General features: G+C 39.4%; 1 protein-coding gene across 4 annotated transcripts; it reads right to left on the bottom strand.

Moving 5' to 3' along the window:
- Window positions 1-8,043: 8,043 nt before the first annotated feature.
- Window positions 8,044-55,010, bottom strand: LOC115375530 (epidermal retinol dehydrogenase 2). Of its 4 annotated transcripts, none has more exons than XM_030074965.1 (7): window positions 54,891-55,010; window positions 51,874-52,214; window positions 43,372-43,503; window positions 41,233-41,332; window positions 36,013-36,157; window positions 26,486-26,611; window positions 8,044-9,752 (listed from the first exon to the last, which is right to left on the bottom strand). In XM_030074965.1, the coding sequence occupies exons 2-7, from the start codon at window positions 52,192-52,194 to the stop codon at window positions 9,656-9,658; spliced, it is 921 nt and encodes a 306-aa protein (XP_029930825.1). In that variant the 5' UTR covers window positions 52,195-52,214; window positions 54,891-55,010; the 3' UTR covers window positions 8,044-9,655. The 4 variants fall into 4 exon arrangements, with proteins under 4 accessions (XP_029930825.1, XP_029930823.1, XP_029930826.1 ...); XM_030074963.1 differs by lacking the exon at window positions 8,044-9,752 and adding an exon at window positions 16,019-17,828; XM_030074966.1 differs by lacking the exon at window positions 8,044-9,752 and adding an exon at window positions 16,019-16,695.
- Window positions 55,011-60,948: the final 5,938 nt, after the last annotated feature.

The following is a 60,948-nucleotide window of genomic DNA, read 5'->3' as shown; positions in this document are numbered from 1 at the left end:
ACACACACACACTGCACTTATTATGGGTTTGTTATCTGCAAAGGAATTGATGGTGTGCTCTTTGTCTGGAGAGGCTGGCATGCGGTAACATTGGATTTCCTACAAATTTAAATGATGTTTTGTTCAGCAAATAATAATATAGATTACAGATTTGTTCATATTCAGTGTAATACAATGTTTTACAAACATAAAACAGATATGGAATTCACCAGAATGATGGGTATATCTGCACTGAAAGCTTAACTACTTTTAATTACTTTTTTTTTTTTTTTTTTTTGACAAATTGATTTCATGACAAAAGAGATTCCATGGGTCTGGAGACTTGTCTCTTTAATGCTCATTGATCATTTTATTTATTGCCAAATAGATCAACCAGTGAACAGATCATTTAAAAATAGTTTGCAAAATAAGTAAGCAGCAGAACTAATAAATATTTTTTAAGTGAAATAATTTGCTGGATTCATAAATCCATTGAACAATACAGTTTTTAAACAGGAAAACAAACTGGAGATTCCTATTTCCAGTTGCATTTTACTTGACTATTTTTTTACCCATTTGCTTTTCTGAGACCTTATGTTGCTTTTCTGAGGCCTTATTTTGAGAAAATAATGCGAATCCACCATGGAGTGTCATGAGTACTCTCATTGGGCCAACAGTTTCATGTCCCACTCCTGGTCAAGCAGGGTGGGGAAAAAAGAGGGTGGGATGTGCAGCTTTAAGAAAAAACATTCAAAGGACATTTCTCTGGATCCTCATAGCTCAAGGGCTGTTGAACATCAAGTTCATGAATGTAAGGCAAATCCCCTGTTCACCTCTGTGACCATGGGGACCACATGGCCACTGGAGCAACAGTCAATACCAACAGACAATAAGTTAATGGCCACCTGGTGTAATGGAAATTTACTGCTGATTCCTACAGATATAATGGCTCATGTTTACTTGTTAATCTGCCTTAAGATTATTTTGATCAAATCCAGACAGTGTCTACATTCCTGTTCAAGGTTCCTGTTCTCTATGTCTAATATCTACACTTATCCGGTTGTGCTTGCACTTCCTTATCAGATGAACCTTTGTTAGACCTTTTGAACTCTATATTAAACTGAACTGAGCTGAACTCTTCGCTCTTTAGAATCCTGAACTTCTGCACCGAAAGAACTTGAACTTTTAACATGTCTGTATTACCTAATTTGGAAATGACACATGTCGCTCATGACCAGACAGGATGGAAACGTTTTTTTGACTCATTGTCTGATTTTTCTGCATAAATATCTCTGATTGTAAACACTCTGTGGGACTGCCCTGCAGACTGCCTTGCACTCTGTTTGGTTCTTCCCTTCAGCGCTGAATAATAAAATTCCCAAAGACAACTTAGGGCCCACTCACATTGGCAAGTTTGAGTCCGTATCGTGCTAAAGCCAAAATCCCCCCCTCCCCAGTCCCCGGCTGGCCTGCACTCACATTGCCTTTTTCCCAAACGCGCCCAAGCACGATTGCCCCCGGTGTGCACGTCATCACGTTGAAATACGACAACAGGCATGGCCCGACATCATTATAAATCAGTATAGTTCAAATATATTCATCATGTCTTCCTTTTAATTAAAAAACGTTTTTGGTCCTTTTAATCAGACATGGGATGTTTATTTACCTCGACAGTTTCGGAGGTAACTTCCTCCTTCTTCAGAAAGGTCCAACTGACAGCCGGAGCAGCACCTGTCAGATCCGGCAGACCGGGTGACCGGGTGGCCGCACACCGCGCGGTGCCGCGGCCAGTGCCGGCCGGTGCCGACGCCGTGCCGGCCAGCACCAGGTCTGCCGGATCTCCGCACACAGACTGCTGTACTTTCATTATAAACCGACTTTTGTTTATACGCGGTTGCAGCAGCACACAGACACAGACAACATGGTTGATTATTGATTGCGCAACGCGGCCATTCGCCGGTAATCGCGCTGCGCACATTAAACAATTTTGCAGAGGCAGGAGGAAAGTTGCATGATTTACGTCCGCGCACTGCGTGCGTGACCGTGCATGTGCTCGTGTATGCGCCCGTACCGCGCTGAAGCACACCCCCTCCAACCGTGCCAGAGCGGGGGAAGTGTGCTGTATTCAAGCACGATACGGAGCGATCACACTGGTCAAAGAATCCAGATTTTAGGGGCAATCGCGCTTGGGCGCGGATCAAACTTGCCAGTGTGAGTGGCCTCTTATTGATTCCAGATCCTTTATTTGACTAACTAAAGAGAAAAATCCACGACACTGGGCAGTGTGGTTTTGCTGGGGGTGCACACCCAGTTCATGCTGCCATGTTACCATCTGCCTTGACTGAACTTTATCATTATTATTATTTCTTCTGTTAATCTCATTTTTGTTTCATACTCACCAGTAGTTCACTGCTTGGGCCTGAGAGGCCGCAGGCCAAGTGTGACCTGGTTAAATACCATTGATTGCTCCTGATTGAGGTAACAGGGGTGTATTCAACGACGTTACGATCCAGAACGTTGTGTGACGTTGTCTCATTGAATGGTGTGTTTGGTCGTAACGTTTTGTAACAGAGAGCAACATGACTCACAAGTAGTTTTCCTCTGTTTTGTGGGCGTGTCACAGCTGTTATCCAATCAGCATCAGCCTGTATTTAAGTCTCCGTGATTTAAAACGCTAGTGTTCCATTATGGCTTCCAAGTTGCTATATTGGTGCAGCCTATGTTTAAAATGTTACCCATCATTTGAGGAGGTAAAAGCACATGTATGTGGCAGTGATGTCAGAGGTCTTTTGCAGTGCCCCTATTATTACTGATCCACTGAAAGTAATGTCCTGCTCAGACAGTTCTTTGGCTACAATCACGAGGAGAATGGCCCTCTGGGCTTCCATACTTGTAATGCTTGTGTAATGTAACAGGTTATTCAGAGCTTTATCGTTTCTGTTAGTTTGACGTTATGTACCGGTACGTCTATGTTGAATATGGCCCTGGTTCCACCTGCACCACGGAGGAGTGCAGGTGGAACATACCAAGTTGAAATCTCCATTTCTCAGGTATTAAAAGGTTGATATTGAGGTTCACTATTGCTAAAATGACAAGAGTAAAAACAGTTAAATATGATTGATTGTTAAAAGAGGGACCCTGGTTAAAAGTAAACATGATTGTTGAAAGGTGAATGAATGTATTGGTCCAGGCTGGGTGGGTGGAGAAGGCTGTGGGCTTTAAAAGGAGGTGAAACCCTCACTTCAGGTCTTTTCCATGCCCTGCTGCTGTTGGTTGCTGTGAGGAGCTGTGCTGCCTGCTTTAAAGGTGAATTTTAAACATGGTTCCTGTGTTTTCTTTGTTTAATTCATGTGTTTGTTTATATGTTGTATTTGGGTTAATTTGGGTTAATTTATTATATAGGGGAGACTGGGGTAAGTTGAGCCAAAGGGTAAGTTGAGCCACCCCCTGTTGCTAGGAAACGGTAAAAAACATTGATCATTTGACCAAATATTTAAGAGGAAGGCATCATTTCATGGAGTCTGTGAAGGTAAGAACCACATGGGTAAAGTGGTTAGACATTTATTTCCAAAAAAACATTTTTTACTCTTGAAAGTGAATTGGTCTATCATCAGTTTCATGAGAACTGTGTTAAGACTAAAACAGATCATTTTAAATTTGTTTTATACATCAGTTGTGGTATCTATGAGCTACAACATGAGGTCATAAACCTAGCATAAAAGTGCACCATTTTAGCTGTGGGGACTAAAAAAGTCAAAATGGTAGCTCTGGGGTAAGTTGAGCCATTTGGCCAGGGGTAAGTTGAGCCGCCCCAGGAACAGCTGGAGAAGAAGTGTAGAGGCAGAAATGTTGGAGAGTGGGCTCAACTGGGGGGAGCTTGAGCAAAAAGCCATGAACAGAGTGAAATGGAGGATATTTGTCAGTGGCCTGAGCACCCAAGAGGAGCAAAGGGCTTAAGTCAAGTAAGTCAAGCTGAGCCGGAGCCCCATACACTTAATAAGTGTATTTTGGCTGTAGCCTAAATGTCTTAAATATTAAATAAGTATGAAATATTGAATGAATGAATGAATAAATAGATAAATAAATAAATAAATAAATAAATAAAATAATAAATATTAATTATTTATTAAGTGTATGGGGTAAGTGTATTTTGGTTCAATGTTCAAATGTGTTACATTCATATGTTCATAACTGACCTTACTGTCAGCAAGGACACCAAGAAGCTAGTGTTCTAATGTTTTCTTTCCAAAAACACAGCTGTTAATGTTCTCTTCCCAAGCGCACTTTAAGGCATGCTAAAACAGCTGTTTATTGTACCTGTTGAATTGTGTTTAATAAATAAAAATACGCATGAATGTGAAGAAGTGACTGTTATTTAGGGAGGGAGAAGGTGAGGGAGGGGTTTGATGGAGGTGGGGAGGAAGGTGGGGGGGAGTAGGGATACTACTCAACTTACCCCGCTCCTATGCTCAACTTACCCCATACACGGGATAAGTTGTGCCACGAGACCACTTTTTTTTGGACGTGCTATATTATGGAAACAGTTATGTTTACACTCATTCTTTCTAAAAGTTCTGTCATTTCTTGAGAACCTGTAGAATTTAACATCACAAACTTTTTCTAACCAGTTTGACACAGTCTGGTGTTTCAACCCTGTTGCATGGGAGTTTGTGCAATAGTCATGAAATTTAATCTACAGATTTGTTTCTATGGACATAAATTGTCATTTTTTAATGCATATGGACACATTTTAAATTTGTGAACTGGAAGTGGCCAAAACCACTTCTGGAAGGGGCTAAATTACAGTAGCAATAGCCAACAAAAAACATGTAGGGAAAGATTCGGTTTAGGCATCTAACCCAGAGACTGGGCACAGTCTTGGCCTATGAAACTGAACACTGATCTTGCATCGGACTTGACCCAGCCACCACCCCACCTACCTCCTAACAGACTTTTACTGTGTCACATGGTACATGGTACAGGCATGAAATATAATTCCAATCGAAATACATTCCCGCCTCCTAGGAAAGCAGCATGTTGATATAAAGGGAGAAAAATCAAGAAAGTTCAGCATGTGACTACTAACTGTCCCTGAGGATGAAAAAGGAGCTTCACATCCCCATTTTGATGATGTCATTGATGCTGTGGACCACTTCCTGGGGGCCCAAGACAACTTAGTCCTGCAGTCATGGAGCGGACATGGAACTAAGTGTATTACAGTACAAGGGGACTGTGTTGATTTTCTAAAACTGACTCCTGTGTGTGAACTTCTCAATCACCTCTTGACGATTGTATTTACAGATTGTCAGATTATAGCATCACAGACTAGAGACTGTTGTAGTGTGAACACAGATTTCCTATTTAATTAGAAATAATTCAAACTTTTCTCCATGCTGATGTTCTCCATCAGTGTGGCCTGGAATTAGATTTGCCCTGACAAGAAGTTTAAGATAATTTGTGAGTGCTGATTCAAGCTGTAAATCATAAGGCACATACAGTCCTCTGTCTTCACAGAGTGGAGTGGTGCAGAAATGAGTTTACATTTTTCAGTGACATGCTGTAGGGTGGACCTTGGATATGTCTTTTCTCTGTTTCTAGTCATAATAGTCAATACTAAACCCAGCGTTTTTGTCCATTAAAAGTTTTATTGACCATGGTTAAGGCGACAGGGTTATTTTGATTATTACACTCCATTAAATACATCAGTCATAAGGATCTTAGAGTGATTTCTGCTCAATAAAACTACTAGCAAACACATCTATTAACAACACTCTATTAACGGATGACATTCAATTAAACATTAAAAGCATTTTTTTTTTTTAAATCAGAATACATTATTGGATTAGAGCATCAAGATACATACATAAAATTTTTGCCCCACAACTATTTTTTCATGATGACTGTTTCATGTACGCTCTGTTTTGCTCAGTGATTTGACAGTACCTGCCAACCACTGACTCATGTGTCATCATGACAGATCTCACACAAGATCCTCAACTGAAAGTTTTAGTCCAGTTCAATCTTACATGGTAATACCTGTGCTAAGTAATGTTTTGACTGCAGGGCCAATGAAACCTATTCAAAAGCAGAATATGTGGCTTCAGAAAGAAAACATGATGTTAACATATTCATTTAGCAGCAGCAGTTAACTAACCAAAAACAAGCAAACAAAAAAGCTTCAATTCTGTCTTTCATTGGAAAAGTTTTTTTTTTTTTTTTTTTGGTGTTTGCTGTTGGATAAACTTTTATCATCATGCAACTCACTTGTCACAATGACAAGGTAAGCTGCTAAGGCAGCATGGCAAAAAGTAGCTGTCATTTTAATAGTGGTATACAGTTGATAATCTTATAAAGAGCATTACAAAAACTTTAACTCACAAGTAATTGTGGGACTCTTTCTTTCTGATAAGGCAGATTTCTCCAGCAGACTGCATGATTATTTGTATTTAGTGTCAAAAGTCCTGTTTCCACGACAAGACTAAGCATGATCCTGGTTTAAACATCTTTACGCTTTTTCTTTTCAGTACCTTTTACCAAAACATAACGTATCAGCAGGACAGTACCTTCAAACAAACAAAATACGATTTCATGTTGCATATTTACAGTTGTTAGTGGTCCAAATGTGCCTTTATTCATTTGCTAAAAAAAAAAGTGAGCAATTTGTTGTAGTGTGTGCTGGGATACTTGACACGACTTGAAATTCAGTTATTATGTAAATGTGCTCGGTCAAACCAATGTGCCAAACAAAGAAAGACTGATTGCACATTGCCACCACTGGCTTTAAGTCACTTTCTCACCACCAGGAATGTCTTTTGAGAACAAACTGTTGTGGTATTGGCAGGCAGATACATCACTTTTTATGTGGCACAGATCTAATGATCCAGCAGCAAACTGTCATGGCTTAGAACTAGAGTGTGCATTGCTATTTAATAAAGAGTCAAGAATTTGCAGGCTTTCTAATTAGCATTAGCTAGCTAACCTGAGGTAACAAAGGATATAATGTTAAATCTGACAATGGAAAAGTCTGTGACTCCTCTATTTGGTGTTTAACTACAGAATGAAAAGCCTGTTCTACAACACAGAATGGAGCTAAACTTAACCTTACTCACTGGGAAACTGTTACGAGGCTACTTACTGATCTGTATTCAGTCTCTTATAGGAAGAGTGCCAGTTAAAGGTTTGTGAAATACATCCAGACGCCTTTCACAAGAACTTAAACACAATAAATCTGATGGCAATCTAGCATCTGGAGTCTAGCATCTAGCATCTGTAACGTGACTTGATACTTGACTTCTACTGTTTAATGCACATTTTCTGGTAATTTTCTTGTCATTTTTCGGTAATTTGCTTACACCCCCCTCCCCACCCCACCCTTTTATTTTTAAGAAATCAAGTAAATTTGCAGGAGTGTCAAATGCTTAAATGAAAATTCATCTATACGTGCCACTAATGTAATTGAGGGTAAATCTCAAGTTGAGCCACATTGCATTTAGGAGAAAACATGCACAACCCCCAAGGAAAACAGAAAAAAGCAACAACAACAATGAAGTGTGCTTTGTAGAGTTCACTATTCCTGAGGATGACCACTTGGGTTTTTAAGTGGTTTGTTTGTGTAATGGCTTGGACCAAACAAGTGTGTCACTAATCAGAACAGTGCCGTGAACACATTTGCCGATGACACTGCTATTCTCATTACAGTGAGCGTACTTCATTAAAAGTTAATATGGCTTAATGTCATTATTCAAATATTGTGAACGACTGCTGTGTCTGCATTAAAAACATTTACTATTGTCTGCCAGGAACATCAGCTAAGAGTTTAGAGCTAACTATAGCTAGGCTAGCTGAGGTTAGCAACTAATATTAGCTATTGTAATTGACTTGTGTTAGTGAGTCCTTTTTCTATATTCTTGCTGGTGTCTGTGTCACACATTCATCATGGAGGTGGGAAGTTCAAACCAGCAAGTTGGAACATCTGACAGTCAATGGAAAGCTCCATAAGCTTCAATCTCCAGCTACTGCATTTATGCTACTGTTGTCCCAGGCAGAGAAATAAGAATAGCCATCTAGCAGGTTGTTAAAATATATATTTGAAAGGAACCTGAGGTGAACATATACAAATAAAAAATAGCGCGACACATTTTTTTGCGCTTCTGAACACATTATGCATCTCAAGATTACACCAGAGAACATATTATAATACTGGTGGAGATGGAAAAACACCAGAGCTCTGAAAATCTGACAAACATGTTGTTGTTAAAGAGATCTGCCTTTTTTCCACTCGCTGAAATGTGTAGAACTTATGTTGTTTGTTGTCACAGTGTATTTCTTTGGTTTGTTGGTGATTTTGTATCACACAGAGTTAGTACTTATGATGGATGAACAATTCATAAAACAAAAACACAACTTACAATGTAAAGAAAAGACACTTCTGTAGAATGTGAAAGGACAGAAGGTGGTCTGAACCCAGAAACATAATCTTTCATTCTGACTCATACTGCGATTAACCAAGTGACCATGTGAATGGTATACTTTATGTAACTGCAGTGGCTTTTGGGGGGCTGCACTCCTGGACTTAGTGGTATTTCACAGCAGCTTAGTTGATTTACTCACACAAATTAGTTCAGTCAGAGTCAAATGCCAGTTACAGAAATCATAAAATTCAAATATTCATTTGGTCAACAAGCTAGCACAAGTGAAAATGAAAATCTGGATGCCCATAACTACATCCAATTTATATTAATATTATTTTAACATTTTTTTAATGGGGATCCCTATGAAACAACAGAATGGGCTCTTTCTATCCACTCTGATTCTGTGGTAACATGCATATTTCTCTATACAAGTACAATCAATCATTCATGAAACCATTTACACTTATTGAAGACTGAAGATGTTAACAATTTAAAAGAAGAATTATATAACATACAGAACAGGTCTGTAATGTTTAATTTGCAACAGAAGACCTAACTGATCTGTCTTCAAATGTAAGTCACTGAAATGATGGATGCATGAAGATCTCAATTTCAAATTCAACCAATATGCCCCAGTAGTTAACTTGGCACAAAACAGACTGGACCTTTAAGCACTTCAACATTTTAAATGAAATATATTGTAAACTTAATGGTTTTTGATGTTTTGATGTTTTCGTGTAACTGGTAGCTGGTGAACGAAGATAGTTCACCAGCTACCAGTTACACTGAGGGCAAAAACATATACTACTGTCACTTCAATAAAACAAAATAAAATAAACAACAGATATCTTGACAAATTTGGCATTTTAAGCTACAGCAAATGCTTGTGGAGCTTTTCAACTCCCTTTGAAAGTGTGAATGAAAATTACAACGAATGTAATTTATTACATTTCATGTGACAAGTAGCTGATAAAGAAAAAACAAAACTAAAACTGAAAATATGATTCTCTTTCAGGCAGCAATTTCCAGCAGTGTTGACAAATCTGGTACAAATTACTACCTCAATGTCGGCAAACTTTTTCAAGAATTTTGCTTTGTGTATATTTTTGGTGTTTTTTTGTACCTCAGACAAAACTAATGGGCAGAGTGGGTATCAATCTATAAAAACAAGTCTAAGGCCTCTTTGAGATCTAGCGGTAGATCTTTTCAACACTTCAAAGTCTGACGTCTTTTCAGATCATCCTTCACTTCTTCTCCTTCCTCATCTAATCCTTTTTTATGGCACGTCCTTTGAATTTGTCCATGAGGTTGAAGGCTCCCAGGTACTGGCCCAGCAAAATCCCCTGCTTCATGGGTAGAATGCTGTGGAGACACACAGAAGGAAGAGGGTTAGCAAGGCAAATCTGTTTGCATATATGCACATTTGAGTTCCTATGAGGCATATTTGTTCCCTGCCTTTAGGTATCTCAACTGGAACTGTTCTGTCATGTAATATGCAGTCGCCGTGCATATTAAAACAGAAAAACATGACTGAATCCTGTTTACTGAAAAATTATTTTGCCCTTTCCAGGGTATTTTTTCTCGTCAGACATGGTGTGATATGTTGTGTGATGTATCATAGCTGATGATCTTAGAATATATCACATATTGCAGAATTGTGTGTATTGTAATACCATGATTTATTTTAGTATCCATTATCACTGTGCGCCTTTATGTATTTTTACCTCTGTGTCCCATGTTTTTGTGTTTGTGTTGTTTTTCTCTCCATGGTTATGTATTTCTTTTTCCTTGCTGCTGCTTGTGACATTTTTAAATTTCCCCTTGGGATTAATAAAGTAATCTATCTATCTATCTATCTATGATACTATTATTCCTGTAGGTAAAATATTGTGATAGCCTTGTGTTGTGACTTACCCAGTGATTCCCACCCCTGATTAAAACTGAACAAAGTGTACATGCTGACAGGCTGCCCACTTGACTTCTGTGTAGAGGCCTAGTAAGATTTCCAGTTGACAGAAATTAGTAATTACTTCTACTTTTCCTTGTCAACCATAGAAACAAGACCTCCTCACAGACTTCTGAGATCAAAGGAGATGGACACCAAAACTGCTTTATCATTATTTGCTTTCACTCAGTACAAGCAAAAATGAAAAAAAAAAACATTTTACTACAGACAAACAGATTGGCATTAACACTGCCATGGTTAGGGGGTTGACTCCTGCTAAAAGCTCTCACTGAAAATGTGGGCACACCCTGCTGTGTGGTGCTTTAGATGAAATTGTCTACTGTATGTTACGACATTTAAAACTGTGTTTTCTTACAACAGAAGATAGCAACAGTTATTATAATAGACTTATGGACAGTATTTGATTGAAATGGCAGTTTACAACATCTCCAGTTATTTTAAAACCCCAAAGGAGACGGTGATAGATGTGATAGATTCTTTTTTCTTTCAGTTCATAATTCCAATGAATGCAACAATATCATTACCTTTATGATAGGCTGCCAAATTCACAACACTCAAAGCTGTGGATTTTTAGGTTTGATGCAGTACATTACAATATTTATTTTTTAGACCAAGACTAAATAGTTAACATCTGAAGACTTCAAAATTAATTTCATAGACATGAGAATGAATCTGGATAGGCATGTTTTTGGGAGTTTATAATTATTGGTGAATTCACACAATGTTTTATACCTGAGGTCCCTGGACTTCATTTTGAACTAAGAAAGACTGTAATTGTATTTCTCCAATTTTCCTTAAAATCTATAGTTGACAACAGCATTCATTTCATGGAGTAAAACTATGTCAAAAAGTATTGGTCAATGACACTTTTTCCACAATGAAAACTAATCAAAAACAAAACAGAAGGGAACCTTTGTTGACAAAATCTATGAAGAAATATCAAGACATTTTATGTCAGAAAATAAAAATGAAACAAAAAAGATGAATGAAAATGCAGTTCCTGATTTAAGTGTAGAAGGGGGTCTGTCATTAGTTTGGACAAAAACTAATATTGACTGATATTTGCTGGTCATTATCTAAACCTATTTGTGCGCCTATGCTTTTGGAGGGAAATATAGAACTAATGAAGGAGCACGCTTTACTTTTGATATCATAACAAAGGCTAGATACAAAATGATTGAAGCACCAAGGAATGTAGATCAATCTATGTATAAAGATTAGCAAATAGCATTTCTGCTTTATTTGACAGTCACAGTGGAGATAGACAGGAAAGGCAGGGAGAGAGAGGGGATGACATGCAGCAAAGGACCTGAGGTCAGATTTGAACACTGGTCGCTGCGATCAGGACTCAGCCCTGGTACATGGTACGTGCTGTTAACTGGTGAGCCACCAGGGCCCCCCACCAAAAATATTTTAATGAGGAATATAATATGTGAAAAAATTATTCAGTGGAATCAGACCATTACTTAGTGTTTGACTAAAACCACTGTCGTTTTTTTTGTTGACAAAAACTACATTAATACTAACAAAATTTAAACGACTGAAATGTGATTAAAACTAAAATATACTTTCATTAAGAGACTAAAACTAAATGAAAATTGGCTGTCAGAATTAACATTGCAAGAGCAATAGTTTCATTGACCAACAAACATTTGGGATGAAATTAAGCGTATGTACTAACAATTTTGAACACAAATGAATTACTTATTAGCGTAGACAATGGGACTGGATTAAACAGTTGGTACAATAAATGGACGCAGTCCTTTGTGACCTAAATCTAAGTGTATTTAATATTTGTAGTTCTAATGTAAGATCATCATGTCAACAATGAAAATGACTGAATGAAAACAACTCACATGCATATAACAATTTGTAAAATGCATTTATGCTTATGTATTTGGGCTCTGTTAAATTATTTGCTGTAACTAGAGTGATGCTATCCTCCATCTCCTCTCAAATTGTCCTATGGTTACCAGCTTGTGGATGACTAACAATCCTCTGATTAACAATGACTGACTTCAAAAGGAAAAGGGAGACTGGAATAATAGAACAACATATTATTAAAAGCTTGAACACAATGGCTTTTATGAAATATCTACAGAGGTGACAGTCAAGGCACTATCTCCATTTGTACAAGAGACAAAAAGCTTTCTGTTAGAGAATAATGGGTCTGTCCTCAGATGAATGGGCCAGAGAAAGAGAAGAAAAAGAGAGAAAAGAGAAAGAAGCATTAACATGACATCTTGATAATGCTCTCTTATCAGAGGTAATTAAAGGACAAAACAACCCTGCTTAAGCGGTATGGATTTTAGCTATCTAAAGCACAGTTACCAGATAAAAAGTTGGGTTTTTATTTCCATTGTCAATCTTGCTGCTAAGATATTCCATTTGTTCATCACTTGGGTCACGTGAGGTCATCTTTCAGCAATTCCATCAACATCTAAGATTCACATTGTCTCCCTTTCACTGGAACCAACCACAACCAATGTAGTACTGGATGTATTGCTACGTATTGAAATATAGGTATCGACTCAGATATAAACACACCACATTCATCACAAATCAGCTGCTACAGTGTTTCAAACTGCTACAGTATACAGCTGATAAACTGTGACAACAATACATAATGACAAGCAAGGGACAGGAAGGGAGGAAATGCAGGAAGGGGGAGTGGCAAGCCGTGGACATGAGAAAGCATAGTGATGACAGCAGTAGTAACAAAAGGAGGGCAGGAGATGAATGGAAAAAGAAGAGGAGAGAGAAGAAGAGAAAATATAGAGACAGAGAGGAGCAAAAGAGTAATGACTTATCGCCTGTCAAAAGCTATCATTCAGGAACTCACAGGTCTACAACAGATAACAGGGGTTTGTGATACATTCTCAAGCAATCAACTGCCTCTTGTCTACAGTGACTTTCAAGATGGATATACTGAGACAAGCCAGTTCTTGCTGTTTGTCCAGGGTTAAGCTTGGCCTTTAAAAGAATGACCATACTTCAGTACCAAAGAAGTCTATTTAGTGTTTTGAGCAATTGGTCCTTAAACGCATCAAAGACTGCATCCAGAGCTCGAGATTAACTCCCAAAATTAAAGTGGACTGTCAAAAATTTTATTGTCCTGATCTCCAACAATGAGTTATCCTATAGGAAGAAGGTTGAAATTCAAATATCATGGTGCTCTGCTATCATTAGTTAATTTTTGTGTTGTCACGGAAATTCAAGAAAGCCAAGTTTCCATGTCACACACTGTTCGATTTTTACAGAACAGTAACAGAAAGCATTCTGACCATTTTGGACTTTTTGTGGGTTTTTACTGAGATTTTCTCATGTTTTTCTCTCAAACTCATGGATTATTGCACAGGCACTTTAATAGCGGACAACTGATTGAACACTTTCACTTGTATGGACTTTGACTGGACTTTTATCACATGGATTATGCTTTTATTGTGTGTTGAGTTTGTCTATTTAACTGTCTTTTTTTTTACTTTTATGAGATATAACACTTGAGTGGCCTGCTTCCTCGTTACATGGTACAATTTGTTATACGTCATAATTAACTAATCATTTGTACACAACTTAACATATTTGTGATATGTTAACTTAGTATTAAGTTATCATTTACAAAGGTGTATTAATGTTTTGTTCAAACAAAACATTAAAACAAAATATGCAATCAAATGTGCATTTTCCTGAATAGCCAAACCAATGAGAACAGCCCACGGTCATGGGAATCACTCCATGTTTGAAGGAAATACTCCAATGAACTTTAGCAGTTGTGATTGCTAACTGGAAGATTGCAGGTCTTGCCTTGTTGATTGTCTAGACATTTTGTTCATGCAAGTCAATAGATTGTGCTGACTTTTTAAGAATAATCTCAGTAGTTATTCTGTAAAAGGACCATACCACTGATTTTGCATGTTCAGCTTATATCTACAAAATGCATATACCTCACTTTACTGCTTATCATTTCAGCAGTCAAATTTTTCTATCATTTCTGCTCCCTTTTATCCATCCATTGGTTTCCATTCATTCCACCATGATATGAAAATGAACTTTTAGAGACTTCAGAGAATTTTCTTCACAGCAGTATTCCATCACCATGATAAAGTCCTCCACATTAGTTTTCCTAAAAGCAGCAGCACTGTTATGTTTTGATGACTTGAAATTGGGCAAAGGTTGCTTCTGATGAATAATAGTCCCGAGGGAAATGTTTGCTTCACACAGCCAATTATTAGTTCCATGTACTGGATGGCAATGTTTTGTTTGTTGCAGACGCCGAACATTATAAGGTGGGTATTTCAACCAAAAATTCAAGGGATTTTGATTTTATGTTGCATGTTGATTTTATCTTTAGTATCCTGAATGATATACAAAATGGTTTATTGCAATGTAAGATCTGGGTATACTGTAGTAAGCAGACCAATCTTTCAGAATCACCACAATATTATGCACTTTGGCCTTCTATTTTTCCATGAAAAAAAAACAAAAAACAAAACAAAACAAAAAAAATGCTCCATAACTGCATGGATGCAATGTTAGTTGCTTACATCACCGGCTGAAAGCTGAGCTTCTACAAATGACAGTCAAAAAAGGGTTGTCTTTAGGCCCATCTTATTCCTGAGCCTCCTATCAATCAGAATAGTAAGACATGTCTAACGTGTCTGGTAATGTCTGAGATGTATTTGGCTATTACTGCTATTCCTAATTTATCTACCATAAATATATGTTAAGTGAAAGACAAAGTGTCAGAAGCACAGTATGACTGCATTCAGTTTTTGCACAGGTAGCCCCAGCTGAAATCACACCATCCTATGTGCCATGTGCTTGTTAGTGCTTTGAGCTAAATAAGCTGTAAAACAGCTCAATAGTACTAACATTATCATGCCCCATAAGTTGCATCCAGCCAGACACTTGTACTCACTACACCAGGTGTCTCCATAAAATTGATGGTGTTTGGTGGATCCAAGTGGCATAGGTGTATAAAAGACTGCTTCAGGCCACTATTTGGTTCTACTGAGGGTGAAAACACTCAGATAAAGCAGAACCACTGTATTTATTTCCGTTGTGTACCCGGTTGCTGAATCTGTATGCCATCAATGCTTTTGCAGCGGCAGCTGTACGTACCGTTTTTCATTCCCCATCCTTTAAAAAAGGACAATTCAAGTATTTTTCAACCAGTTCCCTATTTTTCCACTTTTGGGGGTCCAACTGACTGACAGGGACAGAAATCCCTCAAACTGGTCCATTACCGAGCTTGGTTGCATTAGCCCATTGCTGTGAAATGTGCTGCAATCACATGGGGCATTTGTGCACATGCAATTACATCCACTAAAAGTGCTTGTTTTTGCCACTGACAGGTTCAGATTGTTATAGCAAGTGTCTGACAACATTATGACAAGGATCTCTACAGATCTAGTGATCCAGTGACAGTGTTCAGTGACAAGTCTGGTGCTGTTATCAAACTAAGATGACATTAGTCTATTGTTAAAATATCATGGCATCAGTTCAGTGGCAGACCATATGATGCAAGCTTTATTTCCATTTATTCAAATACCCTGTTGAACATGGTAATGATATCCCTCAGTTATAGAAGCACTGTGCTCTGACTGTGGCTGAGATGTGACACTGACTGCTCATTATCAAAAACATACACCATCCAGGTTAATGAAAAAAAATGCACACAATCTTTATTTAACTCTTACCATTGTCCTCATATTCTGCTGACAAGCCGCCAAACAGCAAGGCACAATTAATGGGCAGTAGTTTTCCCCAAACACAACTTTGTGCTAAAATCTTAGTTTAGTTGAAGTTACAAGTGCAACTAAATCACATCCAAGAAAAAGAATTCATTTGTATTATTCCCATGGTCTTAAACAGTCAACTTAAGTCAAAAAATGGTCAACTCTGCCAAACATCAAAAATATTATCCAGGAAGTCATGAAGATAAAAAAGCTGGATCTGTTCCACTGACAGTGATGTGACAGTGACAGAAAAAATGTTATCACATTTCTGAGAAAAAATAATAAATAAGAGATAATTTCACACTGGTTATTGTCAGATTCTCCACAAATCCAGAATCATGTTCAGTCCCCATCAAGTGGCTGCAGTATTTGCCTCCTATGACAAAAGACTGCTGACGCTGTATATGTATGTATACATATGTATGTATAAAGAATGAAGGAACAACATGTCACAGCAACAGCATTCCAAACATTGCACTGGTGTTTTTTGTCCTTTGTGTGCATTAGTTGTCCTTGTTACTGCTCTCAAAACTTCAGGAGTCTGTCCAACAGCTGCATGAAGCCTGTGAAGCCCAGCTCTGGTCAAACAGCCACAAGTGTGCTACAAGTTTAAAATGTACAATATCAATTATGAGCATGTTAGCAGTCGATGAATTGCTCATTTTTCTGACACCTTGCTGGGGCTCTATCCTGTTAAATAACGCATAAATGGAGGGGAAGCAAACCCATTCAAAACAATGACAACTACACAAATTTTTTCTACACACCAACTTGGGCTTACACGCAACTCAGTGACATGTTGTCCCTTCCTTCTTTAGAGAGCTGCTTTCATTCTAAATTGTACACTGAACTGTCTAAGATCGAAGGGGGCACAAACTGTCAGCTCTGTTTTACAGTGCAATGTCCCTTAAGGTCAATGCACTACAATAATCTTAGTGATACTATGCTTTGGACCAGCTATCCCCTGTCTGAGAACAACCACCACAACAGTGCACTCAACAGGAGACATCATTCACTGCAAGGTTAATGTCCACCAGGAATCTCTTTACACTGCTAGCTTCATTTTCTTGATCTAAACAGAGAGGAGAGTATGCACTATTGCTTGATATTGGTTGATACCTTCAGTGCTTAAGAATATTTTGGCTCTCAGACCGCTAAGTACTAAGAGTTTAAATTAAATTAAATTAAATTACTGTAAATTACTTTCAAACAAGTTTTTAACAACTGATTAGCAAACCTGTATCTAATAGAGCTGGTAGCCTGGTGAACACTTAACCTATTGAGTCTTTCCTTGCAACATATTCTCTACAACAGAACTGATGGGCACAGAGCTCTTGCAGTTTTTTGTTTTTCTGGCTGTTGTACAGAAGCTATTCCAATGTATAGGAAAGAATTTCATCACAAAAAAGGTCACTTGTGAATACACACATCAATTCCAACCATGTGCACTTGGGAAACATGTTTGTTCCCATGAGTGAGCATATTTCAAATTTCAAGTGTTTTGATATGATTTATTTTTTCACATTTTGCTGCATTTACATATGAAAATATTTCTTTCAAAGCAAAGCAAAAACAGTGCTTTGAATTCATATGGATTTTTGCATGTGATGTTTTGGAAAGAATGTGCGTTAGTGCCGTTTGGGGAGCAGACTGAGGTTTTTATAATAGTGGTCTACTCTGTCGGAGAGTCCCAGGTAATCGCCAAGGAGAGATGTCATCTTCCAGTTTAAAGTACTGAAGAGGGTGTTGGGAGGGAGAGGAAGAGAGAAGCAAATTTGTACTACACACCCAAATATTCAACAAAACATACAAGTATAATTTTTCTTTGGTTCTTCCACAGTTCATTTGAAGGTGGGACATTTTTAACATGGAAAATGGGACATGGACCTTTACTAGTCCACAGACAACTCAAAGTGTGTTACAATATTTGCCTCACATTTACCCATTCACACATGCATTCACACACTGCTAGCAGAGGCCATCATGACATGTGCCGAGCTCATCAGGGAAAGGGGTTAGAGGTTGAGTGTCCTGTTCTAGGACATTTTGACACACTCTCTGATGTTCCTTGTTCGATCCACAGCTCTTCAAGTGTTATTGTGACACTATTTATGATACCTTTGTGTACAGTAAGTACAGTAAAAACTAAGACAGGTCTTACACATTTTGTAAATATTAAAAATATTGGCACATAATTTAAAATGCAGTGTAGAGACTATAAGTCTTCTCAGTGATAGTTTCCTTTGTGTAGGGAAATTATATTACTGCATCCAAATGAATGCAGTAATGATTTATTGATGTTAAATTTGATTTGGAAAGTAGATCTGGCAGGTAGCATCTGCAGGAAATTCCACCTAATAGCCTTGCATGAGGAAGAAACAACCTGTTCTAATAACTGTAATTACACAACAACTGCAATTACAAAATAACAACAACAAAAAACTAGACTACTGAATTGAAGGTGTTGGGATCTGATGGGTTGGGCAGGGTTTGGACAAAAATTTAGAAATTATCTTCAGATTCGGGTTATTTTAGGCAGGATTCAGTCGGCTATTTCAGGGAGTAAATGTAACCTAGCAATGGAGGACAAGCAAAATCTCTACCGGGGGTAGAGTTTGTTTACAACCATCACAAGTTGATACTAACAACAAATTAGTGACTGACCTACTCCTCTACTGGACAAACTACAGTCAGGTATAGGCTGATGGACTGCTGTCACAGCACAAACTGCATTTGACAACAAGAACAACCACAACCACAGTCTCCAATCCCTTTGATTGCTAGAAAAGCCAAATGTGCAAGCCACCAGCCACTGAGCTTCAAATGTTGGACTTGAACATTATTATCCCCCCATGACATAAGTATTATGCTTCAAAGGCTTACTGTCTCATGTGTCTGCATTTCAAAACTGTACAAGGCAATTTCATACATCAGTTGTCCCAGATGGCAAAGAGAAAACTGTATAAAGTGATAGTTCGAATTCCTATTGATGCTGGTCCGCACTAGCGTAATACAGCCACCAAGTTAGGCTGGCAAATTCCTTCCTTGTTGTGAGAACTGCAGCTTTCATCTCTGCAACTTCATCAGGAGCATTCTCCAAAGTATGAACAACAAAAGCTAGTTTCAAAATGGCAATCTGTTTTGGCCACAACACTGCTATTGTGTAAACATGCAGTGGTGATCTGATCTGTTGCCATATTCAACCTACAGGGTGATGGAGTGGCAGTGCTACAACGGAAAACAGATCAGTTTCCAGCTGGCTGAAGAGTGCTCAAAGTGAAACCAAAATAAAGTTTTGTGACTTTGAAACCAAAATAAAATATTTTAAGTGAGACCATTTAATTCCGCTCATTTTCAAGTCATCAAAACACAGTGCTCCTTCTTTTAGGAAAACTAATGTGGAAGATTTTATTATGGTGATGCTCGGCGCAGTCACCATTTAGCAAATGAATGGCTGCTAAATTTATTTGTTGAGACAGTACCATCAAAATTGTGTGAAACAAATTTCCCCATATATCATTACTCACATTTTATGAACAATAGTGTGATGAAGATGATACTTTTTTTTTTTGTTACAGGCATAGATGTGGGCGAATGTAATTATTAGGAATGATTGCCTGATGTTGCTACGGTCTAATCAGTCTACCCCAGATTGTGTCTCATAGGCTTATCTTTAGCCTATGAGTTACAAAGGTTAACAAAACCATTTATATTTCTTATTTTACATGATGGGTTCTAGATTGTTGCAAATGTGTGTGACAAAATGTAGAGGATCTAGATAACAAAAGCATTGACTCATCACTGGCCAGTTGCTGGGCAGTCATTACAAATTTTATTCAAACAATGTCCTAACAGGACAGTGTAAATGTGATATCATCATACCCTTCATTGGTGCTGCCTGCCCCCTCCACCCAAAGAAGAGGAAGACAAAACTACAATTACCACCTCATGGCTGTATGCCTCCACAAACTTGGAAAGTTGCAGTTCCACCAAAATCCAAAACACACCCACTCAAATGACCACTTGTGGGTTCCAACACCACTACTGAAAATCCATCAACATCACTGCCAACATCAACATTAACAATACTGTTAATATGATTGTCACATAAAGACTTGGTGAAATTTCTTTCTTCCCTCATTTGTTTCAATTTATTTATTTTCTCATTCACCCCCTATTTTTGTTTCCTTTTTCCTCTTCATTTTCTACAGACCCTCCTTTTGTTTGTTTCTACCATTACTACTGTTATAAATATTACCAATAAACCCACCCAAAATGGATAGCTTTAAGGGGCAAAGGGGAAAGGAGAACAAAAGGAAGAAAAAAAATACAAGGTGAGAAAAAAAATTAAAGTATAGAAAAGACCCCCAAAATCATTTGCTCCCTCCTTGAGGGTCTAGGGGCAGTTCAGGTTGGAAGGGTCTTGTCACCTTATGGACAGTCTCCTCCCAAGGGTCTGGAGTAGGACAGGCCTGTTTAACTGTGCTCAAGGAAAAACATATGTATTTATTGATTAATCCTCTGATCATCTGAACCCCAACTCATAACCAATATATTTAAAACAAAACAGGACAGGAAGAAGGAAGGAGAGGAAAAAAGGAAGCAAATGAAAAGGAGGGAGCAAGGGCATGGAAGGGACAGTAGGGGGAGGGAGGAGGAAGGGGAGCAGGGAAGGGGTAGGGAAGGGAAGAAGGGTGGAGGCAGGGGGACGGAAGGAGGAGGGGGGAATGAAGAGGGAAAAAAAAAATCTCCCACCTCCCCCCAGTGTCACATACCCTGTCCAACTGGTGGATGGGGCAGACTTCGCCCCATTCCTCCATTTGTTAGAAAAATAACCAAAAATAAATACATTTCATAAGGTACATTGCTTTGAAGTAATTAAAAAAGTTACATTAATATTACATAACAGGTTAACTATTAATTTGTAACCCATAGTAACCTTCCATCACTGAAATATATAATACAGAGCTATGAAGAAGAGGAATAAAGGAAGTATGAAGTGAAAGAAGAAACTGTCAAACTGTTAGATTGAATTTAGACTGGAAAACAAAATAATACCAAAATGGCTGTCAGTGTTAACCACATTAATATTAGGTGCATATAGCATTTTTAATACATTTTACATTATCATCATCATCATCATTATTATTTGTAGCTGTAGTAGTAGTAGTAATAATAATAATAATAATGATGATAATAGTAGCAGTAGTAGCAGTAGTAGAATCATTGTATTCATCATCAACAGCTTCTTTTCCTGGCCTCTGTTCAGCACATCCATAGTGGGGTCATCAAACGCCAGAGCATTCTGCAGCCTGCTGGCTATGTAGCTAATGTTCAGATTGTGTAATTCAGACTGCAGCAATAGAGAGAAAGCTCCCCACTGTGACAATGAATGGTTCTTTTCATTTTAAAACCCTTCGAGTCAAAAAACAAAGGTGGTTAACAAAAATGCAGAAATATTTATAAAGAAACTATGTTGTGAAATATGCAGAAATAAGAGCTTTTCCCCTTTCATAATAAAACCATCAGGATTTAGAAATGAAAATGTTCAAACTGGCACCCTTTGAACATTAAAACAGGTTTTATAGCAGGCCATATGAATATTTTAATCAATAACTACACAAACTACATTTTTAACTCTACACTAACCCAGGCTAAAATGTCTTGCCCCAGAACATCTCAAATGGGAGTGCAAAGCATCCAGAGAACAGAGAACCATCACAATCTGCCCTCTAAACTATCAGCCGCTGAACTTATGTGTGTGTCTCTACATGTTTATTTTTGTATTTCATTCTCTTTTTTATGGCTGCAAAGCTATAAACCAGTTCCAGTCACCAACCAGATGGTCAAAGTTCAAAACTGACATGACACTAAGGACTTTGCTGTGGGACTACTGCCTTCACAACTGCTGGATATCACATTAACAAAACATCGACAATACTAACTGCATAGCACCATTTGGTAGCCATAACCCAGCAGTTTAATTGATCCCAGAATCTATTTCTTGTTACACTAACAAAAAGGATTTTATAGTACCAGCTGGGCTTGTAAAACTCTAGAAGTCTTGCTGTTTGTAAGAGGCTTTTAAGAATATATGAAACAGCCAAAACAAACATCATTAAACTGACAGACTGAATATTCTACCATTTTCAGTCCCTGCAGGATATAATATGAGTGAAACCTGAAACCTGCAATGGTGGGGTGAGTAGGAGGATGGGCCAGTGAAGGGCCTTTTGGCATGGCATGTTCGCAAACCATCCCACTTCCCATATTTGAATATCCAATCTGTGAGGGAAGGTATAAGCCGAAGGCTACATGGGATTTATTGCTGATGATGCAAGAAAGGATTTCTCTCCCAGCTGTCCCACACAGGCTGACCTTTGACCACTAATCTGGACACAAACCCTTGGGTCATATGAGCTCCAGCCAATAACAGCCTTTGGAATCTGACCTCTGATCTATGTTAAGACTTGGCGGGGGAGGGGGGTGGAGGTGGGGGGACTGGCCACATGTAATCGAGCTATTTAACATACACAGGCTATGATCTAATTCAGATAAACTTGTTTCTATGAACCTTTAACATCCTGTGAATGAGTCTCTCTTTTGTCATGAGTGAAACAGATAACAGAATACTGTCCTCCCTCACTGACTGAGGGATTGTAATACACAGGAAAAAACAAGGATCCTACATTCACTGCTGTTTAATTGAGGTCCTTGAGACCCAGGGTATGCTATGTTCTCTGTCCTACAATGGAGTTTGATGTATTCATCCATTATTCATTATCCTTCAAAGCATTTAAAATACCATTATGAAAATCAAGGAGAGGCAAGAAAAGCTGGTCAGTCATATGGCAGAAAATAGCTTTGACAACCTTGCACTGTAGCTTTGTACAGGAAAGGGATTCTTGAAACTACCTATATCTAGCCCAGCAGAGGAATTCAAATGTGCCGAGGTAGGGCTGGACATGACATTCACAGAATCTGATGATGACACAGTCAGGAATGCAGCACCTACCATTAGCAGGGTGGGAGTGGAAACCAATAGAGGAACTCCAACTGACAAAGTCTGCACAAAGACATGCTAATGGAGCTTTCCATTGAACTCAGGAATGGGATAAATCTGACTTCCTACATGGACGTGTGAAGGAATGCCAGTTAAGTCGAACTCCAAGTCAGAATTACAGAAAAAAATCTGATAATTCAAAACTGGCCAAAATACCCATATATGACATCACACCAGCAATGGACACAATTAAGCAATTCACACACGAGAGGGAGTGCTGTTATAATGAATATCATCACAGCATTGCTTTTATATAATAGTTCTACAAACAACGGTTTTCTTCAAATAACTCATTTAATCAATGTTTCAGCTCTGCCAGCACAAGGGGTTCCATCTGATATCAAGCAGATGAATTGAACACTGTCAATAACTGATCTGTTCCTCCTGCCCATTGCTACTGTGAATATGCAACAGAAATTTGATTTGATAAAACCCTCAATAAAACGGTGAAAGCTTAAGTCTGTTGGTTAAAAACAGCATTGCCTTCATGTGCTTAGCCAATCAGATGCAGGAAGGTTGTTGCCATTAGCTTCATAAGCTAACTAGCTGAATAAGCTAACAAAAACAAGATTAGCTTAAGCCAACAACTGTAGCTAACAAGTAGCTAACAAGCTTAGGTTTTCCACTGTTTTGAGACAACCATAAAACATGGGACGAAATGGCTTTATTTTTTAATTTCTTTTTTTTAGCTGTGACTAAATAGGGTGCACAGTCACAGTAATGTCACCGTAATGTTACATTTACTCCGTTACCTTTATTTGAGTAACTTTTTAGATAAATTGTACTTCTAAGAGTAGTTTCAAATCACCATACTTTTCAATTTTACTTGAGTAGATTTGTGAAGAAGAAACGCTACTTTTTTTCCTACGCATCAATTTTGTTCTATCTTGTCAGAGAGAGGCTTCTGCCAAAGGCTCTACCACATGACTGTTTCACCAATCAAACGTTGCTGTAGCTATGCAGTGAGTCACATGACCAAACACAATTTCAGTGGCACCTTAGCAACCAGTTAGCAGGGCATGGGTAACGTTCATGGATAATTTTACACGGTAGTAGACAATAAAAATGGAAGTGGCAACAGTCAGCAATGCCGACAGAAGAGCAGGAACACTCCTGGCCTCATATCCAAAGTATGTTTATGTTCATGCAGGGCTCCTGTTCACTGCTCAACAATCACAGCTTCACTGCAAGAACCTTGAGAGCCAACTACTGTTGAAGCTTAACAGTCACTTCACTGAGTGATTCTTTGGTGAAAATGTTTGTTTCTGCATGTTCTGTCACAAACACACACAGACTCAAACAGGCGCGCACACACACACACACACACACACAGACTCAAACAGGCGCGCGCACACACACACACACACACACACACACACACACAGTTTAAGGGCTGTCTAATCCTAATTGTTATTTCTGCCTGCTGAGCCTGTTGTTCACACATTCATGTTACTTAGGTTTTAGTTTCAGCTTTGTTGAGAAAAAGAAGAGGAAAAATTAGAGGTTTGGAAATTTGTTTTTCTTGTGCCTTAATTTAAGTTATTTTGTAAAGATTTTATTTATTTTGAACTACTTGAATTTAAGGACTTGAAATAAATCAGACGGTACTCAACAGATACTCAGTACTTGAGAAGTTTTTTCACCAAGTACTTTTTTACTCTTACTTAAGTAATTATTTGAATGACTACTTTTTATTTCTACTTGAGTTATATTATTCTGAATTAACAATACTTTTACTTGAGTACAATTTTTGGCTACTCTACCCACCTCTGCGCTCATGCTATTTTGTTGCCCTGAAAACTGCTTGTGAAGCAACTTCCTGACCCTCATCTTAACCATAGCCACAACAAAAGCCAAAACCACAGCCTGGGAGGATGATTTCAGTGTGGTTTCCACACTTCTCTTCTCCCACACATCACCCTCTGATCACTATTCACCATTTAATTCCATTTATTTTTAGAAATGTGTCCATCTTTGCGTCGACATGGTGCAAAGCATGTTAACGTTACAACATAGATCCCAGGTTGTAATGGGAATAACAGTTATTACTGAACACTAGTAAGGCAGAGTGATACTTAACAGTAAAACACCGAAGTGCTGTTATACTATGTATCAGTACTGATGGAATGCCTCCTGTCCAATGAGGCTGCACCACTGGGAACTTAGTGTTCTATATAATCAGTGATAAACAAACCTTTTCTCTGACTGGATTTCCAGTAGAAAACACTTCTGACTTCAAACTAGCTTTGTCTTTATTTTACAATGGTGTAGATTTATAGCTGTGTATTCTTTTAATTTGATGAATTGACCTAGCACTCCCCGCAGCCTCTAAAACTCGATTTTATTACTTGTTTAGCTTTAGGAGCTCTCAAATCTTGGTGGATAATGACGATAGTTCAAGGTTCCAAGAGGTAGCTGGTGTTGCTATCAGTCTTATGGTCATGTATATTTATAATGGCAGAGCCTGATGTTTTCTATGATACTCATTTGCATGGAAATGTATCACTCTAACAAACTCTGAACTTGGCCTTTATATAGAGTCACACCTTCAACTGTGGCGCTGAGGTAGTAACATCATATTTTATGTATGGATTAATGTTGCAACTGAAGTGTAAAAACATCCCTGATCAGATGTCTACAAAGAAAACCAGCAGGTCTCTTGAGTCCTGTGGACAAGTGCTGAAAAACACTGGTCATGTTAAATACTACTGGCTGAGATATTTTGTATTGACGTCAGAATGTACCAATAATGCTATATGGCTTAGACAAATGGTGAAAAGCAAAAGTGAAAGCAGTAACATGTTTGCATGCCTGAAGGGGGACACTTAAAAGAACTGACATGGGGGTCGGAGGGCTGACACAGACCTTGTTAACACTTGATAATAATGTCCAATAACAAATTAGCTAAAGGCATTAAGACATATCTAAATGATAAATCCTACACTTGTAAGTGTTTATAAGGTAGTTACAAATATATTAAGAAATTTATGTTTAGTTAAAAATAAGTTCACATATACAAATGATTTTGCTTTACTTATAAATGTTAAGTGCTTGTAAAAAATTTAAAAATTACTGAAGTATTTGTGCATATGTTAGTTACATGTAAGAAACAATCTGTAACTCTTTACCTAGAACTGATTTATTTGTAAATCATCACATATTTGTAACCAACCAAGAACACTTTACAAGCCATGTCTGTGCTGTTGCGACATTAGGATGCTTAGATCACTCACCGGTCAATATTTCAGCTAGTGGATGGGGAGGTGAATTTTAGTGCAGTGTAATGATTGTTAAATTATGGGAGAGTGAAAGAAAGATTGGTACTCACGTCCTGAGTGCAGTGATTAAATACATGCTCCTGGGCATCAGTAGGAAGACCTGGTCTGTAAGAATGGCCTGGATGATCTTCCTCACCACGTAGTCTGGTTCCAGGATGGGCAGCAGTGTTGGCCACCTGATAGAAAGAGAAAGAACAGATTACATTCTTTCCGTCAATGCTATAGCAGATATGAAAAGGCATTCAAACGGAGGACAAAGTTGTTGTTTTTTTGTACACTGATCTGTTAATCAACCTACCAGTTCTGTGATGAGCACATCAAATAGGATGACACATGAAAACACAAAAATCAGTCAAGTGTTCCCTGTTGATCGTTAGCCCAGTGCTCCATGCCAGTATACATTATGTTGAGTGATAGCAAGCCATTATAATTTGCATCATCTCAAAAATAAAATGATAACTTGAGCAGTTCTACAGCTAAAGGGAAAGTAACATTAAAAAGATTTTTAGTTTGAGATGACAGGAGACTGTAAGACTGTATTTAGGCACAAGAAATGAAAAGAACATAGGCAACTATATTACTTTTCTAACTTCTGAGCATGTCTGAAGGTTTCAGAAAGCCAAATTTAAGACCTTTTCATTCCCACATGGAAATGAATGTTAGGGCCGACAAAAAAACAAAAAAAACAAACAAAAAAAACAAAACATAACTGGCAAAAGCCTACTCATAATCACAGCTAATGAAAATCCTGAAGCTCAGTGGGCACAGAAAGAAACAGGACAAGGAACCTCTAGTCTAGCTGTGTCCTCTGTGTGTGTGTGTGTGTGCATGGTGAAAAATGGTGAAAAATGAAGCCACTAAATAACTGGTTTCAATATATTTTAATATTTTTTTAACCCTTATATTTGGACTATTTTAAGGATTTGCAGACTTGGACATGGAAATACCTTGGTGTGGTGGTGTGATCAATAGAGGTGACAGGTCATGTGCTTGGATGCTAGCCTGAAAGATGTTGCAGGGTGGCTTGAGGGTACAATTGAATAGATCAAAGGGCAGGACAGATGAACGGATGGACAAAAGTCTCCTCACACCTTTACAAACTGACCCCAGGATATAAAGAAACATATGACAGTGCACCTGTATGTGTGTGTGTGTGTGTGTTTCTGAGTGAAAGAAACAGAGAGCCTGTCACTCTGTTGTCTGCTGACCTGAGCATCAACACCCAGAGGCCTCAGGCCCTGTTCTATGTTTTTGTTGAATATGGTTAGTGGCTTCTCTCTCTACCTGTCAGCCCATGAGTCAGGCTTTCTATCTTTCTATCTGTATTAATCCAACTGCTCCATTTCACGCTCCATATAAGCTCAATTACTCCAATCTTTCTCTCTATCCCTCTCCTTTTTCATCTGTTACTCAAACTTTGATTCATTTTCTTCCCACCCTCTTCCCCTTGCGGGAAGACTAGACTTTCAGTATAAATAAGAATTTGTTCTTAATTGACTCACCAAGTTAAAGAAACTCCTCTGCCCTCCACTAAACTCTCTTTCCCCCTCATTCACCTCCATCGTTACTCTGGTATGACAAGTCAGTCAGTCTTAATAATCTTTAGTGAACTGGCCACCATAGAGAGGCTATAAAACCAATCAGCTAGCACTGTGTAATGGCTTTTCTGTATGGACTGTTACACAGAGAGAAATACATCCCATAAATCTATGACAAGAAAATATAGAAATCTATTAACAGAGGTCATGAGATATAATAATCTACTAACAAAGCTTAAGACTGATCAAGAGGTTACCAAAAACACTTTAGGGAATCATGGCTCAATGAGAGACGGTCACCTCCAGTGATCTGGTTACTGGTGTATTTTCAAACAGAAACGACAAAACTAACACAGCAAAAGAGTTTTGCTCATCCAAATCTCTTCACAAAAATCAGTGAAAATCAGTTGTAAAGATCACTACTGGACTAAAATGCAAACTAATTCTAGCAGCGTTTATTGGCCAAAACAACAACGAAGCTGAATACAGGGGCCTTCTAGGGTTGATACGGACACTGTATTTAAGTAGCACCAACCAAATTAAGTCAGAACTACCTAGTGCCAGAGTATGTCAGAACTGTCTGAATCTGTCAGAATTGGCCACACTTCATGCAGTGGGTATAGTCTTCATGTGCTAATGCTCAGAGGTTAAATTGTTTGATTTACTTTTTTTTTTTTTTTTTTTTTTTAAACATATTCCTTGTATGTTTTGTTTGCACATTTTTATACTTCATAGTAGGCAGAGTCACCAACAGCAGCAATTAAATCACCAATCACCAGGGAGTCGGGGCGCATGCTCATGCAGCGACCGGCAGCAGGTGCAGGCTCTGCGTGTCTGTTTGTTTTACTACGCTGTGTATTTTAGACTGTTTTATTGTTTTACTGTTTTATATAAATCAACATTGGCCGCTTCAAAGAGTGTCCCACAGTTTAGCTGTTAAAGAATGCAATAGCGCCGTTCTCACCATGGACTTCTTCTCGCTACAAATTGTTTGGCTGGCGTTTTACCTGGCCTGGAAGCCTGGCTGCTCTCTGACTACTCCCAGTCCCCCTGCTCGGATCCAGTACACCAGGGAGGTTCTACTCAGGTGGAGCAAAGTTGGCGCTCCTCCGGCGGACTTTAATTCTCCCACTTTTGATGGGATCCGTGCATATGGATCACGAGGACCGGCTTTTTTATCCACCGGCAGAAGACACCGGGGATTAAGGACAAGGAAGTGAGGGAGAAGAGGTGGGATACGTCTGAAAATGAGGGGTATGTCTCTGTCTCGTACACCTTTACCCTCCATCGTTCTCTCAAATGTCCAGTCCTTACAAAATAAAACTGAGGAATTGCAGGCGCAGGCTCGTAACAGGCACGAATTCAGAGACGCCTGTATTCTGGCACTGACTGAGACATGGCTGTCACACAGAGATTTAAACAAACATGTGACAATTGATGGATTTGGGAAACCGATCCGATTGGATAGGGACGCTGTGGCCACGGGCAAATCCACCGGGGGGGGGGATTATGCCTTTTTCTTAATGAGCGCTACTGTGATGCAAAATCTGTCATAATCAGGGAGCAGCTCTGTACAGCTGACCTGGAACTGCTCTTGATCTTGCTGCGCCCTCGTTACCTGCCCAGGGAATTTCCTCAAGTATTCGTCACGCTGGTTTACATTCATCCGAAGGCATATGAAGGAAACGCATGTGAACTTGTTCATCAAGTAATACAGAGGCTTCAGATGATTTCTCCGGAAGCTCCTAACTTGATTCTGGGTGATATGAACCACTATACTTTGTCCAAAACACTGAGAGACTTCCATCAGTATGTTACATGCCCCACCAGACAGGATAAAATAATAGATCTATGTTATGGTAATATTAAAGGGGCATACAAATCTTTTCCCCTCCCGCCCCTTGGTCTGTCGGACCATAACTGTGTGCACCTAATTCCTGCATACCGCTCTGCCTTGAGGAGGGGCAAGGTACAGCACATCCAAGTTAAAGACTGGTCAGAGGAGGCCTGCTTAACTCTCCAGGGATGTATTGAAAGCACTGACTGGGACATGTTCACAGAGGCTTGCTCTGATATTAATGAACTGACTGATGTGATTAGCAGCTGGGTTGTTTACTGTAAAGATCATGTTATTCCTGACAAGACTGTGAAAATATATCCTAATAACAAGCTTTGGGTGTCCAGGTCCCTTAAAATGCTTCTACAACAAAAGAATAGGGCATTTAGAGAAGGGAATACAGAGGTACTTTGCAGCTTGAAAAACAATATTAAACGGGAAGTTAGGGTTGGTAAAATGAGGTATAAGGCTAAGATGGAGGCTCAGCTTAAGATGAACAACCTGGGCTCTGCCTGGGATAGCATGAAGACCATTGTAGGTCTCAAAGATGAAAAACTGAAGCACATAGAGTTAAATGGCTACCTTTCAGACCTACAGTTGGCTCAGGAACTAAATAAATTTTATGTGCGGTTTGACACACAAGCATTTCATGATACACATGTAGAGCTCAGAAATAGAGCACGTTTACATGCAGACCTTATTCCTGTATTAACCGGAATATTCGCAATATTCCGGTTGCGCACATGTCATGTAAACACGCACCGAACCCGATTAAGGTCATATTCCGGTTGGAGAGAATTCCGAATAAGCCCCCTGGAATATTCCTGTTCCAACCGGAATATTGGGGCTTGTAAACACCTTAGTCGGAAAACTCCCCGAACCGGAATATTCAGTCATGACTGCGCATGCTCGACTCACAAGGCGTCTGTGGCGTCTTTGTTGCTATGGTTACCTGCAAGCGGGGAAAACGGCAGGGCGAACAGCAGCAAGAGCCAGGAGACTGCAGTCTGCCTTCAGCTAATGAAAGACTTAAATATCATGGAGGATATCGATGGGAGAAAACATAGAAATAGCGACAGAAGAAGAAGAAAAAGTAGAAGACGACGAGGTAGAAGACTTCTTCGTCTGTTTTTCCGGCAGACCAGACGCCTATACGCGTGCTGCTGCTCCCCGCGGCTGAGTGTCGCATTACGTCAGAGAGTGGAATACGCCGAAACACGGGGGCATGCCAAGTGACATGTAAACGGAATATTCCAGTTGCCGCGGCGCAGTTACCTTAGCCGGAATATTGAGCCGAACCGGAATATGGTGTGCATGTAAACGTACTCATTGACTCATGTCCGCACCCCCCTTATCCCCTCTTTCGACGAGAGGAGTGTGGTGAAATGTTTTAAAGCCTGTAAGCCAAGAAAGAGTCCAGACCCAGATAAAATCTGTAGCCATCTGCTTACTGGCTGTGCAGAACAATTAGGCCCTATTTTTTATCATATTTTTCAGTTGTCTCTTATGCAGCAGAAGGTTCCATCATTATGGAAACAGTCAACTGTTGTGCCTGTGGCCAAAGGTCCTCATCCCAAGGTTTTAAATGACTTCAGGCCTGTGGCCTTAACTTCCTTAGTTATGAAATCTTTTGAGACACTGATTAAAGGAGAGCTCCTAAACAGGACAGAGCATCTTTTAGATCCTTTGCAGTTCGCTTATAGGACCAAGAGGGGTGTTCAAGATGCCTCACTTACTTTACTAAATTATGTATTGAAACATCTGGAAAACAATAAGACTCATGCCAGGCTGCTTTTCGTTGATTTCTCCTCGGCCTTTAACACCATCCAGCCACACTTGTTGGTGGAGAAATTAATTGACAATTTTAATCTAGATCTAGGCCTTGTAGGATGGGTGTTTGATTTTCTCATTAATAGAACCCAGGGGGTAAATTCAACTCTGTCAGAAGAGCTGACCACATCCACCGGCTCGCCCCAGGGCTGCGTCCTCTCCCCTCTATTGTACATTTTGTATACAGATGACTGCCGCAGCCACTACACAAACAGACACATTATTAAATTTGCGGACAATTCTGTAATTATCAGCCTTCTTGAAGATGCAGAGGATAGCCACGGCCCTATTTTAAATGATTTTATTTGTTGGTGTAAAGATGGTTTCCTTCAGCTTAATGTTGGCAAAACGAAAGACATGTGTATTGATTTTAGACATAATGCCCCAGAAGCCCCCTTGAACAGTGTTATAAATGGTCAAGTGGTGGATGTGGTGAGCAGTTACAAGTATCTGGGCACTATGTTTGATAGCAAATTGAAATTTGATTTAAACACAGAAGCCCTATGCAAGAAAGGCCAGCAGCGTCTCTTTTGTTTAAGAAAACTTGCCGCATTTCAAGTTGACAAGACCTTGATGACTTTGTTCTATAGATCATTCATAGAATCCATTATTTCCTTCTCCATTGTTTGTTGGTATGGCAACCTTGGAGTTAAACACAAAAATGCCCTACAGGGAATTGTGAAGGTTGCTAGCAAGATTGTGGGGACTAAGTTTGTTGACTTGAACTGTTTATTTAAAAGGCAAGTAATAAGGAAAGCTAGGAGTATCTGTGCAGACGACAGTCATCCTCTTAGCTCTGAGTGTGTCTGGCTCCCATCCGGTGTGCGTTTATGTGCCCCTCAGGTGAAAAAGAACAGGTACAGACATTCGTTCATCCCCACCTCCATCAGGGAACGGAACCTGGTGGAACGATGATGCTAGTGGTGATTGTAATGATGATGATTATGATTTTGATGACGTTGTTGACGATAACAATGAGTTTGATAATGACGATGATGAAGATGTTGTTTTGTTGTTGTCGGAGATTTATGTGGTTGACACTTTTACCCGAGATGGCCTCTTGTTGCACCACTTTTTTTTTTTTTTTTCATATATTCAGTGAGACTGTGATCTGTTGAATGTATGTGTGTGAAACGTGTTGTCCTTTATGTCTTTTTTATACCTGTCTGCAACCAAATTGCCCAAGTTGGGACAAATAAATTATACTTGACTTGACAACATCAATGCAACTAAAGTAACTACTAAAATGTAGTAACTAACTAGAAATTTCCTTGTTTAGCAGTAAAGACTAAGTATAAAAATATAGCCATATTGTAACTGACATCATTAACATGACGCTATAACTACCTAGGACTATGTAACATTAGGTAAGCTAGCTAACATAAACATTAATCAGTTATTTATATGGATGGTAAATGAGTTTCACATAACTTCCAGCACAACTGAAATCACCAGATCAAACCTGGAATTTATACAACTTGACAAACGCAAGGGCAATTGCTATGGTTACCAGGAAACCACTATGCAAACATTTCATTAGGCTACAGCTGTCTGTGAGAGTTACATGGGGAGTTACATCTAGAGCAGGAAATACTGAGTAAAGAAGCAGGGCTGGATCTCTCTGCATCTCGCTACAAAGAGCTATGACAAAAATGATAAGATGCACTAATGAGGCGGGACCGCTGACTTCTGACAGCGGGTTTACTATTCAGTGAGTGGACCAACCGTAACAATTTGCGGGTGGAATAAAGTGCAGGGGACAGAGGGGACAGCTATCAGCAGTGAGGGGGACATTTCCCCCTCATCTCCTGTGTCTGCTACGCCTGCAGGAAGATGAGGCGCAGTGACATTTTCAACTTGTGAGTGGATTTTATCCCCTGAATGTGTTCCAGCTGTATGGATTGCATTTATACCTCCCTAAGATTCGAACAATAGCACAGCCAGGCCTCCAGATGTGGTCAGGGAGATCTGGGGTCCTATCTTGTGCCACCCGCTATCCGCTGCCACTACCCGCTACCCGCAAATTGCGGATTTAGGAGCTTCCGCTATCCCTAAACGGTATCTTGCGCCACCCGCTACCCGCTATCCTTATGCCGACTCCGTCATTTGCGCCTGGAGGTGTGTTCGTGGGCGTGTTTCATGCGCTATCCCTAAGGTTGCTATCTTGCGCACACACTTAAGGGATAGCGGATAGCGGGTGGTCAGGACCACCCGCTATCCGCTATCCCTAAAGTTTGGGCTGTTAGGAGAGCGCGCCCAGGCGGCTTCAATGCGCGCCCCGACGGAGCCTCACCACGCACACGGTCGGACTGATACCGGGACGCCGCCGGAATGGACTGAGTATATTACTCATATAGACTGTTTAGAGGAAAGACTATTTTAATTGGACACTTACGCCAGCACGTTTTATTGTTTTATCATAAGCCAGCAGCTGTGCTATATTTTTATTTTTAATATTTTATTTGCCCAATCTACCTTGTCAATAAATTAGTTTACACATAGTTCCACCTCTGCCTCTTGTGTGTCTGTGGTGTGGCCCGGGGATTTTACTCAATCAGTACAACCTTGTGACACGTCCACTTGGACACATGTGGCTCCACCTCCCGAATTAACTTGCCTATAATATAATATATCATATGTATATATATATATAAAGCCAACTTGCTTTAGCCTCAGTAGAAGCCCTGAGAAATCTACCTCCCTCTCTCCATCGCGGGTTTAGGATTTAGGATTTAGGATAGCGCATCCTGCCCTTAAAGGCAATGGCACCTGGCACACTGATTGGTTTAACTGGTGTAACGCCCAAAACACGCCTATTCATAATATAGCGGGTAGCGGAGGTGTTTTGCGGATAGCGGGAGGTGCACAAGATAGCAACTTTTATGGGGGAACGCCTCTTCCTAAATCCTAAATCCGCAAATAGCGGGTTTAGGGAGTCTGGCGCAAGATAGGGCCCCTGGTCCCATTCCGAAAAGGACACATTTAAACCTTGCATTAACATGCGTTTTTCCTTATCCAGAAAATGTGTCTGGACACAAATCACATTTTAATGCCAGGACAGTATAAATGGGTTCATAGACACTTTATGGTCTGCAGTAGGCGTTCAGAATAAATACACATCGTCTTGCTGATAGTCTTGTTTGTTTCTGTTGGTCCTATAGAGGCATCAGTATTAAATTGAGACTGTTTCATAACCAGTTTAAAACTTGTTTTGTTGCTTTAAAAAGTGTTTTATGAAAATATTGAAAAAAAAAAATTCAAATTCATCAATAGCACCAATGGATAACTTACCTTTGTGAACTTAAACCTGTGATAGGGGTGATAACTTTCCCTCTAAGGAACCCTTTGAGGAATGCTAACAAGCTATTTTAGCTAAACAAAGTGTCTTAAAAACAACTGAATAAAAATTCTGAGAGCTAAAATATCCCTTTATAAGGTAGTGCTGTTTTGAGAATATCAGTGAGCAAAATCTGAGGCAACATGTATTGCTAAATGTAGTTGCTATAAGACTTTCCACCGACCATGCTGAAATGTTAGTATATAACACTTAATAGAAAATGCTGCAATTTGCAATAGAAAATGCTGCAATTTGCAATGAAAAAAGCAAAAGAAACTGACTGTGCCTCTTTTAATAACCACCTGTGTTTTTGCTTCACCAGATTTGTAATTTATCAAGTACTTCCAAACAATTAAGAGCTGGAGCAACACAGTGGTTGATCCAATTAGCTGCTTGGCCATCTGGCTTAGAAGTAGCAAAGACAGCAAGTAAACAAACACTATATGTCTTCTTACATGATTAAAAAGGTACTTCCATTAAAACCAGAATGAGGACAATGTAAGATCAATCACAATACATGTTGGTACAATTTCAGATGTACTCTGACAATGTGGTAGACTCCTGAAATGAGAACAATGAAGAGAACAAGGACTCCCCTAGGCTTATTTTGAATCCCTACTTGTACATGCTGGATTCTTCTGTCAACTTTATTTTAATGATTATGGGTTCCTATAAGGAAGTTATGCCAGGAATGTTAATATAAGGCCCTGCAAAATAGCACACCCCAAAATGCACTATCTGAGTGTTTTAAATCTTCAACCTACAATCTTAGTAGGAAAAAAGAGGTAGATCAAATGTGAAGGTATGGGAGGGGGTAATTCAATTGCTTGGTTTACAGGGTTTATATTGTTTTGTTTTTTTTTCTTCTTGTAAATAAAACATTTCTTTAAATCTTACTACAGTAAATGGCACTTTTTTAATCACTGGCTCTACTATTACTTTGGTGTCCTGTAATGACATAATCCTCCATATAGTGTTACCTACAAGCCTGAAAAAAGATGAAGATGAGGAGTAAAATGTTGCTCAGGGACCTACTTAGTTTGACATCCATCAAACATGCCGGTATTGATGAAGTACGGGCAGACGATAGTGGTCTTGACTCCATCTTTTCCAGTCGCCAGCAGCTCCAGACCCACGGACTCAGCAAAACCTACTGCCCCAAATTTGCTGGCACAGTAATCTGCAGGTTAAACCCATGAGAAAAAGCAAGTCAATAGGATATTAAGTTAGAGGGAAAGAAGACCGACAGATGTTCATGCCTTGCTTGGATTCAGCCCTCATGAATCGCCACGAAAAAGTATAAAAGTTGCCATGCCTGACGACAGATCTTGCAAGATGCTACAAGCATTACAGTGAGATTAAACTGCTATTCCAAAAGAACAGTTAGATGTAAAATAAACACTGAATTATGAAATAAGCATACCATGTGGCTATGTTGAATTTGATAGCTTCAAATTCCTAACCCAAGGCTTGAGACACAAAAAAATATAAAGTCATTGGCTCTCACTAGCTATATTTTACCAGGGTAATCCTATTTGATTTTATTTATATAGCGTCAAATCATTTATCATCACTTATCGATCACGGAATTGCGGACGGAATCGCGGAATTAACCAAATAAAACGGAATCTATTTTTAACTCGGAATTTGACATAATAACAACTGCACCGGCACCGTACGAGTCCAAAAGGCAGAGAAATTTTCCAGGCTACAGCAGTGCACTGACATAGATTGTGTAACAAAGTGAAGAGGTGCCACTCCGCTCTAGTTTCACTTGATAACAGCAGCACACTGGCTTAGCTTGTCTATTCAGAGAAGCGGTATCACTTCGGCTTATTTTTCATATTCAATCTGTGTTATCACATGCATACTACTGCTCATTCATTGGTAGTTGAATTGTTAGGTCTGTTTGATAAGTAATTTACATTTTTTAAAAAAAAAATAATTTAACATATTGTTAAATTATTGGAGTCACGCTTACTGGTAAACATCTACTCCTTCAAGATAATAAATTATGTTCTACAACTCATAATACTACAAGTGTTTGAGCAACATATCTCCTCTGTGCTACAAAAGATCCGTCGTAACCCCCCAAAGTCCTCTAGGAACCAAAGTTCAGTGTTTATGTTTGCAGCTGCAGTAAATATTAAACCAAATGTTCTGTGACACTTTTTGCACAAGAGAACTGTTTACAATATTCACTTTATTTTTGTGAGAATTTTTGTACGTCTAAATCCGTACCTCTCTTGTTCTTTTGCACAATAAATGCTCAAAAAATTATATTATATCTTTGCTTTTTTTGTTGTTATTGTTTTTAAAACAATTTAGCCTTGCAAAGGGTCTAAAAACCCATTTAGAAACACTTCCATGATAAGTTTTACACTGCAACATTTATACCGCGACATATACCATTACCGTGAGGGATGCAATTTATACCGTGATATGAATTTTTGGTCATATCGCCCAGCACTATAACAGAGGTTATCCCATGGCGCTTTACAGAAACCCAACAGACACTGGCCAATCCTGTGAACCAAAATCCCTCTAGAGCAAGCACAGGTCAACAGTGGGGAGGAAAACCCCTTTTAACAGGACCAGAAACCTCAAGCAGAATCTGGCTCTGGGTGGGCAGCCATCTGCCTCGACTGAAGGGTTAAGAGAGGGAGTGAGACAGAGAGGGGGAGGGAGAGAGAGGAAAGAGCACATTCCAGAACACATGGTATGCCAAGATTCAATTAAATTTCAAAAGGACAAAAAAATCCGGAATCCAGGAGTGTATTTTGTACACACTGCTGCAAAAATCTGAAATTCAGTTCAAGATATTTGGATAAAGCACACACAGATACAGCATTGTGGCTTGACACACAGACTTATAATGTTAAACATTAAATCTTCAATGTTCTGTCACAGCCAGAAGTTAGAACAACCACCCAAAAGAGCATCCCCCATGAAATGTTTTGTTACTAGACTTGCTTTAATTATCAAGTGCCAGTGTTACTTGAGCCAACCACCCTATACTTTGGATGTCCAAAGGAAGGTACAGAGATATTAAACTACAACTAATCCAAGACATTTTGATAAAAATTCTTCAAAATCATGAGAATCAAACTTGAATTGAACTGAACACAGTGAACATAGACATTTAACCACCACTTTGCCCCACCAAGCCTGTGCTTCTGTCTCAGTCAAAATAAAGACAAAAACCTTCAGCATTATCTAATAGGGCCATAACTCAGTTTAGAGTAGCAGCATTTGGTTTTGACTACTCTGTTTCAGATTTACAAAATACAGTCCATTCTGTTGAAATACTTAATAATATAATTTCCTCTTTTCAGTAAGGCTGTTAGGTGGATGAACTTTATTTTGTGGCCTAGACACACCTTTTCAACAAACCAGCCTGATCTGGGTTAAAGGGTATCCTCAGGGCACTATATAGGTTGTCCAAACATGGGTCAAAGGTAGTTAGGATTGATTAAATATTAATCTCCTTTGGTCAGGACACCTTATACAGTACCTTGCACAAGTATTTACCCCCCTTGACTTTTTGAACTTTTTGCTGTGGTATGTGCTGTGTGTAAATTATTTATTCAGAACCATTAGTGAATTTTATGCAAAGCATGAAAGAAATAAAAATAAAAAGTTCATAACTTCAAAAGTTATGCTATTCTCTTTTTTTTCTATTTCTGGTTTGGTTAGGGTATGTGTAAGAAAGGGTTCAAAATTAACCCTATGGAATATTTCTTCAGCCTGGTCCCTGGCAGAATCTTAAAGTGCACCCTTCAAGGATTGAGAAAAAATTATTGGCAAGAAAAATCCACCCAAAATAATTAGTAAACAAAGAAATATAGATGTGATCCAATAATTTTCACCTAGTTTTTTGTAGTTTTTGTCCTGAAATGGAGTCAAAATGTGCCTAAATCTTAATAATAACCATTTTAATGGATTCCCTGGGTTCAAATTGTATGGAAAAATGTGTGCATTTGTCCCTGCAGCATGCATAGTTCAAAAGTTATGCTATTTTTCCATTTTCGGGTTTTGTACCAGGGTTTTGTAAGAAAGGGTTAAAAATGAACCCCATGGGACATTATTTCAGCCTGGTACCTGGCAGAATCTTAAAATACACCCTTCAAGGATTTAGAAAAAACAGATTCCGATAAAAAACCCACCCTATGCGCGTGGACCCCCCTTTCCATCTAGACTAATTCTTTTAATGTTAGCAGCTAACAGTAGCTATCCCCAATGTCATCTCTCGTTGAGTGTCTGTGACTGATCAAAGTTTTACTATGTTCTTGTGGGCGTCCATACTGGATGCATTTCAGCATGGAGCTCAGAAATCGCAACATCAGACAGTCAATGGAAAGCTTCCAATACAAAGTCCAATACAATCAATAATAATAATTTAATTAAGTATACTGTTTCAGATGTTTGAATGTGCTTTTTCTACTTGCAGTATGGTATGAAAATCCATATTTAGAACCCTGAAACTTAAGTAATTCAGTTAATCCTTGTGTAGGTAACTTTTTTCTTCATAATGTTGACAACCCACCATTATACACAGAGGGTCCAATCCAAACTAAACGCAGAAAAAAAAAAAAAAAAAGTATTTTGGGCTGCTCTTGGGCTGTTTTCTCACTTAAATTTTGATTTGGACAAATAAAACAATAGATCATCTCAAGGAAGCATTGCTACTAGGGCAGAAATGATTCCTACAGGAACACCAATAATTTGATTACTGAAAAAAATAGAAACTCAAATTCTCTGCCTTGTTTGCTATGTATGAAGCTATGTTTGATACAAAGAACTCCATACAGTGGGCTGTGGATTGCACCGTCAATACTGTGACACAAACACGTGATTTGAATGTGTCACAAACTATGTTAGCAAGATGAAGAAAGGGATAGAAAATGCAAGCGAGGAGCGAGAAGAGGCAGGCTCATCTAAAACACATCAGAAAGTGTGTATTCTTTGGGACCTATAGCAGCTACCCACTACCTTTCCCACTAACGGGCCCTGACTACAACTGAGCATCTCTTCTCTTTTTGTTAGTGGTCACTGGCTGTCCCCTCAGTTGACTGAGGAACAAGACCCATGAAAAATGATTGGGACATGTTCCTGCAGTACCGATCACTTCCCTGGTCAAGTGAGCTAAACCTGTTGTGCCATTCAACGACAGTAAACAGAGGCACTGTCGCAGATGACACACACACCGACCACCACTAGAGAACTACATGTTACCTGAGTCAGTGCACAAGTCAGGACAGAGCATGGATGAGAATTTTAACTGGCTCCAAGTTGCAACAAGTTCACAATTTCCCAAGATCCTCTTCTCACTGAGCTGCTGTCGGCCCCTCATCATTTAAGGTTGTAGCGAGTTACATTATGATGTGCTTGAGCTCTATTTAGCAAAAATGAGTACTGAGCAAAGGTATATTATTGTTATCATGATGTGTTCAAATGCTATCTTGCAAAATTAAGTTTTTGGCGAGAAACTTGAATTGCGGGAGAATTGTTTTTTCACAGCAATACAAAAAATAGATATTAGAGTGAGACTTATGATCTGTTTAACCTCCCTAACACTACCTCTAACCAGCTTATGAATGTAATACGGCATTTTATGTATTAAATGGGTTTTGTTTGTAAAGATGTTTTTGTATTGTTAAAATATGCCATAAAACAATTTCGATTTTTTTGAAATAGAGGTAATTACTTCATTTAAGAAAACAGTCTTACTTTTTTTTGTATATTTACTATTACTAAGTATTTCTTATTCGAATATCCCGTCTATTAATCAAGTAATCAGCAGAATACTGCAGCCATAGCTGCTACCTCAGTCCAATCGCATCTTGTGCACGCGCTCGTGTACCGCTGCCATGCATGTTCACTTCACTTCTCCAAAAAACTGAAAATTCTACGCAGTCCATTCTGAAAAGAGCCATTCAGTGTCTAACTATTTGCTCTATGATGGATTCTTAACATTTCTGAAAATTCTTCACATTGGATTTCCTCCTGTCTTTTTTAGGGTTGCATTACACTTTATACTGGGAATCTAACACTAAAGTTTAGCGGTAAACCGTTTCACTTGGTGTGCGCATAATATAATACCCTAATATGCAAATTTAAAAATATAAATCTGGAGGGAACATTTTCATCCAATGGAAATGTATCTAGATGCTAAATAAAGCAGAAAAAACAGCATTTGCTGCACTTGGCACCTGTGGAAAAAATATTTCACATCACTCACTGACAGACACTCACCTGCCAATCCATTGACTCCTACGAGACCAGCAGTACTGGCAATGCTGACCAGATGGCCATGGTTGTTGGCTAACATGGCTGGCAGGAACGCCTTGTAGGTCTAAGAAGAGGAAAAACAAACAAACAAACAAACAAAAAAAAACCACAATCAACAGGATAAAGGAATACTAGGGGCCCTATCTTGCGCCACCCGCTACCCGCTATCCGTTATGCCGACTCCGTCATTTGCGCCTGGAGGTGTGTCCGTGGGCGTGTTTCATGCGCTATCCCTAAAGTTGCTATCTTGCGCACACACTTCAGATAGTGGATAGCGGGTGGTCAGGACCACCCGCTATCCACTATCCCTAAAGTTTGGGCTGTTATGAGAGCGCGCCCAGGCGGCTTCAATGCGCACCCCGACGGAGCCTCGCCACACACAGGGTCGGACTGATACCGGGACGCCGCCGGAATGGACTGAGTATATTACTCATATAGACTGTTTAGAGGAAAGACTGTTTTAATTGGACACTTACGCCAGCACGTTTTATTGTTTTATCATAAGCCAGCAGCTGTGCTATATTTTTATTTTTAATATTTTATTTGCCCAATCTACCTTGTCAATAAATTAGTTTACACATAGTTCCACCTCTGCCTCTTGTGTGTGTGTGGTGTGACCCGGGGATTTTACTCAATCAGTACAACCTTGTGACACGTCCACTTGGACACATGTGGCTCCACCTCCCGAATTAACTAAAATATATAATATGTATATAAAGCCACCTTTCTTTAGCCTCAGTAGAAGCCCTGAGAAAATCTACCTCCCTCTCTTCATCGCGGGTTTAGGATTTAGGATTTAGGATAGCGCAGCCTGCCCTTAAAGGCAATGGCACCTGGCACACTGATTGGTTTAACTGGCGTAACGCCCAAAACACGCCTATTCATAATATAGCGGGTAGCGCAGGTGTTTTACGGATAACGGGAGGTGCACAAGATAGCAACTTTTACGGGGGAACGCCTCTTCCTAAATCCTAAATCCGCAAATAGCGGGTTTAGGGAGTCTGGCGCAAGATAGGGCCCCAATTCTCAAAGTAAAAGGTGAAAAGAGCAGACAATTTGGTTGTATTGATATATCGGTATTTTTAATCTAATGAGCTTTAGACTTAAGTCATATCAAGGCATGCTGACATTCCAGTACCAGTTTCATATAAACACATCCAGCCAAAGTGGCACTTGGTGCAAGAGGGATCCTTCTCCTTTTCTTTCTATATTTTGTTTGTTTTGTAATGGTGGCAGGGCTCATACAAGATGCACTTTATTGAAGAGAGAGCAGCAGAGATGAGTGATGGGAAGATGCAGCCACTCCGATACACACTGTCTTAAGAATTTTTGAATGTGTAAGCAAACTTTTGAGAGGTAAATGATGTATTCGCTTCCCAAAAGGAGCACAGCTCCGTGAGATAGTGAGGGAATTTAAGGAGCAAGGGTTTCCTCAGTGTGCCAGCACAGTTGATAGTTTGTATATTCCAATAACAATGTTTCATAAATGCAGCGGATGTTTAGTTCATGCACAAACTAACATACATATTGATAAATAAGGCCCAATGTACATGTGCATTACCATTTCAGGTGCAACCTCTGACCAGTGTCACTGGGCAGGTTTCTAGTCAGTGCACAGTTAGTGAACAGCATGGCATTCTGACAGCTTCATTATGGTAACAGAGAACACACTCTTCCCTGAGCAAATCTTTAATCTGAAAGGAATCTGGGCCTTTTTTGTAAAAGCATTTGTATCAAGCTTTGGATTGATTTCAAGCTGTTGTTGGCTGTGTTGTATGAACTATGGATGCAGTGTTTCCACCTTATCCATCCATCCTGTCAAGAAAGCTGCAGCCTCTCCTCCAGAAAATGTCTAATATCAGTGCAATTTAGCCCATTTTGCCTTTATACCAAAGTATACATTAAAGTATATACTTCAAATTAGTATTTATTTTGATGGTCTCCAAGGAGAAATTTGTCAAAAACACATTACAACCATGAATAAGAGCTGAACACGGATGAGTGTAGAACTAATCTATAAAACAAGAAATTTGGTTTAGTAGGAAAAAAGGTGTGTTCTGATTTGAGTTTATCACTGTCGCTTGTCTAGTGTGGCTGACTGACCCAGAAGTGAGCCATGGTGTTGACCTCCATGGTCTTCTCAACCAGAGAATCAGGAGCATCCATAAACTTCTTTCCTGTCACGATGCCAGCGTTGTTAATCAGGATGCTGACATCTCCAACCTCCCGCTTCACCTGCGTGGGACGAAGGACACACACCATTAAAAACAAACAAAACATAACAATAAAAATACAGTGTGTAACAAGAACAGCCATTGTAATGCTTAGGAACAGCAGCTGTCCAGTTTGTTGTGGGAAAAAAAAAGTGATAGACTTATTAAAACCAATAGAGAAAGAAAACCTAACCACAGTTGTTGAACTATCCTTTTATCATCATTTGAATTAATAGAAAAATAAATGAATTGATAAAGAAAAAAAGGAAATTTGTCCTTCTTGTCTGTCCTTGGTTGATGCAGCACTTTTTCCTAATGGCAGTGCACACCTTCGTATACTGCTGCCGCAGTTTCTTTATGCTCAGGTGCCACTGCTTTCCTGCCCTCACATCTTCTCTTTCATCCTCTCTGAATATACTTGGAAACTGTCAGGATTTTTATGGGTTTATCCAAGTTGACTTTTTATTATGTCATCAGACCATATTTCAATTAAAAACTTGGTCTCTCCTCCTCTCCTCTCCTGATGTGCTTCCGTGGCTCATTTTTCCTCTTTTCAGTTCTGATGACAGCCTGCCAGAACTTCTTGTAACTGGTCTGGTGGTCCGAAAGTCTGACCCATCAAAAAATGTTTTCACATTAGAAACAAACCGAACCATGGTTCAGTTTGATCCGGGCCATGACCTGATCATGCCTGTAATTTTGGTTCAGATGAATCTTAAAAGCCAAAATGTCCAGACCAAATGAGGTACAGTAGCTAGTGCTCCTAGTGCACCTAGGATATCTACAAGTTTCCGACGGCCTTTTGTGTTTATCTCAGAGGTGACATGAAACTTGTAATTGCAACTGTAAAAAGTCTGATTAAAATCTGAAATGATCTACACGCAGGCCTTAAATAAGACAATCTCCTGGACACCCTCAAAGGGATTCATAGCTGTTATCAGTGGTTTACATGTTTACATTTGATATGATGACAGGCTAGGAGCAAAGGTCATGTAATACCCTCTACACAAAGACAAAAGGTAAAATATTATCTGTGTTTATCAACAGCATGCTGCTGCTGAGTTGAAATCAAATAACTGATGTTCGCTATAGGCCCTCTCTCCTCGCTCTTAAAGGCGCCAAGCATCTCTCCACAACATGCAATGCACATAAGCCTTGTGACCTTGTCCTCCCCAAGCCAACTTCGCTGTGCTGTTTTGATTCAGTTCTGCAGAGAGCACCCACTCTCTGCTGGCACACTGGTTAGGCAGCAAACAAAGGTAATGGTTCTTTCATTCACAGGCTATATAGCCTGTATTCGTAAAAACATTAAGTTTTTTTTAAAAGAGAATATATAGAGATATCATTTTAAATTATTTTAATAAAACTCAAATTGCACTTAGAGGGATTTCAGCGGACATTATGACCAGAGAGATTTCAATATGTCAATAATTACCAGATAAAGGAAACAGAAGTGAGTCAAAAAAAAAATTAAAGTCAAAATTAAAGTCAAAAGTTTTCAAAAAGTTTGTATGTCTGCAGCTCAGTTTAACCAGAGCTTGTACTATTGGCAATGATTCTAAATGTTTTTGTATTACATGAGAATCCACATTATCCAAGCACTTTTTTGAAGTATCTCAGAGTGTCTGTTGATGTTACAGTTATGTCCCTCCTTTTTCCTTTTGCATTCCCAAAGATGTTAAATGTGGCCAAGGTCTGGTGATCCTTGCTCTTCCTCAAACTTCAAATAAAGCTGGCATGGCTTTGTATTTGTCAGTGGCATGTACATAACCCATGTCTATTGTGTGTTCTCACATGAAAACAAACCTAGTAGCAGAAGCTGAGAGATTTGTAAATATGAAACCAGGGAAAGACTAAATGCACAATATTAAGTCTCTCAATAAGTGTGGATGAGCCTCAGGGTTGCAACAATAAAGATTATTTGCATTACTGATTGGTTGCAAATCATGCCTTAGTCTATAAAATGTTAAAAAATAATGACAAATGCCCATCTTAAGTTACCAGACCCCCAAACAATGTCACACAATTGGTAAGCAAAGGTCAGAAATATTCATTTTATCATCATATGATAATACCAAATGCAAGCAAATATTAGCACATTTGTGGAGATCTAACCATTGTGTGTTGTATTTTACCTGCTAAACTATAAGGATTAACTAGTTACTAAGATAAAAACTAGGCATTTTCCTCCATTCTTCCTTTCTCATAGATACCTACAACCAAGTCATCTCATCTTTTGTTATTGGCATTTTTGTTATTGGGGGGGGACAACAAACAGCAAAATTTCTGAGAGTAATTGTTGGGGGGGACATGAAAAAATTGCTGTCTGGCACAACTGTACCACGTCTTCCTCTGTTACGCTCCTTTGAAACTTGCTGTACAGCGTTGAGCGTTCAGCATGTTGCTCACTGTTCTGTTTCCACTACAGTCTGTCAAAGTAGCTTTACAAGAACTAGAAACTCAAAATAAGCTCTAAAACTAGAGGAAATACCTTGAATAATCCAACTACATCAAACTATTCTTCAAAAAACATATTTTTTGTAGTGTCAACAAAAAACAAAGCAAGATATGGCATCAAATAGTGACATACAGTATATGTTTGAGCTGTACAGTCCCTTTTAGATTAAATAAGAAAATGAAATGAAACGATGCCACAAAATAATGCAATTTAAAATGCAAAAAAATAGATATATCTAGAGACAAATTCAAAATATCAGTAAAATATGAACTATTTCTGACATTAATATCCTGACACACTTTTTGAAAGAATAAAAAGCTCAGTATTTGCTCCTCCTGTGGTCTGTCCTCTCTCTCCCTCACTGCCCTGCACTCGCTTCAGCCTGTAAACAATCATTAGCTGTTAGCTTAAACAGAGAGCTGAAAGAGGCAGGTTTTGGACCAAGCAGGAAAAATATCGCTTTTCATATTACAGCCTTGTGCTTGGTGAACAAGTGGTATAATAAATGACTCACTGGCTTTCACTTGAGGAGGTTTTCTTGCTAGTTCTCATCAGGCTGCTGCCTCTCAGGCTGACAGACTGAAAGTTACAGAGCAGGATGCGGACCAACCCACTTTGAGGCGGGGGGGGGGGGGGGGGGGGGGGGGGGGGGGGGTCATAACATTTTAACACTTAAAAACACACTGTTTTACATTTATAATTAGCACCGCTTGCATTGTGCTTTCATTGAATATTATTATATTATTGAAAATTATGTATTAGTGTTAACAATGTTTTTTTGGGGGGGACAACTTTATGGATGGAGGGGTCTTGTCCCCCCTGACCCCCCCGGGATTTCCGCCTATGTGCCACAGTATCACAGCTTTGCTCGGATCAAACTCATTGATGTCTGTGGAGCAGAGCTGGACCATCAGGAGATATGACAGTCTGCCCAGGGCGCTGCGTGTCGTCCTTCTGAGCTGGCTAGGCTAACCCTGAGCTAACCTCACAACATGTCACACGACGTCGGGGGAGCTATTTAAGTGTGACATACAACAAACAGATCACTGCGCTAGCCGACGGGCTACGGGGAGCTACTGAAGTGCGACACACAAACATCACCGGCCAAGCGCTAACGTTTGCTACCGTATGAATTTAAAGCCACCTCTTGCATAATTTATTGCATGACTTGGTGCAAATATTTACCCGCCTCGTGGCAGGTAGACCTCCAAAATTAACTCGCCAAGGGAATATTTTAGACGCATTTGGCGAGTGGCGACCGCTATTTTACAGCACTGCTCAGAGCTGCGAAAACTTACATTTTGCCATCTCGGCAAGTGGCTTGCTCACACTGACGTTTTGAGACCCGCATGAGCGCAACATGCGGCAGGTGAACCAATCGCGTACACGCTACAGGGTACAAATGCAGTCAGGATCACTGATTGGCTATCAACGCCGACACAGGTCCTGGTGTCCTGCTCACACATATTTTTCGTTTTAATATTTCTTTAATTAAATGAACTGTAAAGAAAAAAATCAGCATCAATGGAAAAGTCATAATATACTGATGGGATGATGGAAAAAAATTACTACCAATTAAAATTGTGTTAGTTACCTTTTACTACCTTTTAAGGGCCTTAATTTGGGCTCCTTTTATTTACTACCTTTTACTACCTTTTACAACCCCGCGGATACCCTGCTCTATTGTCAATAACAAGAGAAGTTCTCAGGTAGTTTCAGTGTTTCTCATACAAAGAAAACTCAACACAGTAACAAATAGCCAATTTCATGCAGCAGGGACAGCTAATTAGGTAAAGGGGTAATATTACTGTTCCAGCAGCAAAAGCAATGATTCGGTAGGCAAACAGAAAACACGCTAAAAATAAATGGTATAAGTAAATGGAAAAAAAAGCGTGAAAAGCACCACTTGCCAGTGTTAAAGAGTATGTCTGTGGGAAAACTGCTGACAGTTACGCATGAATAAACAGGATTATCACTACCTTTTTATTAAAGACACTGTATGGATATGTGATGATTTAAAAACAACCTAATTCTATAGGATCTGTCAAACCTAAAGGGGTGCTCACACTGAAAGCGACAGCTGCCATTCATTTTCAATGTACGCTGGCGACGAGGGGCGATTCGGGCGACAGCGGCGACGGGCGACGGGCGACGGGCGACGAGTGAATTGGGCGACGAGCGACGTGAGCGACGAACGAATTGAGTGACGAACGAATTGAGCGAAGAGCGAATTGAGCGACGAGCGAATTGAGCGACGCGATGCCAGCGAAAAAAGTTGAGAAAATCTCAACTTTATGCAAATGAGGAGCGACGCGACCGAGGCGACGGCCAATAGCGAGCCGATCTGGATTCCCATGGCGGCAAAAGTTGACCGGAGTATGAGAGAGGAGGAGGACCGATCATGGAGGAGAAGCTGATAACCGTGGTCTCCGGTTTTCCAGAGCTCTACGATTCAAGTTTGCTTGAATCGTAGAGCAGGGACAACAGGGACAAAAACAAAAAAAATGACGCCTGGAGGAAGGTTTCCGAGATTGTGGGGATATCTGGTAACTAACTAACTAACTCCCGCTGACACATCTGCCCCGCCCCCTCCGTCGCTTCTATCGCTTCCATCGCGCCTGCAGAAAACTGCAAAGAAAACTGCAAAGAAAACTGCAGGCGACGCGAAGGGAGCGAACCGAGCGACCACAGGCGATTTTGTCGCTGTCAGTGTGAGCGCACCTTCAGGTGTCACTTAAACAGACACTGTGAATCTGTGCAGAGCAGCAGACCTAACTGACCTAAAAAGTAATTGCAGGAAAGCAAAGGATAGATGGAGGAAATTTAATCAACACCTTGCCATTTATAAAGAACACTTAGAAACTTCCAGCTTTTCAAACCTGATAAATAAAAATAATCCTCATGTACGTTTCTTCAGTTAATCTCATTCATCCTCATACCCTTCACTCAACAACAAAATATTAGTTAGAACACTGCAACAGAAAACCAAAGCTATCATGCAATCAACGAACAATCACAGACCATTTGAAAAATCTAACTTTACAAATAAGAAAAAGGGAAAAACGCTGCAATTAGCTACTGCCTCCTGAGCAGATTTATTTGAACACTGTCAACACAACATTTCAGCAAGTCAGTGATTCAGGTTTTTCTTTTCAACTGGTTCTTCTCGTATAGGCCTAGTTCTATTTCATGTTTGAAATCTTTCTGTTATCTAAAAAAAATGCATATTTTCAAAATCCTGTAATATATTCATTAACTATTTTTTTTTATCTATTGTACTGGGTCCAGGAGTCTCCAACCTTTTCTCCATCCCAGAGATACTTTGAAAAATTAAAGTGGCTAAGAGCTAGTCTTATGACTTAAATTTATTCACATATCTTATCAACCCACTGATAAATGAATTTTAAAGCCATATGAACTAAATGCAGCATTTTTGGAATGGATCAAATGTTATCTCAAGCCACATTCTGCATCAAAAAGGAATATGTATTTTCTGAACCCAAGTTTAAATTTCAATGTTTCAGATTTGCATGACATATCAAAAAACCTTAAAGTCACAAAAAAGAAGAATTAACCTACTTATCAAAAGTATGACACAAAGGTATGTGGAGTTAAACAAGGCAGATACTTTCAGGGCTGCTTGGTGGATAGTCTAATAGTTTTGTAGCTGGATATCTTGTGTATTTGACTGGATTGAAATGGGAAGAAGGTTCAAAAGTGTGTTCATATAGACTTGCTGATTTTTTTTTCCTTTTTTTGCACAGAATTTTCAAAACTTTCGATGAGCTAGTCAGAAACAGACCTACTCGATGGAAACCTCTGCTCTACATTGTCGGAGACCCAGACGTGCCTTTGTCTCTGTCTCTGTCTGAGCATGTGACACATATTTCATGTCTATAGTATATTTTCTTGGTAAAAAACGCTTGTTGACAAAACATACTACACTCTCATGCTTAAAGTTGTCTGCAGACACATCTAGTCTGGCACTTAAGGTTAAACCTGAAGTTCCCCTGCTAACTCTAATCTAACTTCAACGCATACCCTTCTGGAGTCATAAAGAACTCATTCAATCCCTTGTAATTACTACAAAAACAAATGGGAGATATAAGGTTTCTGTATGACAAAGGCCAATATATTGTACCTGCCCATATATAGTAAACAAAGCAGCCCAAGTATCACTTTAAAACAACAGTCACCTCACTCCATGCCTCGAGGGCACATAAGCATACACACATGCTCACACACTGCTGGATTCAACAACAACACAATAGTCACCTCCCTCCATGCCTCTAGGGCAGGGCTGTCAAACCATGTGCAAAGGAGGCTACAGATTTTCATTCCAACCAAAAACTCCACCAGGTGATTTCACTGATTCATCCCTCCTCTCTGCCTGAAGGTGAGCTAATCAGTGAAATCACGTGGTGGAGATTTTGGTTGGAACGAAAACTTGCAGCATCTTGACACTTTGTGGCACACGGTTCCACACCCCTGCTCTAGGGAATGCAAGCATACACATGTACTCACACACACTGCTGGATTCAATGTATTCACTTGAATGACTGCATATGCCTGTGGCCAGTAATGTAGTCTACGTGACAAGCAAGTATATACTGTATGCCCACTTAGAAAGCTCCAGGATTTCTATCAGACAATCAGGGGTCCATGAGTGCTGACTTCCATGGTTCTGCCTCCACAGTCACCACACCTTGACACAGTTAAAGATGTGCAAGAATACATGACCATATAGTTTTGTGACAGAACCTTCACTTCAGTTATTTTGTTCTGCAAATACCCAGAAGAGTACTAACTGCAATAACAAGTTTTGCTAGGGAAGCTTAGTGGAGCTGGTTATTGGGTGAGTTGGTTGCTCTGTGGAGTCAAAACATCTAACTTCACTACCACAAGCTGACTGCTTTTGCTATTCATCAAAAGCACATAATGAAAGCGCATTTAAAGTATTTAGAACGGACCCATCAAGTTGTTTAAAAATGCCCTTAAGAAACTGAAAAATATCAATGTTGCTCGCGTACCATTTGGTAAGGTTCTCTCCCATCAGTTACTGTCAGGCCATATATTTCATTAGAGTGTAATTCAATATAAATGAACTGCATGTTTAGTACACACACACACACACACACACACACACACAAATTACCCATTTAGAACTACTAGGTTGATGAGCCTATCATGCCCAGCAGGAGGGTCAGGGTTTTAGTTTCATGCTCAACGACACTTCAACATGCTACCAGAAGAGGTTGGGAATCGAACCAGAAACGCACCATGCTCCAAAACAGCATTGATTGCTTTGGTCTAAATTAATATGGTCCTCTATGCATCAAGTCCTTACTGCAGCAGCATGGGTACAAAGAGCTCTTCTGAGTGCTGACAAGCTATCCCAGCATCAAATTTCCACAAAGACAGCCAGGACAATCAGGGGTCCATGAGTGCTGAGTTCCATGGTTCTGCCTCCACAGTCACCAGACCTTGACCAGGCTGAACATTTTGGAACATTTGAGAAGAGAAGTGAAACATAGTTACACCACAAGATTCTCTGGGACACTGTGTAAGAGAGCTGGAATAATATGGATTCTAATCCTGCAAAAATCTGATGACATGATTGATGTATGGCACAGTGTGCAGGCTGTGATTAAGACAAGAGCTGTTAATACCAAATATCAAGTAAATGTTGAATTTCACTAATATTGACTTTTTTTTTTTATTTACGTTTTGTCTGAGGAAAGAGAATTTTTGACTTAAAATTTGTGGGAACTGCCCAGGGAATTGCTGAGGTGAAGTCATCAAGAACTTGTTAAAACTACTAATGAATAAGAGTATTAAACCTGTTATTTCTTAATAGTTCTCTATTTGTTCTTAGAGTAGTTATTTGGGTAGACAGTAAATTGCCAGCACACACAGATACACTGCAGTCCTTACCTGATCAGCCACACTGTAAACCTCGTTCTTATCGCTGCAGTCACAGAGGTAGTAATGTACTCTGATGGCTCCTCTCTCTTTAGCCAGTCTAGCCGTCTCTTTTATCCCCTCCTGGTTAATATCCCACAACACCAGCACGGTACCCAGACCTGCAAACTCCAGAGCCATGAGGCGTCCAATGCCACTTCCTGCCCCTGTGATCAGGACCACCTCACCAGCCACATTCTTTCTCTTAGCAGGGATGAAGAAGCGGAAAAAGGCCTCAATGTTGTACCAGAGGGAAAGAATGAGGACTTGAAGCGTTTCCAGGAAAAAATTCATGGTGGCTGATGGACTCGGATCTACAGAGGAAACGAAAAGAGAGGAAGAACTTATTAAAGAACGTTTTCAAGTCATTTCCGGTTTATTGAGATTGGTTACAATGATTTATACAATATAAATCAACCTATTGTCGGTTCATACAAGCTCTCTCATTTCACCGTATCAGGCAGGTGTTTTACTAGAAATAAACAGGAGACGTATTAGATAGCATAAACAGCATTACTCACCACGGCTGAACAGAAAAAACACACAAATAAAACAGCACCTCCTACAGAGGCTCAAACTTCATCAAAAAACTCAAGCAAGGACTAGAGACACTGTTTTTACTGACACATGATTTTCATCCAAATCTGTGAAATAGTTGACACTTTATTGCACTGCTCATTTGGTTCAGTTTGGTTTGAAACTGGAAAAAAAAAAAAAAAAAAAAAAAAAAAAAATCAAATGAACCAAAATGTATTAACAACAGCCATGTGGGAACTGTCAGCTCATTGGTCAAGGTTCAGACAAACACTGCGAGGTTGAAATGGTGGAAAAAGGAAACATTTATCTCTGTGATAACTTTGTTATTGTACACATTTGGACAGTGCAATATCCAACATGGGTGTGGAGCACCATCAGCAGCTTTTACATTTCTTGATTATTGCAGTGCTCATTTGGGCTAAATACCGAGAAGCTAGATTTATTTGGTTCCTATGTTGCTAACTGTTAGCTAACTCTATCAAGTTGCTTTGTTTTGTTATTAATTACGAGCCCAGCTGAACTACGGGAGCTGCTTCAACCCAAAATGCATGATGCTTCCTGTATTTGGGTTAAAACTAGGTCAGTTCACAATCACCCCACAAATGAACCACTCCAGAGTTTGTTTGTACACAAACCATGCCCTCAACAGGGTCAGGGGAATGACAATGCATAAAGACAACAAGGCACCCAGCAAGGCCCTGTTTCTACCTGCCATCAACATCTGTCTTGTGATCTGATCACAAGTGAACATCTCTAAGTACTTCTGTTCACACCTGCCATCGGAATGAGTCTCCAGATGTGTCTCAACTACACACTTGTGATCTCACTTTCCTCTACATGTATCAGACATGTATCAAACATGTATCAGGCAGTTACACCATACAATGAAATTCTTACTTTGCTACTCCTCCTTCCATGCAAAAAATAAAGTAAATAAATAAAAAATAAAATGGCAGGCAACAGGCACTTAACAAAAAGAAACATCCTTGCTCACTCCATCCCTATTTTAATGTGTTGTCAAATATTTATGACATATTTCGCATCAAGTTATTGCAGACTCAGTCTGATCACATTCAGGCTCAGATTACTCCTGCAGGTTTGAGAGGGTCAGGCTGTCTGCTGCAGTGGATAAAGCAATCTGAATCTGATGCTGAACTTGAATGTTTGAATGCGCAGGTGGGTGGAAACTGTTCCATAGTCGTGGCTCAGATGGGTGTCAGAAATTATGGCCATGGTATGTATAAATTGATAAATAAATAAGCCCCAGAAGATAGTGAAACCAGCATCAGGTAGACAGTGTTTTTATTCATTATTTACTTACTTTACATTATTACTTTATAGCCAACCTGCACTTCAGTTTGCATTTGATCAGCTGACAGTTCAGCTGGACGGTAAAGAATCAGGTAAGATATTTTTTCTGCTGGAAAAGTGATGGTCTGACCGGTGTCAGGGGCATTGTGCTGGACCAGAGCTGAAGACGGAGGACGTCAGGTGAGTGGGCAGTCCTTCAATGCCTCCTGGGACATATGTCTTTTTACACTTCAAATACAAAGTGGACAAAAGGGTCCCAGGCTACCACTCAATGGGATTGGATCCCAAGACGCACTGGATGCTGTTCACACAAGTACTTAGCGCTGTCAACTTGCAATCAGATCACCCAGGACCCAGAGTGTTAATGCCAGATGGAAACAGGGCCTCAGCACACAGACGTCTGTCATGGCCACAGCTCCAAGTCATGGCAATGTTTGCAGTAAGCTGTGGCAATTAACACAGCCCCTTAATGATGAGTGGATTGAAAAGGTGTAGTATTACCTGAATTCCTTTGAAAACAACAGCTGGTTCATGCTAAGCCCCGCCTCTCTTCAGTAATGCTGTTGTAACAGACACTTCCACTTCGGCCAATCAGCAGGGAAAGTTAGTCATGCTGCCTTGATTTTTTTTTTTTTTTTTTCTGTACTAAAAACCTCAATTTTGTTTGTGTTAAGTTTAAAATCAGCAGCTCATGTTAAAATTGGGCCTGCAGGTTAGCTCAGTGCACACTCTAAAAAAAAACGAGACCTGAGGCTTAATTGTGCACCTAACCGTTACCACTGACGACAGACAAGCCAAACGAGCAAATAAAAATTAAACAAACAAACAAACAAATGACAAGTAGGAAACACAAACAGTGCAGGAGAGAGCAGGTTGAACTCGACTAAGTTATCAAAATGGATCCACCTACCTGTATATGAACACGCTTTTAGCTAAATTAACCGAGTGTGTTTGGGAAGTGGTCTGGTGTGTCTCTGCTGCTGAGAGCATCCGCTCTTTAAACACGGACCTTTGCACTCAGATAGGATGGCGTTACGACACATGGGCGGTGCCAAAGCCAAATACAGCTCAGCCCATCAAGCTAAGAATAGCAACACAGACAACGAGTGTGTGGAAGAAACTACCGGAGAGAGTGAACGTACCGTGGGGTACCTTTGCGGAGAATGACGGCGTAGCTCTCGCGTTGTCGGCGCCGTTGCTTGTTTGGTTTTTAGGATAACGCAGGGTGTCACTTGAGGAGAAGGGGAGTGTCACGTGATAAACATTCCACCAATTCCCGCCTCATGCTCCATACTAGGCATTGTGGGACTTTGAGTTGTTGCATCACAGTCCGTTTAGGTGGACTTTACAAAGCGTTTATTTTTCCACAATAATTTACTCGGGTCATTTTAGGGAAAAATTATGGAGCCGGGGAGGTGGGTAGCAAGTAAGTAAAAAAAAAAAAAAAAAAAAAAGCAAATTTATGAGAAAAAACAAAACAAAAAAATCTGAGATTATGAAGTCTAAAATTTACAAGAAAAAAAATACCTTTTCTTATACTTAGCGTTCTTATGCTCTTATATTTACACTTATGAAGGAACCACATTGCTTCAGTGTGTTTTCTTTTGAATGGGCCCAAGTCTCCAGATGTTGATGAGAATATTGTCATTCTGCGCTAAAATCTCCAACATTTCGGTCTTACTAAATCCAATATCATAAGAAACTTTTTCTGAGTTTTTCCTCATAAATTTGTGACTTTATAATCTCTGAATATTCAAGTGTTTTTCTCATTAATTTTATGACTCAAAAATTCAGATTTTTTTTCCTCAGAAAAATCCCCTCCTCCCAAATAGGTGCTCTACAATTAAATTTTTTTTTTCTCCCGACAGTGGCACTAATACGCAGTCATAATTTTCAGCTGTACAAAAAACAAACCTAGTGCACATTAAATGTGCATATGCCATTGAGAAATACATTGAAATGTTGCTATTAAAAATAAAGTCCTGGAACATATGAAGGACAGTCTTTTTGCTCTAATCTTTATTTGAACAAGAAGAATATGCCCAACAGAAACAAAGAAGGACTCAGTAACTTCTGTATAGCTGGCACAATGATGTAAAAGCCATGGAATCTCAAAAAAACAAAGACTGGAACCTGTTCTGTATAGGCTACATTGTTGGGCTTCTTTGAGACATATTTTTCATAAAGTTAAGAAATTTAAAATGATTGCTTAATGCATAACAAAAGAATGTATATTTTATTTTCGTTTACAACCATGATTTGTTAAAGGTAGACTATGTAGTTCGAAATGAGTTGACCCCAAGGCCGTAACGCCCATAGGCTATACATTGAGAGGTACAAGCCCCGTAAAGGCTGAATTATGCTTCTGCGTAAGCGGAGCGTACGGGGGTTGTGCGACAGCCGCAGAGCCTTGCCGCGCACCTCCGAAAAATTGCAACTATGCGGACCCCACATAGCCCCCAACGCAACAACAAGACAACAAGAGCTATGACTGGTGCGCCGAACTACAGCATTTCACCCCTCCGGCGTCACGTCCAGTTGTTGTGCTGGCAGCGTCATTTTTAAAAGAACTGCTGTTGTGATCACAACTTGACTCGTCAGTTAATTTCAAATTGTTTGGAAAGTTTGGATCATGCTGGATCTGGATCTACTGCTGCTCCTTTTAAAAATGGCACTGCCGGCACCACAACAGGTAGAGGAGCGACCATACATCACAGGGTGTATGTAGGTCTGCCGAAAAAAAAACACGCCCCATAGCGTTTTGGCCGAGACTTGCTTAGCGTGTTTCGCAGAGGTATGTTGGACACACACACCCTGCATGGCAACTGCATGCGTGTTGTGCATCTTCTTCTCATTGTTGCTGTGTGCTGGATGGATGCTACAAATGCTGACTGTTAGCCTCCTGCCATCAGTGAGGTTACTGCCTTAATCTACTCAAAGATGGTTTAATATCACTACAAGTGCCGCTTGCTGAAACAATATTGCACATATGACTACAATAGTTTTACTCTAAATAAAACTGTATTTTCCAGTCCATGGATTCCTCTTTCTATATTTTTTCTTTCTTTGGCATTTGAATGGATTAAAGCAGTTATTTCTAAGAATGTTGTTGGCCGGGGGGAAGGCCACGTCAGTGGCAGGAGGCTACCAGTTAGCATTTGGAGCATCCAGCCAGTATCCACCACTCAGTAACAATGAAAGGAAGATAGCACCACTACTGTCCTACAGAATAGCTGGTTGCAAAGTGAAATAACACCATTTTTAAATAGGTTAACTGTCCCTTTTAAGAGTAGAGCAGTATTGCAGAAAACAGTTTTTTTTCTAGTTTTTCCAAGGTTTTTGGCATGAATGTTGCAGCTGAGATGTCACCAGAGAGGCAAGGCAATTAGAGCTGGCCCCAGTTGCTTTGTCACAACTGGGCAAAAATCAACCTACCTAAATAAATAAATAAATAAATAACACACTTGAGTGCAGCGGCGGCTCTGCCTATGTTGGTGCCCTAGGTGAAATTACTCCCTTGTGCCCTTCCATGCTACTACTCCTACCCCCCTGGAAAAACGCTACTGCTTGAGTGATAAGTTCCACTAGAAGACTGGACTTTGTTCACTCAGGGTGAGATGGATGAGGACAGGCTGCTCTTTGAAGTCTTACATATCTCTGCCCTGGTGATTGTGCAAGCTTATTTAATTAAAACAGCAGTGGGAACCCACCCAGCCACTTGCAATCAGTGCATACCTTAGCCTGAACTATAGTATCATTAGTAGTATCAGTATTGTTATTTTCATCTTAATAACAATAATAACAACAACAACAACAACAATAATAATAATAATATGTTCGTATCTCCCATTTCATTGCAATCACCTTGTTATTTTATATATTTTTATGTAACACATTCTTATCTTATATGTTCTTATCTTGTGTTTTTGTCACATCATGACCATTTCCTTTTTTTTTGCTTTTTATCATGATGCACATTGACCCTCTGCCTGTCATATGAAACATGTTGTATCAATAAATTAGACTTTACTTGGACTGACTTCATATGGTCATTTGTCCAAGTCATAAAATTTACTTCAGAGGCATCAAGCAGAGCAGTTGTGCTCTGCTTTATCTTTTAGACACCACGCTGATTACTTTTGATGGATTCAAACATTAACACCAAAGCAAGCTCTGAACGGAATCAGATGAGATCTTCACAAACAAATGTATCAACGTATATGAAAAACTGAGTTTTTGTAAGGCTGTAAAGAGAAAAAATGAGTGGCTTGCATTTTTTCTTTCAAAACTGACAGACAGATCCCTTTGCTAGACATTGTACCATGTGCTGCTTACAGACATATTGTGGATAGCTTACAGCAGGGGCCACTTTTGCAAAATGACAAGAGGCCAGGGGCCAGTTAGTAAACAAACATTAATGATATTCATTAAATTCTTTATTTTCAAATTAACGTACTTATTGTCTCATTAAATCACTTAAATGTTGAAATGATTCATAAACAAAAACCATGAATATAAACTGCTCCTACCAGCGACAGAATTAAAAGCAGATTTAAGCTCTTAGTATGAAATACACATTTATGGTATTAGAATTATCCTCATTTCCGCAGAACGTTTGTTGTCCTCACTCATAAAGAACACTTAATCCACACTGGCTGCAAACATTGATTTACCATCATGAAAGCCTGGTTTAGTATTTACAAAAGTCCACTGATTAGCATAAAAGGGGTGTAATAACAATAAAAGAGTGTGTCACCTGTAGGTGTTGAAACTTTCAAGCATTTTGCCCCTCTGGCCACAGCCAATCAGTGATGTGGCAGCAGGTGTCTTGCCACTTGCAGCTGATAAAAAATACGTGCTGCCACGTCACTGACTGGTTGTGGCCAGAAGTCCAACATTCCTTAAAGTCTACAGGGCAGAGCAGCTTTATGTGATTTAGTGTTGAGTTACTCTTTAAATACAAACTTAAAGCTTTCTTAAGCTTTAAGGTTGCTTTAAGCTTTTTTTCAAGTGATGTATCTAATGATAACCCCTAACATTTATTTCTTCAGTATTCTTGTTTATAGCCTGAATAATTTCCTACCATAGGATGCATTTAAACATATTGTTATCTTGTACTCTGCAACTATAGACATACTACTCACAAGTAAACCATACTGGTTTTAGAAGAAAGTTTATATTGCAGCAAGACTTTTGGCACAGTTATGTGTCACTACTGCACTTCAGCTTGTTAAGTCATGCCTTTTGATTGAGTTGTTAATATAAAGTTGCAGCTGATATATTGCCGGCGGTGGCTAATATCATCTGTCCTGATCCTGCTTAGATGGCGAGATATGGAATTAATGTCAATTTTTATTTATGATGACAGTTCATCTTAATGAGGAGCTCTATTCACCATCCAGTTGTTATGAAAGGTAACTCCCATTTGATTTATGAAAGAGATTCAGATTCTATCAGGAGATGACATGGAGAGGAGTGTGTGTGTGTGTGTGTGTGAGAGAGAGAGAGTGAGAGAGAGAGAGAGAGAGAGAGAGAGAGAGAGAGAGAGAGAGAGAGAGAGAGAGAGAGAGAGAGAGAGAGAGAGAAAGAGAGAGAGCAACACATACAAAAAGAAAGACACAGAGAGAGTTATCTGTTATCTTGTATATCCAAATGTCTTTCTAAGAGAAGACAACCTCAGAAAGTGAATTATTAACCTCATTAAAGCACAGTTTAGGACCATACCAGTGATTCTGAATGTCTGGCTATTGTGATTTACCACAATTTACCCACATTTTACATTGCAACAAACCATTTTGCAAATCATGCTTGGGTACTAAAGATTTCACAACATACAATCAAAATTCAAATTTGAATTTTTGGTTGAAAGAGCCACCTTATAATGTTCTGTTTCTGTGACTAACATTGTTACCACTCAGAAACCACAGAAGTGATAACTGGCTGTGGAAAGCAAACGTTTCCCCACGGACTATTTTCCACTAAATTTCAAGTCATTAAAACACAACAGTGCTGCTGCTTTTAGGAAAATTAATGTGGACGACTTTTGATGGAATACTGGTGTCAAGAAAGTTTGAAGTCTCTGAAATATATGACATCGGAGTTGTAAAATACTGCTTGCTTGGGGAAAAGATTAGCAGAAACATGAAGTATATACATATTGTAGATATTACCGTAAACATGCAAAGTCACTGGCATGGTCCTTTAAGTAGTAGTAGTTACATTAAAGTGGTGTTTGAAATCACTTAAATTATTTATTTATGTGTTCCTATCTCTGGTGCTAAGCTCTCATCGCCGGGTTTCTGCATTTCCAGTCAGTTTGACAATTTCTTCTTTGGATTTCATGCTGATTGAGATTCACTCTTTTCTTTGTCCTCTGCAATCACAGCTTATGCCAAGGCTGGATCCAAATGTCAGCATGCTGGACTTGCAGACTCAGCCCTTGCATACTTCTCATCTTACATACTGTGATGTCAACAATAGTGGTTTTGAATCATGATGGTCAGTCTGCAGGACACCAGGCAATTCCATAGTGTTGATGGAGGTACTGATGCCATCTTTCTAGTTATTACTACATGACTTCCCTTATTTTGGGTAATCCTACTAGTGAGGCCTGTGCCCCAGCAGATGCTCTGGAAATCTACATGAAAGTTCACATGAGCTCCTTGACGACTTACTGAATTTTAGGTCTGCAGAGACGTTTGGACAGTTGGATCCAGCCCAAATACCCAATTCCTCCTCTTCTCTTTATTCCGTTTGTTTATTAATCAATCTGGAAATGTAAAGTGCATCACTTCCTGTGTAGCAAGAGCTACCAGACTTTGAGTGTTCAGAACAGCAAATGGAAGCACTTCTATCAACTGGATATTTTTCCTACCGAAATCTATTAAACAGGGAGGTGAAACAACATTTCTTGAAATACAGTTTCCATACGAGTTGGCTTACAACACATGGATGTATGCGGGTATGTTTTCACAGTACCCAATCATATCAAGTACAGTTTTTCCGCTTTCTGGTTTTATGTTGTATGTATTCCAGTGTATGTCACATTTAAGTAGAGGTTACATTTATTTCCACTATAGATAGCAATAGATTCACATAGTAAGAGATGTGGTTCCAAAACAGGTTACGGTCATTGTCCTGGGCTCTAATGGAGAATTTTAGTATCCCATGATGGTGTCAGTTTGGTTTCAGAAGCTTTTC

This window comes from Myripristis murdjan, chromosome 17, assembly GCF_902150065.1.
Source record: "Myripristis murdjan chromosome 17, fMyrMur1.1, whole genome shotgun sequence".
In the NCBI taxonomy this organism is placed as follows: Eukaryota; Metazoa; Chordata; class Actinopteri; order Holocentriformes; family Holocentridae; genus Myripristis; species Myripristis murdjan.
The sequence above is the reverse complement of the archived record's forward strand: the minus strand, read 5'-3'. Positions and strand labels throughout refer to the sequence as shown.

Coding starts and splice junctions, on each gene's coding strand:
- LOC115375530 (XM_030074963.1), bottom strand. CDS start 52,194: ATGAATTTTTTCCTGGAAACGCTTCAAGTCCTCATTCTTTCCCTCTGG. Junction 43,504..51,873: donor TTTACAGTGTGGCTGATCAG/GTAAGGACTGCA, acceptor CGTCCCACGCAG/GTGAAGCGGGAGGTTGGAGA. Junction 26,612..36,012: donor TTTGATGGATGTCAAACTAA/GTAGGTCCCTGA, acceptor TCTTTCTATCAG/GTGGCCAACACTGCTGCCCA.